The sequence below is a fragment of the Fistularia commersonii genome, chromosome 4 (genome assembly GCF_037954325.1).
Source record: "Fistularia commersonii isolate RoL2024-O1a breed Wild chromosome 4, RoL_Fcom_v1.0, whole genome shotgun sequence".
Taxonomy (NCBI): Eukaryota; Metazoa; Chordata; class Actinopteri; order Syngnathiformes; family Fistulariidae; genus Fistularia; species Fistularia commersonii.
The window spans coordinates 13,654,122-13,718,723 of record NC_141287.1 but is presented as its reverse complement, the minus strand read 5'-3'; the positions used below and the strand labels follow the sequence as shown (position 1 = coordinate 13,718,723).

Genomic DNA, 64,602 nt, shown 5'->3' with positions numbered 1-64,602 from the left:
AGGTTGCCAAGGTCTTGCCTTGATCATGCTTCGCTTTAGCATTTACCATGCGTGCTAATTCCATATGGGGTCAAAGGTCACCGGGCCTTGAGTGATCGGGCTTAGCTTCACCATTTAGCATTCGTGCCAACCCTGCCTGGGTTCAACGGTTGCCGGGCCTTGCCTTCATCGTGCTTCCTTATTTTGAGCATGAGTGCTCACGCTTTTTGGGGTCAAAGGTTACCGAGCCTCACCTCACTCATGTTTTGCTTTAGCTTTTAGCATATGGCTAGCCCCATTCGGGGTCAAAGGTAACAGAGCCTCCCTTCGTTCGTGCTTCGCTTTAGCATTAAGCATGTGGCTAACCTCATTTTGGGTCAAAGGTCACAGAGCCTCACCTTGATTTTAGCTTAGCTTTAGCAAACAGTGTATGTGATACTTCCCGTCATCTTTGCAGTGTCAGCAGAAAAAAAAACTAAAAATGGCCGACTCTTTCCCGTTTATAACGTTTAATAACACGGAGGCCCCCAGGGACCCTCCTCGCTATTACAGATATTTGTTTCTGTTTTGGGTTGCTCTGCCAGCGGAGCCGCCCTGAGGCTCGTCTGAATGCCTTCAGAATATCCGTCAGAGCGCGGGACGCCGGGGCCAGAGCGCTCAGAGGTTATCGCGTTTTTTTTTTTTTCTTTTCGTGGGAAGCAATGAAGAGCCAAATTCCATTTCCGTTCCCTTGCACCCCCCACCCCTGTCCTTCCTTCCTCCGTCCACAGCCGGGTGGGGGGTGGTTGTTGCACAACAATCCCCGGGCAGTACGACCTGCAGAGGCGCCCCGCTGCTAATGAAGCACCAGTCCTTCGAAGTACACGGTGCTCCGGTTCTAGTATGAGTACTGCCAAAAAAAAATATGTAGTATTCACGAAATGTAATAGCATTATTCCTGGAGCTGTACACTAACCCTAGCATCCCAGAGCTAGCTAACAGTGCTCTCGTCTAGCTGGCGCTAGCGCGCCACAATGGGACCGTAGTGGGGTGCGCAGCAGAGGGGGGCGGGGCCTGAATTTGATCTCCAAACCGATTGGTGGGCGTGAACGGGTGTCGGGGGCCGCAGGATCCACCACCTCCGGTCTTTATGCGCACGAACTCGAATAGCGGCGCAGATAACGATCGGAGCTGCAATCTGTGTTTACTCCTGTCCGCCTTATCACAGCTCATTCACAGCCTGATAACTGGAGGGCTTGTGCGTGTGTGTGTCTGTGTGTGTGTGTGTTGGCTGGTCGTAACTCTTTGTTAACACACACACACACACACACACACACACATAAGGGTATGATTTGGGTCTGAACAAGCTGGAGTTGACAGGGAACAGGGATAGATGATTCATTCATTCATTCATTCATTCGCACAATCACTTTTCATTCATTCATTCATTCACAAATTAATTCACTCTTTCATTCATTCGCTCTTTCATTCACACACTCACTCACTCATTCATTCACTCATTTATTCACACAGTCATTCATTCAATCAGTCATTTTCCACCTGTTCACCTGGGCAGCAGGGCTGCATTCACACAAACGCAATGACTGGATTATTTCGGCCCTCAGTGCAGGGTGGGGGAGTTAAAGTGTGTGTGTGTGTGTGTGTGTGTGTGTGTGTGTGTGTGTCTGTGTGTGTGTGTTGCAGTCGTTGTCGCTGACTCACTGTGCTAACACACCTGTAGCCCTGCCTCTGTTATCAATGCTGGACCCGCCAGCTAACGCTGGTCAGTGAACTCATCATGGTGTGCGTGTGTGTGTGTGTATTCAACAGATCTTTTCATCTAACCTCCCTCGACCACACACACACACACACACACACACCCACACACACGTACGCACACTCATTCTTAGTGTAATGGCCATGGTTACACAACGTCCCACAAACATTAAACGCATCACGTCCTGGGCGGCTAATGAGTGTTTGCTCAGAGTGCATATTAATTACTGGGCTTCCCAGGAGACAAAAGAAATGTGACACACACACACACACACACACAGAAAAAACTGAACTGAACAAGGACCGGGCAAACGTTTTCTCTTCGGCCATGTTGAATCATTAAGTTGATATCAAAGTCCCCAGTGTGAAGCACCCCCCCCCCCCCCCCCCCCCTCACACACACACACACATCTCAAACCCATCTGGCTGCAGAATTGGGAAAACCCATTGGGTTCCACCTGATTTATGATTGCCAGGCGTCGGGTTGGGGGCGGGGTCAGATGAGTGGGCGAGCCCCGCCCCCGCCTGGACAAGCCCCGCCCCCTGACCGCATCTGGTGGGCCTGCAGCGTTTCATTCAAAAACCTGTTTGAGCCAAATCAGAACAACGCCATGTTGGGCAGGTCAGGACTAGAACCAGTGTGTGTGAGTGTGTGTGTGCGTGTGTCTCATGTCCCGACTTGTTGCCCCCTCAACCGTCAAACAGAAGTACCCGTGTGAAGACCAGAGGGGGCGGGGATTCAAACATCAAACGCATCGTTGATGAGCCAATGAGAAGCCTGCGTCCGGTTCAGATTGTGATCGGTGGCGGCGGCGGAACCCGCTGACTCCTCGCCAAGTGACGAGAGACGAGGTGTTCAGGGACCGTCAGATACGCAGTCATCGTGGAGGAGGCGCCTAAAGAAGGACGGCGGCCGCTCAGGGACCGAGGAACGCCGACGACACCACACTCTTCCAGACCTTCTGGTCCACCCGGTCTTCAGCTATTATTGGATGCCGACAGGAAGAAACCGCCACGTAACCTGGCCGCCTGACAGCGACTCGTCAGCCGCCATAGGTCGCCGGGAATGCGGTCGCACAACAACAGCATTCTTACGATGTCGACACATTTCAGCGCATTGTCAGGGGGATGCGTTGTGTGTGTGTGTGTGTTTGTGAGTGTGTCATTGTTCATTGTACGGATTTGTGATGAGTTGTGTGTCACCGCAAAAGGCAGGGTTTCACCTGGATGGTTCGCCTGTCACCTGTCAATCACAGTGTCACCTGTCAATCACAGTGTCACCTGTCAATCACAGCATCGCCCGTCAGTCACAGGATCCAAATACAGAGATGTCCATCCAGTCGGGCTCTCTACAAATAATTTAGAGTCTCCAACTAACTGGGTTTTTGGACGATGGGAAGAACATGGAGAACCTGAGAAGGACAACATGGAGAGCAACACACCGAGAGAACTCAGGCAGGAAAAGCTGGAGAAGGAAGAAGTGGACAAAACAAATGCCAAGAAATGAAAAGCCAACTAGGAGAACCTGGAAAGAATACCTGAGAAAGAGAACCCAAGCAGGAGAACATGGAGAGATCAGAGAGAACCCAGACAGACATGGAGGAACAGAGGAACCTGGAGAACCTTCACCTGATGACGGGTTGAACTCCAGACCAGCGAGAACCGGATCTCCTGAGAAGGAACCTGCTCCACCACACATGGGGGAATGACCGTAAATATTAGAATATCCAGGCCTGGGGAAATAAGTGACTCCTCACCGAGGTGTACTGGGGTCAGAGGGAACCAACCGCAAGGGTGTGTGTGTGTGTGTGTGTGTGTGTGTGTGTGTGTGTGTGTAGAAGTTGGACGTGGAAGTCGTTGGAGGTCTAAAAATTTAGCCAACTGAAAGTGTACACTTTCAGTTGCACGAGGGAGGTGAGGAGTGAGAGTGGCGATAAAGTTGGAGGAGGTGGGAAAGTGTAGGATTCCTGCTGAGAAGCAGGTGAGATTCCTGGGATTCCTCAGGGGGAGAAGTGGACGGGCCTGCAGGGGTGGGTTTCCCTCGGGAGAGGACATAAATATGGAGGGGAATGTGGAGGGCGGAGAAGGACACACACAAACACACACATGGACAAAGGGGGTTATTGAAACACAATGGCTGTTCGTCTTCATGTCACTTTTGTGTGAAAGGGTGAGGAGTTGTATGTCCGTATGTGTCCCTGTGGCGGGTCCAGGGTGGACCTGCCTCTGGTCCAATCACAGCAGGGATCATCTCCGTCTCCCCTGAGAACCTGACAGAGATGATGAATGAATGAATGAGTGAATGAATGAGTGAATTCCAGCCCCTCCCTGCACAGGCCGCGGTCCGGAGGACTCACTTGACTCCACATTTTCTCCGCAGTCCAAATGTTTCCTTTGGCCCGAAGCCTCTTTGTCTCTGTTTGTGTTTTATTTTCATTTCCTACTTCCTGTTTTTCCATTTCCTGCCCGCGGCGTCGTGTCAGAAGGGGAGCGCGTCGTGGAGACGACACAACACGGATCCGCTGTTTTCGCCCGTCACCATCCAAGGTCGGCGGACCGGGATGTCGTGATCCCCGGGGATTAGCGGACGTTCTCCTTCTGTGATGTTGCCTTCGGGGACGTCACATGTCAGCGGTTGAATAAAAGGGCTCGATTACACAGCCGTCACGACGCCCAAATATCGAAACGCGATACAGCGCCTTGATAATAGAATGACACTCGATCGCATGGTGACGCCGCGGCCTCCTGGAGGTGTTGTTGTAAACAAGATGGTCAACGGGTTTGATGGACTCCTGACCTCTTTACACCCGACGGCCTCTCCCATAGCTCAAACCATCTCCGATAGGTCGATGGGTCGAGCGCTAAAGATGACCTCTGCCATCGCTCAGACTAGCTCTGATTAGTTGTTTGGTAACGGCACTAAAGATGACCTCTCCCATCGCCTTAACCATCTCCGATTGGCCATTGGGTCGCGGTACTAAAGATAGTCTCCCCCTTGCTCAAAACAACTCCGATTGGCCGTCGGGTCGCGGTACGAAAGACAACCTCTCTCATTGGTCAAACTAGTTTTGATTGGTTGTTGGGTAACGGTACGAAAGATGACCTGTCCCATTGCCCAAACCATCTCTGTTTGGCTGTTGGGTCATGGTACTAAAGATGGCCTCTCCTGTGCTACTTGAACTACTACCTCCCTTTTGAGAGAGGAGTCAGTAACAATTGCTCCGAGGAGTGTTAGAAGCATGCATTCACCCAACGCCTTTTGTTCCACCTTCTGCTAACAGGAAGACAACGAGATCCCCACCAGTGTCTTGGTGAAGGACTCCCTGAAGACTCCGCAGCTGAGCCAGTACGACGCAGAGTCCACCCACCCGACCCCATCCGTCGCCGGCTCCGTTGACTGCGGCAGCGTGACGCAGGAGGGCCTGCACACCGTCAGCCTCTCGTCCGAAGACGACGACGACCTCACCGTGCACGCCGAGGAGGACAGCATGCTGGAGGGCGAGGCGGGGGCAGGATCCTCCCGCACCTTCGAGAGGAGGGCAGACAAGTTCAAGCGCTCCAGTCTGAAGAAGGTGGACAGCCTCAAGAAGGCCTTCTCCCGTCAGAGCATTGAGAAGAAGATGACCCAGATCACCACCAAGATCGTGCCGCCGGAGAAGCGGGACAAACTGAGGAAGAGCCTGACCCCGAACCATCCCAAGAGCCCCACCGCCAAGAGCTCCACCTTTAAGGTGTCGCCCATGACCTTCAATGTCAAGAAGGTTCGGGACGGCGAGGGGATGCTGTCTCCGGGGGACGGAGCCCACGTGGAGATCCCACCCCTGGAATGCTCAGAGGGGGACGTTCCCCTTGAGGAGGTCCACACCCCGGAGAGCGTCACCGTGGAGATCCAGGAGATACTGAGCCCTTCCTCTGCCGATGACGTGAAGGCGGAGCTGTCCATCAACGGGGAGGCAGAGAGCGTCGAAATCAACGGTGACCGCTCAGCTCAGCTGGCGGTGCCGGAGGGCGACGAGGACCTTGGCGTCCATGATGAAGAGGAGGAGCAGGTGGTGGTGGAAGAGCAGAAGCGTGCGGCTCCTGTGGAGGCGGTGGTGGATGTGAAGCAGACTCTGGCTGCAGCTGCGGCGGTCGCCGTGGAGCAGGCGTCTTAATGCCTTCAGAGAAGATCCACCATCACTTCCTGTCTCTGCTTCCTGCCTCCGTCACTTGAACATTCACTCGCTCACTAGCTTGTGAAGACGCCTGTCAATCATGCGATGCCGCCTTTCATTCCCACCTTCTCCCAGATCCAGGGATCCAGGGATCTGGGATAAGGCGGGATCTCAGCTAACGCCAGAAAACTTTTAGCCTCAAAAAGAAAACATGCTAATACACGGTTAGCTTAGTTGTTTGTGCCTTATGCTACAATCAGGAAATCAATGCTTCTTTTGCTGTTGGCTTCTTGGTGGCTTCTCTGGAACGTAAACATGTTGGTGGGATTTGAAAGAGCTCTGATTCCATGAACTTCCTCTGGTGTCACCGTAAGTTACAGCATTAGACTCCTTTGTCCGGGTCGTACATTTAGCTTCAGTCAGGCAAATATTTAACACCTCACCCTGTGGTAACATTTACAGAACATTTAAAGCAGAACACAGAAATGTGACTAATCCTCGCCTGCCGTGGATGCTTGTCATACTACGCATTCCGTGACAGTGCTCACGAAACATCGGCCCCGGACAACCTCCCCGGTGTTGTCACGCGCAAGCTAGCAAAGTGTCTCGAACCGGAGAATCCCACCAATGGCACGGCGGCGTTTGTACCAGCTGACCGGTGACTCGTTTACTGCTCTGTTTGGATCCAAAACCAGCGCTCCCCCCCTTCCAAACGCCTCCCCCCTCGCTAACAAGTGGCCTCTCTACTGCTGCTTCTTCTTTGTTTTTTTTCAGTGAATAACAGTAAATCTGCGTGTCACGCTGAGGTGGTGGGTTGCCAGGTTGTGTAGGTGCTGGAATTGGCAGGTGGGGCAGACAGGAGGGGGGTCCAGAGTTGTTTTGTGGTGAATTAGAGGTCGTGTTTACCTTTTTTCAAGGACGTGTGTTGAATGAGCGCTCACATTAAGTAGAAGACGGCCATACTTTTTGTCTCCCGGGCAGCGGGGAGATGGGGTTTAGGGGGGCGCAGTATTTCACACAGTCAACAAGGCAAAAACACGGCAAAAAAAACTTGCTAACTCTTGCAGGTCACATAGAAGCACCATGCAGTTTCCTTCTTGGTTTGAGCATCCAGGTGTCCATGGTCCACTGTGGCCCGAGGCCGAGGACAAGAGGTGCAGGGCGGCCCAGAAGACCTCCCCCTTCGATTCGTGCTCACTCCCATTCACCTCTGGCGTCTTGGCGTCCGACAAGGTAAAGCTAAAAGCGTTGCGTCTTGAGACGAAGAAAGGCGTCACCATCTGCAAAGCGGTGTTGTAACCACGGTTACATCCTTGTTGAGCTCCAACCCCTTTCCATCCCATCCAGGGATTCTTCGCGCCACCAAATTTTTTCCGAATTTTTGTCAACTTGCCGTTATGTGAGACGGGACCTCCCAGGGTCGTTGGTTGCCAAGCTCTTCTCCGGTGGGCCACGAGGGCCTTCTTGTTGCGTGCCATTTTCCCAACTCAGGAGTTAAGGAGTTCCAGGTGCCTGATAAAGAGATTCTAAAAATAGAGAAAGGGGTGCAGGTGCGGCGGTGGTGTTGAGGTGGAAAAGGGCGGCGGGCAGGCGTTCCTGTGTTTGACGGATGGATCCTCCCTGGGATGTATTTCACGCTCCTCTGCCTGGTTGGAGGGACGGAGCGAAGACGGAGAGAGGCCGCGGTGCCTTCAGGGGCGGGTCACGGGCTCTGCAGAATGCCAGGCGCCGCCGGCGTCCTCCGCCTGGATCCCGGTGATTGACGGTGCGCTTCGTGATGTCGGGGAGGGGAGGCAGGCAGAGAGATGGAGCAGACGCTCCAGAGGTGATTGGTGGTGTTTAAAGTCTTTCTAACATTCCTCACAAAGAGGACCTCCTCAGCACTAAATACTGCAATTACAGTACTACATATATATATATATACATATATATATATGTATATATCTATACATATATATATTTACCTTTAAAATCCCCGATCAGAAAATATATATTATATGAAATATGTAGAGGTGGTTTGTTAGCGTTCACATCCAGGCAGAGCATTTCCTTCTTCTCCTCTGTGTGATTGGACAGAGGACGTGACCTCAAGCCCCCTGTAGTGCTTAACTTTTAATACAAATACATATATATTTATATATATGATTTTATATATATATATATGTATAGACAGAGAGATATATATTCTCCTTTCCACACTAATGTTAAAAATAACCCCTTTGTTGTTCTGTGTATGTTTGGAAACCGTTTGTGTCTTCATGAGTTCCTGTATTAAAAGTAGGGAATAATAAAAAAAAAAAAAATGTAATTCAATTTTTTAACAAGCCTTGGTCAGCCGCACCGACGTATTGTTCACTCTTGTCTTCGTCGCTTCTGTCCGTGTAGCGGATCACTTCGACCAAAGACGCTTCCTCGTCCCGACGCCGGTTGCTAACACCTTTGTAAACACGCTGGGCTTCCCTCCCGTTCCGTAGATTTGTATCCACCAATAAAGATTTTTTTTTAAAGTTCAAAAAAATAAACAGGAGTTCCGAGTCGTTCTTTCCAATCGTAGCGTCCTGTGATCGTTGGTCAACAGAGAACATCTTCACGGGATCATCCACTGGCAAGGTAACAGATCGGACTGAGCTGTCGTTGGGCGAGAGCAGGATCAATCACTGGGTCACATCCACAGAACTACAACCATTCACCGTGTTGTTACATGCGTGGACAATGTAGGGTCTCCAATGAATCTCCTGCATGTGTTTGAACTATTGGTCGAACCTGGAGAACCCCGTGCAGATGACATGGAGGCAGCGAGGGGCCTCCTTGCCGTTCACCGCCGTGCCGCCTAGTGTTTGCAAAATTGGTGAATTATTGATGACGGTTGGTGGGAGACGAACAGATCATCTGACCGGGACTGAAAACCGACGCAGGACCGATGCACTGAAGTCATGGAGGAGGTGGACGGTTGACACCAGAGGCAGGAAGCGAAGCCCAGGGACTGTCAAAGTAAAAACAGGAAGTCACTGGAACATGAGCTCCTGGAGGACCGGGCGACGGCATAGGAGGGGTCAGGGATGCAGGAAAACACTCCACAGGGGTCATCCCGGAGCCACCAGTAGAAGGTCCAGGCTTTACAACCAGCAGAGGGCGACGGGGTTGAAGGTACAAAACACGAAGGTCCAAATGGACATCAAAATCCAGTTTTGCAGTGAGTTTTCATCTCGAGGTCGTCTTTGTGTTTCGACCAAACTGAGTATTCAACCGAGCGCTTATCCTGCGCTCGGGATCACAAGGCTGCTGGGGCCAGTCCCAGCTGTCATTGGGCGAGAGGATCCATCACAGGACCATACAGGAGTAGCCTCTCCAAATGCCTTCAAGAAGAAACACAAGTCCGGTTGCCACGACAACATTTTGATGAGAATTGACTCTATATCAACGTCTCATCATATGAAAACCTACAGCATTCATTGTCTCATTTACATCCAATAGACGTACAATGGTTTTTTCTCCTGATCAGGGGTGCGAACTTTAACAATGATGACCAACGCGGCCCGTTAAATTAACAGGTGCCAAGACAATTGGCACAATTAACGTTTGTCTTGTCAAAATAACACAGGAATAAAACTTGTAAGACAAAGAAGGTACATCTTGGTCAGATGTACCTTCATGGCAGGTGAGGTACCGACTTCCATGAGGCAGGAGAACTGCATGCTTCCCTTAGTGGATCTTGGCAGACGTTTTATGATCGCTCAGCACAAGAAACTAGTTCCACACATACAAGTTGACAAATTGGAAATGTAGTTCATATAGCAAAAGTATATTTTAATAGCGACATACAGAGAGACAGCAAAACAGTCTTAGTGCAGAGCACGCCCGCATTCAGTTGTCATCGTGCAGTCTACATTTAGGCTAAACAGTCTGCGGAATCACCGTATGTCTTTAACAATCTAAAACTGGTGAAGTTAAACGAAAAATACATGATAAATATCACCATTTAATTCTTTTTTTCATTTGACTTTTTTTTTTCTTTCCATCCTGCCTCCCGTGACAGCACATCACTGGTCTAGGTATAACCCAGAAGTCACTCGTTTCATTTAATGATTGATACATATATTAAAAAATATATATTTCGGCATGATAATAATATATTCATACCACTTATTCCCGCTGGAATAGGATGAGGAAAATTTTAAGCGGTGTAGGTATGCTCTGGAAAGGAGAAAAATGAAGGTTAGTCGCAATCAAGTCAGAGTATATGTGTCTGAATGAGAGGAACCTGGGTAGAACGGTGAGGCTACAGGGAGTGGAGATCAAGAAGTTGGAGGATTTCAACAGTTTAGAGCAATGGAGAGTGTGGAAAAGAGGTAAGCAAATTGGCTCAAGCAAGTTGGAATGGGTGGAGAAAAGTGTCAGGGGTTAAAAAAGACCATCGGCTCTTTTATAGGAGAGGTGGACAAGAAAGTGGCGAGACCAGCGATGCTGTATGGCCTGGAAACAGTAACAATGACCAAAATACGGGAGGCAGAGCTACAGGTCGCAGAGATGAAGATGTTGAGGTTCTCTTTGGGAGTGACCAGCATGGATAGGATCAGGAATGAGTCTATCAGAGGAACAGCACATGTTAGATGTTTTGGAGAGACGGTCAGAGAAGCCAGACTGAGATGGTTCAGTCATGTACAGAGGAGGGATAGCGAATATATTGGTAGATGGATGCTGGAATTGGAGCTGCCGGGCAGGAGGTCCAGAGGAAGACCAAAGAGAAGATTTGAGGATATGAAATTAGTTAGTGTGAGAACGGAGGACACAGGGAATAGGGTTAGATGGAGAAGGTTGATTCCATGAAGGGAAAGGCTCAAAGGATTGACATATCGCTGGAGAACATCTCTAGGGCAATTTCAACCTGACTGAAAATCTCTGCACGCTCATTGAACGAGACATCCTGGTACAATGACATCCCGCCTCTGTACACTCCACGTCCCCAGTGAACCTCCACGCATTTGCAGCGAGGACCTTCTGCGGAGGAGCTGTGGGTTTTTTCGCGGTCCTTCGTCTCCCTCTGGTGTCCACGCAACGCCAGCGCCACTTCCGGTGTTTTGTGCGAGCACACCGCGGCCTTCCTCATAGACCACCCGAGCGCTGCGTTGATATATGTATATTTTTGCAAACCCTTCAACTCTGCATGTCCTCCTTCTCCTTCCCAGTGGGAACATAGATCAAATCCTGTAAGTCAACGGTTACTTCTACGTACGAGGGCCCGCAGGATCTGCACAGTCACGGTGGCCGAGAGGTTAAGGCGTTGGACTCGAAATCCAATGGGGTTTCCCCGCACAGGTTCGAATCCTGTTCGTGACGACGACACATTTTGGCATCGGGGGACGACCGGAAGGAGATGCGGGAAGGTTAAAAACCCAAAATAAATTAGCAGATATGCAACACTGTAACATTCATCTGCTGTAAATGCGTTATTGATATTCGGGAGAAATTAGAGAATACATACATACCAAATTTATACGCCCGGTAAATATTATTTTGCTATGACCATTGGAGCGAAAATGGTTGAGAAAATAGAAATAATAGAACACATTATATTCACGCAGGTTTCCTTGTGTTTCCTCAAGTCTCGCGTATGAAGCTCTCGCGTTGTTTGGAATGAATGAGAAGGAAGCGAGGGGGGGTATGGTACAAACCAACTGACGCGACATCCTTTCCTTTCCAGACACATCAGCACGCCGGTGGATTGTATTTGCGAGCGTTTTGTTTTTAACAACAATAAAAGCGAGGCCAATGTGATTATCCGTCTAAAACCGCACAAAAAAGAAAATTCTACTCGCGTCGCTTTTCGCTACGTGAGATAATGGAATGGCCCGGAAGGTATAAATTCACCGACAACGCTGACTGACGTAGCATTGAGGGCATTGTTGAAGCACGGGGGTAGCACTAGCCAACTTAAAAACAATTGAAAAAAATTGCGTTTTTTCTACATAAATCTTATTTTAGTGCTAATTACTAGTTTAGATACTTTTTAGGGTTGGGACACCGTTCCGCAGAGGCACATCCTCGGTGTGTTAGCCAAGCATTTAGGTCTTGACTGCGGGCTAGCAAAGCTAACTTAGCAGTTCCCTTCTCACCCCCATCCGCCGAGCACACAAAGGACGGGACCGGTGCGACACTGTTAGCATTCCGGTCAATAATCGATCGCTATAACTTTCAGGGAAGTTAGGAGCCGGGGCAGCTACTTCCAACCCGCGCTGCGAGTATATACCGCACAAATTTATCGGCAATTGATCGCTAAAAAAGACGATGACGAGCGTTTAGCTCAGCCCACGGCCGTTCCGAGACGACTCGTCGCTTGCGTGATGGCTAGAGCCGAACTAAGAAGGCTGGTCAGGGACTGCTACGCCGAAGCTAACGGGAGGTAGCTAACTTCATGCCCATCCCGGTAGCGGCTCTAGCCACCCGGACCGGCTGGTGTTTCCCCCCTCGCTGGTGATACTTTTCGATACAAAACGTTTTTTCTTACAGATCTTGTCGCCATTCGCGACAAATGGCCCGCCGGTAGGCGACTGATTGTGTGACGGACACAGTATCGATCAGCGGATTTTTTTTTTTATTCTGACTAGCGTTAGCATTAAGCTAACGTGCTCGTCAGCTAGCCCAAGCTTATACCGCTGTCCGTTACAGTGAGTGATCGGGTGAGGCGATAGCCGGGAGCTGTGACGCCCACAGGCGGCGCGTTTGTTTTTATTCCTCGGAAGGAAACGATGGCGACCCCGGCGACAGAGGCCTTGTTTTTGATAAAAGACGTGAAGCCCGGATCGAAAAACCTCAATATCGTGTTCATCGTGTTGGAAATCGGTGAGTACACCCTCCCCCTTAAAGGGCCCGCTGTCCTGTCACCTTACGCCGACCTGAAAGTACCTCAACCCGGGTAGAGGTGACCAGGCAGGTCGGTGTTGGGCACGTGAAACCAAACTCATATTTTCTTACCTCTTCTTCCACCAGGACGGGTCACCAAGACGAAGGACGGCCACGAAGTCCGCTCCTGCAAGGTGGCGGACAAGAGCGGGAGCATCGCCATCTCTGTGTGGGACGAGCTGGGCAGCCTGATCCAGCCTGGGGACATCATCAAGCTGACCCGAGGGTAGGGAGAAGTCCGGAAGGGAGAGGTCCAGCTGCCTGGACGAAGATATTCTCTGACCTCTGTGTTCCCACTTTCAGGTACGCGTCCATATGGAAGGGCTGCCTGACCCTGTACACCGGCAGGGGAGGGGACCTGCAGAAGATTGGAGAGTGAGTAGACCCAGCTCCACAGAAGCTCTGCTGCATCTCAGTATTCACTGACATGGTCTTCACGTGGATGAATGCACCAGGAGCAAAGGCGCAACCACACAGTCTTCTCCCTTCTGGCCTTCGGGGGTCGCCACAGTCTCCATCTAACCCTTATCTCTCACACCAACCCTTCTGTCCTCTTCTCCGTCTGTAACCCTCCTCTCTGGTCATCCTCCGGACCTCCTGGCCTGGCAACTCCAACCGCCACATCCTTCTACCCAGATCTTCACCATCCCTCCTCTGTTCACGTCAAACCACCTCATTCTGACTTCATCTCGAGAACATCTAACATGTGCTGACCTTTTGATGAACGCTCTCCTGATCCCCTCCTACGTCCGTATCTCTGCCGCCTCCTGTCTTCTCCTCAGTGTCTCCAAACCAGACGGAAGCATCTAAAGCTTTGAGATAGTGATTCTTCAGTCTGACTGGATGAGTGCGAACAATAGATCTGTCCGTTTTCCCCCCTGAATACGATAACAAACCATGGCCACTTCTTCTCCCAGGTTCTGCATGGTCTATTCAGAAGTGCCCAACTTCAGCGAGCCAAACCCAGAGCTGCTAGCCCAGACCAACCAGCAGAACAAGTCGGTAAGAACGGCGGCGGGACGCTCGTCTGCTGGGCCCGATGGCGTGAAGTATCGGCGAGGTCCGAAGTCAGTAGCCTATCATGATCTGCACGGCCGGGATAATTCATGGGTGTCCTGTGATCTCCGTCTGTCCCGCAGGGTAAACCCGACCAGAACCAGAGGGGGAACTCTCCGCCCAATCAGAATTCAGGTACATCAAACCTGCCAGGTCAGTGGTAGGAATCGCACTCTCGACACTAACCTCACAGATCCGCGTAAGCTTACACAAACAACAGCTTGACAGTATTACAGCACTTCCTGTTTACCGCTGTGCCTGAGTAGATCACATGACCTTATGGAAACTCCCACTATGATTGGCTACAGGATATGCCAATCAAAAAGTCGCTTTTGTTTTCACTAGAAATGAGATCTTAAGAAAAACGGAAAGCAGCAGAACCTGGGGTCAGAACCGTTAGCACCCAGTAGAGCATGTCCTCCTGAAACACAGGCATCTAAATGTCTCCCCTCTGTCCACAGGTAATGGTGCCATGCCGCCGTTTTCGGCCAACAACAACCCGGCGCCCGGCGGTGCGCGGGACGCCGCCTTTGGCGGGGTCGGGCGTCCCAACGGCCGCGCGCCCGGTAACGGAGCCCCTCCAGCCACTGGAGCCGGACCCCCGGCGGCAGCAAAGTCCTCGGTTACCATTAGCAACGGCAGGGACCCCCGACGTGCCAAAAGATGAAGGGGCGTCCCCTGGGCCCCTCCCCAGCCTGACCTGATCGAATTAGAGTAGCTGCATCGTTCCCCTACAGACTTGGACGGTGGGACGTGTCCTCCAGGCCCCCGATGCACTCGAAGGACTCGTCGGTGGTCTCAGTCTGCACTGATTCTCGCCCCCCCCCCCCCCCTCGCCATGACATCACACGCCTACTTGAAACACTCGATGCACTTTCTCCTCTTAATTTATGCGGGGAAGCTGGTGGTCACTGAAATCAGGAAAAGAAAAAAAAACGTTTCCGCTTCTTTTTGTTTGTTTGTTTTTTTTTTTTTTTTAAAGTGTAATGAAAAATAATAAAAGGCCTTAAATATGTGAGACTGAAGCCCCTCAGAGGGTCTTTGCCCCCCTCCCCTAACCAAACAGGGGGTGTAGACTTTTAACCGCGGCTAGGTAGTGAGTTTTTTCTTTTTCATATATACATTTGCCATCAGACATGGAGGCAGAGATGCATTTTTAAACTTTTTTTTTTTTTTTACAGTGACCCTGACCCCCCTGCTCTGTGTGCCGGTACAAATCCCACCAGGGCAGGGCTCCGACATCCTCCCCCCCCCCATTTAAAAACAATCAGCTGATATTGGCCAACATTAAAAAGACATTTTAAAACTTTTTGTAAAAACCACCACGAGCTGCTCCTGCCGCAACTGTTGCGAAAATAAAGGTTTCAAATTGGATGTGTTTGCTTGATGATGATGGAGGGGGTGGGGGGGGTGACACTCACCGGCGCCACCCGGTGTCCACGCCGGCGAGCTGCAGTCAGGAGTCAGGAGCCGAGTCCAAGGGGACCGGCTGCTTTCTCCCAAGTCCTGTTACACCAAGCACCTCGACTGCACCGCTCACACACACACACACACACACGTACCTCACCGCTGAGTCCACTTAAATAGGAATGGCGGTGTGATTGGACACGGAGCGCTGCTCACACACAGCCGGGGATTCAAATGTGACTTCTTTGAAATGGGGAGGACCAAACTTGGTCATGAACCACCATGAACTAATATGTATATATACAAACACACACATCCTCGTTTCTTGCTGACCTTTTAGACATAGACACACTCATGATTTAACACTTGTGACACAGGAAGTTGAAACACATGGGATGTGTGACACTGTGCACATGCTGTGTGAACCCTGGTGGTGTCGACACACACGACCCACACGCACACACTTTCCCACATGCTCAGGCGGAAGTTCCTGCAGCGACCGTTGCTCCATCCGCCGGGTGTGATCTTCTCGGGGATGCGGGAGGCTTTTTTTGTGCTTTTTTTTTTTTTTTTTTTTTCCTGGCAGGCACTGACCGGCATCGTGCACCTTTCCATCCTAGCACGGAGACGTCTAATTTCTCTCCCACCCACACAAAAACACACTATACTATTTAAAATACCACGCAGCTACATCCGGGAGTTGGATTCGTTCAGAAACGTGACGGTGCATCATTCAAGTATCTTTTCCAGTCTGAAGGAAAAAAAAACCCCAAACACCTAAAATCACATGTATCCGAAACTGATTTTGACAATGGCCAAATCAATAAAGGGTGAAGACGCCAGCCTTGCCTTCCTACTCAGATGAAGATGAAGAAGATCCACCTCTCTGGCCCCCCTCATTTCTGCCATCACCTGCTCCTCTCCTACCGCCGGAACCGATGCTGAAGCAGCCAATCTTGAAGAAACACCTCTGACGCCTCCATCGACCCTTCAGTCGCCTCCCAACTCCACTCTCAGCTCCCCTGACAAGAACTTGTATGGACAGTTCCAGTCCGGTTTCCAGCCCCTCCATAGCACTGAAACAGCCCTGATTCTGGACTCCACACCGTCTACGTTCCCCTCGACCCGAGACCGGCACTGGGCATCATCTGTCACTCCACCCTCCTCTTCTGCATCACCCACAACTAACCTCTCTGGCTACACTCAGTTCATCAAATTTCATCCCTTGAAACCTCTCCCTTGCCCCGTCAGCACAGGTGTCCCCCAGGGCTCTGACCCCCAGGACCCCCGAGGGGACCCCCGAGCGTTGGACCTTGCAAGTCCCAGGACCGACCTGCAAAGTCCACCGCTATGCAGACGACACCCAGCTCTACCTCTACCGCCCACCTTGCTCACAGGAATCAGAAATCTATTTGTCCTCAGGGGGCAAATGGGGACCCATTGGGTAGCAGCATCAAATTGGGATCATTATTGATTATTATTATTGCATATATATATATATATATATATATATATATGCAATATAGGTATAATAACTACAGAATTGTGCAAATGGTACCACTGGTAGGAGACTGTGAAGTAAGCCGTGCTTTGCATTTATATACTGTATTTTTCAGACTATAAGTCACACCTTTTTTCATGAGTTGGCTGGTCCTGCGACTTATACTCAGGTGCGACTTAGTGTAGACATCGTAGCGACCCTGCAATACTGTTTAGAGCAGGGGTGTTGACTCCTTTTTGTCCGGGGGGGCCACATACAGCCTCATCCAATGCCAAGGGGGCCGGACCAGTCAAATCATAGTGTAATTTCCTAGAAGTAACACCAAGCCCAAATCTTTCATTGTTTTAGTGTAAAAGACAACAGGTAGAATATAAAAATCGTTATATGTAATGAACTGTTCCTTTAAAAAATACATGACAAACAACCTGGAATTCATTAAGAAAAGGAAGTGCAATTTCAACAACACTTTGCCTCAGTTCTGTCTTCTCAGTTTCCCGTGCAAATTGTTGTGTTTTTCACCCTGGTGAGTCTCATAGTGGCACTGAAACTTGCTGCATCCACACCAAGCATACAGGTTTCTTATTACCCTTAACAAAAATATAAGAACTGGTCCATTTTTCTCGGAAAACCCAACACTCGATATCCACTTTCCTCTTTTTTGACAACGTCATCTTGCTGATGAGGGTGTCGGGGCCAACATAAAAGAAGGTAAATGTCTAACAATAAGTAAAAATGCTTTATTTACAGACCCGTAAACCATATTGCTCCCATCTGCTGTATATTCTGAGTCACATAGTTGTGCCATTTTGCTAACACTAATTAAAACAATATAGCCCTGGCAGATAAAATAGGAACTGCATTTTCATTTAAAATACATTAGTCATTATTTTTATGTATTATTTTCAAATTGTAGAATTATTCCACAGGCCGAAGTGGACTCCCGCACAGAAATGGAGTAGATTGTTCTAATTATTATAATAAAGATAAGGTTTGTAAACCACCTAATCGTCATCGTCGGCCACGTCCACTCGGACGTTACACTATTAAGATGTATAATTTCACGTTTGTTATTTTCACACTGATTGCCGCACAAGTGTGCTCTTGGCTCGTGTGCCACTATCTTCTACTCCTATTACTCCTGTTTCACTGAAAATTTAGAATTCAAACATCAACTTATAAAGACAGGGGAGAAAGATTGAAAACAAATGACCTTGAAAAGAAAATCATATTCCGCAGATTACAAGCAGCCAGCGGTGAAATACGCAGCCGAAAACGGTAATCGAGCAGCGGAAAGAAAGTTTGAGCGAGAAACTAGTGAGGGACTGGTGAAAAGCCGAGGATACTCTTAACTGCAATGAAGAAAACAAAAAAAAAAAAAAGCTAATCGCAGGCTAAAAGCTAGATGGCGAGAGGAACAAGTTCACAAATGGGTGCTTAAACAACGTGCTGTTGGAGGAGGCTTGTCAACGCTGCAGTTACATCTCCACGCCCTGGTAGTTGCCAAGGCGATGAATATAAATGTCTTTGCGGGAGGACCTTCTTGTTGTTAGCGCTTCAATGGATTCAATGGATTTAGTGATTTGGAGTGAGATGGAGAGTTTGGTAAACTTTTTATGCTTTTCAGCATAAAAAAATGCTTTTCAGTGCGCGGCAGTGTGTTGTCTGGTCATCTATTCTTATCCTTGTTGTTGTCTTCATCCTTTTAATTGTCTCTTCTATTTACATTTTTACTCATATTTATTGTTATTGTTGTGCTGCTGTGACAAACATAATTTCCCCCATGGGGATCAATAAAGTATTATCTTATCTATTTTGGCTCATAAATAAAACGACCAATATCCAAACTGCATTTTTTGGTTTCTCCGTCCGGACAGCAAAAAAAAAACAAAAGACTTAATTTAATTAATTTTTCCAAACATGCCCTGGTGGATTGTTATCAAATTTAAACTGGAAATGTCAAATGTGGAAAATCAAAATGCATTTGTGGAGATGCTTTTTTTCCCCCTTTTTAAAATTTGCATTTTGTGTATATGTATCTGTCTGGGTCGTGTCGAGTAACGCGCCTTAGGTAAAACACATTATTTTATTGTTATTGTTATTGTTGGCCTGCTCGGGACGGTGGCAGTTTTTGTTTCTTGAATTGTGTTGGTTCTGAGGAAAAATCTGAACACACACACACAGGAGGCGGGTGTGTACATTTAAAGCTGATTTTCATTTAAAATAAATTTCAAATGCGAACAGGATGTTGATTGTGTTTTAATTTTGAGCATGAAAGAGGTAAAGAAATGGGTTCAATCAGGAATACTATATGATAGAAGACCATCAGTCAGAATGAAAGGAAAGGTGTACAAGACAGGATGTTGCTTGTAATTTGGTCATTTTCAGCTTTTAATTCCTCCAATATGATTGGGAAATCCATTGATTACCAATCGATTGGCGTTACCTTCGGTGCCCGGCCGGTGGGGGAGGAGCGCTGCTGACGGTTCGCTCACTACCTGAACAACTTGGAGACGGTTACATCATGTCTGCATTTATTTACTTTTCACTTCCCCTTTTATAGGGCTTCACACATCCCCACACACACACACACACACACACACACACATGACTGTGAATTAACTTGAGTCACATCCTGAGAATTCAGCGAAAAGAACACATTAACGGGAAAAAAAACATGACAATGAGAAATACTTGGCCGAAGGTGCAGGACCTGTGACTGGACGGCTTGACCAATCAGAATGATGGAGGGGGAGGAGGCGGGGCTTAGGGATGTGTCCACGCCGCGTCTTCCTCAGATGTGTGTCAGAGCCTCGGAGAAACGCCAACATGACCGGTGAGTTGTTTTTTTTTCTTTGTCTTTATCCTTATGCAATTTTTAATTTAAATGTGTGAGGAAGACGGGGCAGCATGTGAACCTTTGGATAGATAGATAGATAGATAGATAGATTACTTTATTATTTTTCAAGGGAAAATTAAATTGTCATTGCTGCTGGCGAAAAGGCGAAAATTGAAATGCAGTTGGAAACATTTTAATACAAAAAATAAACTCAAAAAATTTTAATGTATTAAAAAAAAAAAAAAAAAGGTTGGAAAAATTGAAAGACAATGAATAATATTATCCATTCTGGATATAATGACTTTCCCGCTGAGCTGATAGGAGAAGAGCCGAAAACGGCTCGTGCCCAAATCTCCCGAACGAATCACATATTTATCTGAAGGGGAAAGCTTTTTTTTTTTTTTGTGTGTTTCAAAGAAAAAAATAATAATAATGGGCCAAGCAGCTGTGGTTTTGTGGCGTAGAAGGAGTAGATGGTGACCTTTGACCTCCCTCCATGGCCCTGGGAAGCCACCGAACCACAAGGACACTGAAAACTATGGAAAATACACTTTTATTCTTAATTTAACCATGACCTAGTAAATAATATATTGTTTTTTTTTAAAAGTAATTATTAAGTGATTGGATCCTGTCAGAGCTCGGGGGAGGGGGACTCCGAGAGTCTTGGTTCCTTGGTGAAACTTCCTGGTTTGGTTACATCACTTCCTGCCAAATTTAGACGCTTCTGTTTTTTTTTTTTTTGCTTCTCAGGTACTTTTTTTTTGTCGTCCATTTGAGAGAAAGTCCTGCTGGATCGGAAGTAAGTTGTGCTCTCTCCGTCCTCAGACCCCAACATGTCCTCCTGGTTCCTTGACTTCGCCGAGGCGTACGACGACCTCAACATCTCCTTCAGCAACGACACCGATTTCATCCCCGACCCGGCGACGCGGCCCTGCAGCCTCCTGTCCATCCCGGCCGCGGCGTCGCTGGCGGTCGCCGTCTTCTACTCGGTCATCTTCGCGCTGGCCATCCCCGGGAATTTGGTGGTGGTGTTGGTGATCGGCCTCTGCAAGCAGGCGCTGCCGCCGTCCGACCTCTACCTCCTCCACCTGGCGCTGGCCGACCTCCTGCTGGCCATCACGCTGCCGTTCTGGTCCACCTCACTGACGCGGGGCTGGGTGTTCGGCGACGCCATGTGCAAGCTGGTGGCCGTCCTGCAGGAGCTGAGCTTCTACTCCAGCATCCTGTTCCTGGCGTGCATCAGCGTGGACCGCTATTTGGTGATCGTGCGGGCCACGGAGGCGCGCTGGTTGGACCGCCGGCTCCTCAGCTGGGGGATCTGCGCTGGTGTCTGGGTCGCCGGGGGTCTCCTGTCACTACCCGGGCTTTTAAACTCCACCTTCAACTCTCAGAACTCCGGCCAGCTGACGTGCGCCGAAGACTACGACCTGGGTAGCGCCGAAGAGTGGCGCCTGGTCACCAGGGTCCTCCGCCACACCCTGGGCTTCTTCGTCCCCCTGGCCGTTATGCTGCCCTGCTACGGCATCACCGTCCGGCGCCTGCTGCGAGTGCGCGGCGGCTTCCTGAGGCAGCGCGCCATGAGGGTCATCGTGTCGGTGGTGGTGGCCTTCCTCTTCTGCTGGACGCCGTACCACCTCGCCGTGATGGCCGACACCTTCCTGCGGGCCAAGATCGTGCCGTTCCACTGCCCGGCCAGGACGGCGGTGGACCGGGCCATGTTCGTCACGCAGAGCCTGGGGATGCTGCACAGCTGCGTCAACCCGGTGCTGTACGCCTTCGTCGGGGAGAAGTTCAGGAGGAGGCTCGGCAAGATCATGAGGAAGATGGGCGTCATGGAGAGGACGTCGGGCTCGCGCAGCAGCAGGTCGTCGCTGTCGTCCGACGCCGTTTCTAGCTTCATGTGACGGTGGGACGCGGAGCGGCGCTGGGAGACGGGACCCCAGTCTGGGATGGAACATCGGAACATTAAAAAAGGGCCCTGAGCTAGTCAAAACAAGAGCAGAAGACCCAGAGGTGAAAATATTTGGAATAAGATCAACCACCAGCCTGTAATAGCTAGTAAAAGCTAGTCGCTTTCGGACAGAGCAGTCCAGAGCTCGATAGCCTCCGCCAGGGGAACCTTTCAGTTTTGCATTCCCACAAGCGGTGAGGAACCGCCGGGACCCCTTCTGAGGTGGAGCAGGGCTGAAGACCTTGGACCTCTTTGTCGCCCCAAGAAAACAGCCGATCAGTGACCAAGGTAGCTTTCAAAGGTAGCACTCCGCGGTCCGCAAAAAGTATCTGGTAACGTGCGCGGCGCATGAGCTCCACCAATCGCCGAGAACCGATGGAACTCCCATTAAACTGCAAAAAGATGCTGCGTCGGAGCAGGAGCTCAGATGGTTCCAGGAGCTGAGATCTGAGTTCCCCGGTTCCTCCAGCGGGACAAGGGCTATTCTTCACTTCTAACCTCCTGAAAAACTGACTTCAGATTGAAGCCTTCTTTGAAAAGATCCTGCTTTCACTTCTGTTCCAGAACATATCTCCATAATGCCCATTATCAGTTTTCCTTATCACAGGCCTTTGAACCACAGTTTCTTCCGTTGCACTGCTCAAAACCCGTCCCTGACGTCTGCTCTTGTTGCCTCACTGAGTGTCCCAATGCACGCTGATGGGAAACGGTGTATTTTGCGCCACCGGTGAAAATTCCCCGGCACGGTTTGTCAAGAGGAACTCTGTCATTGTCCTTCCGGAAGGGAGGTCACAGTCCTGTGACGTACTGTGACCTGATCGATGGCCGTCGGAAAGTTTTCTGTACATAAGATCATAGTATGAGCTCATACAGACAAATATAGTTGAAATAAGCTTTTAAATGAAGGTGTGAGAAAACATTAAACTCTTGTTTTATTGGTTTTATTTCCGTTTTCATTGTATTTCAAATGAGTGAGGAGGGGGGCTGATTCGCAAATAAACATCTACAATTAGCGGCTCTCCTATGCCTGTGTGAACGCTGGGCTCTTTTTTTGTTTAGCAAGCGCTCCTGCAGCAGCTCAGACTCCTCGGCACTGCTGACCATCTCCATTTATTCATTCGTAAAGATCGGTGAGGAAACAACGTGGCGTGAAAATACTTGTTCTTTTCCTTTGGACTTTTCCCTCCAGGGGTCTCCACGGCGAATCAACCTTCTCCATCGAACCCTATTCTTTGTGTTTTCCTCTCTCACACCGACTAATTTAATATCCTCTCTGAAGAACATCTATCTTACATGCGCTAAGGCTGACTTTTATTGTTAATCTTTCGTTAAAACCGCCAGTCCGACGCCAGCTTCCATACCGGAGGCAGCACTTGTATATCCATGAGATGCTGGGAGATCATACCCGTTGGTGACATACAGCAATGGGATGGGTAGGATACACCGATACACCAGCTGTGATTGGCCGAGAGGCGAGGTTCAGCCTGGACGGGTCACGCCTGGGAAATCTAGGGTCTCGACTGAACCTCCTGCGTGTGATCGCCCCCCCAAGGGAACCGAACCGGGGACAACCAGGACAGGAGATACTGTCGGATGCAACCGGATCAGTTGTGATTCTTCATGGTCTGGACGCTTCCTTCCTACCTTCTTCTGTCATGTTTGAAATAAATTGTCACCAGCGAAGGGAACGACGTCAGCTTTGACTTATAAATCAACCCCCTCCGCCCCGTTCCCACCTGCTGGGCCAAGTTAGGATTGTTGCACACCATCTCACGTGTTCTACTGACCCCAGGTTGGCTAAAAATGACCTGTTTGGGGGGGTGGGGGTGGGGGGGTGGTTGGCCGTGCAGCTGTCATTGTGCGACACGCCGCGCTAGGACTGTCATTTCCCCCCTTACAGAGCGACGGGCATGAGGCGGCGGCGGGGGGGGGGGGGAGATCATGAGGGGATTAGCTAACGGGAGAAGGGGCTGGATTGGACTGGAGACCGGAAGATCAAATGGGTGAAAAAAGGAGGAAACTCGGTGAAGATCCACGAAAAAATTATTTTTTTCCCTTTCAAAAAGATCAATCGCACCGCCGGGAGATGATTGGCTGAGGACTCGGTGGAAAACCGTCTGGGGACGAGTGGCGGGGAGCTGCTAATGCAACATGATCCAGAGGGTCTTGCCCTAAAAATACCTCTGGGCAACCAAGAGCGAGCCGTCTCTTATCTCCTTCATCGCCAGGTAATTTTCTTTTTTCCTCCGGGGTTCGGGTCGGGGGCGGAAATGAGTCCAGGTCCATTCACTCGCCATTTGTAGCGGAAGTGTTTTTTTTTTTTCCAAAAATGTGAGACCAAGAACCTTCTGGTGGACTCAGAGGACTGAACTACGAGGCCGGGATTTGTTTTTCTTCAGCTTTCGAGCTCCTCGGCGGTGAGAGAATTTCGGGAAGCTTCGGAATCAGCCATGAAAAAGACCGAGGCGCAGATGTCCCTTAAAAAGGACGGCGGGGAAGCGGCGCCCCCGAGCCCCGTCATCCCGCTGAAGCGCTCCAAGACCAGCCAAGAGCAAGAACTTCGAGGTCCGGCGCACCCGAGTCCGACGCCGCCGGTTTTCACGCGGAAAATGAGGAACGCGGCGGTGGGGACGGGTTGCGACATCCGTCTGAAGGTGACGGTGTCCGGCGACCCCCAGCCCTCTCTGTACTGGTACCACAATGAAGAACTCCTCAACATGGAGAACCAGGAGTACGGGGGGCTCTGGATTCGGGACTGCAAGCCCAGTGATGCAGGCTTGTACACCTGCATCGCCAACAACCACCTTGGGGAGGCGAGGAGCAGCGCCGTGCTCGCCGTGCTGGACCTGGGCGAAGGTAATGTTCGCTTAAAACCCCAAACTCTGCTTTAAGGGTTCTTAGATTTGCGGAATCCCTTCAAGATTCCCTTCAAGGGGCTGTTTTTTTTTTTGCATCGGAAGTTACAAGTGCAGTTCAATGTTTCGGCCGCAGGAGGGAGCACCTCCAGCTGTCAGGAGCATGTGTTCTCAAACCTTTCTAGTTTGGGCGCTTGAAACAAGAAATGTCTGACACTGTACGTGCACGTTGTGTACTCAGTCGTCCACTTTGATGACTATTTTAAGGTATCCAAAAATGAGGGAAATTAAGTTTGCCATTGTCACCCATTATCTGTTGGCGATTTCCTGGTAACAAACTTCTTGGTCGATTTCTGGACAGTTAGGTCACTTCATGCACATGCTTAGCTTTCACTCTGAGCTTTTTGTTGTTACGTGAACCTTTTCAGGAACCGGGACCTCGGAACCATCTTAGATCCTATTCCAAGGCAGGGCCTTTTAACAGTTTCATATGGACCCATGTGCTATAGGGACTCATAAGTCACGCCCATGACCAGATGCTTCTTGAGGACGGCAGAGCGCCATTTTTAAAAACTACCGTGGTCACTGGTCAGCAGTTTTCTTGCTGACCAGCAAGCAAGCGGTCTTTCTGCTGTCAGAAGCAGTGAGAAATTGGGTGACAAAGAGGTCCGAGCTCTTCTGGTCTGCTACGCCTCGGCGAAACATCAATATGTTGGCCAAAATAAGCGCGGAGTTAGCTAACAGCTAGCTTGGTGAAGGAGTGAGTGAACACTTCAACCCAGCTGATAGTCCACGGTTAGAATCCCTGCCATGCAGAACATGAACGCTGTGGCAGCTTCAACCTCCATGTTGTTCATGTTGTCCTTCTCTTCTTCTGCGGTTTGTTTTTAAGCGAGGAGCTTCAGGTGCACGCCGCAGATACTTGCATGAATGAGTCCCAACAGGGTGGTCTGGGCATTCAGTGTGTGTTATGACTCTGATGGAGGTATGTTGACACCTGCCACAGAATACTAAACACTGTGCTAAGCTAACTAGCAGATGGTGGGTCTGTATGACTCCACATTTTGATATAAGGGTCACTTTTGAATCTTTATTTGTGTATTCAGAATTTAACAACCGTATCAGCCAATCCTTCTGTGTGTGTGTGTGTGTGTGTGTGTGTGTGTGTGTGTGTGTGTGTGTGTGTGTGTGTGTGTGTGTGTGTGTGTGTGTGTGCGCGCAAGCACATCGAAAAGCATTAGCCTTCTTGCATAGGGGCTTGACTTGTACCATGTAAGAATACATAAGAATGGGTTATTGGACTTCATATTTGATGACTTGACAGATGTATGCTTCAACACTGCTACTATTCATAGTGCTAAGCTAACTAGCGGAGGATGGGTCTCTAGGTTCTTGTGCTCGGCAACGTTTACCTTAGAAAACCATTCATCGGGCTAATCTAACTGGGGGAGTAGGGGTCTCTTGCTTCCTGTGGTAGGTTAACGTTTACCATGGAAAACCATTTGCAGTGCTAAGCTAACTTCAAGGATGCGAGTTTGGGGATTCTTATCACAGCATAGTGTTGTCCCACTGTCCAGAAGACACTATTAAAAGTAGGGTCAGGGAAGAAAACTGCTGGTGCTGCAGGTTGGAGAAGCTGAACTGATTCCCATCATTCATCACGACAAACAGTTTTTGCAAATGTGAGCTTTTGACTTTGAGCCTCTGATACTCTTTAATCACAAGGAAGCCCTCAGCAGCTTGTTGACGCCGATCCAAAGGCTTGTTCATCCCCGTTTTTTGGGGGTTACCAAAAAATGACTTGCATTCCGATCTGGAAAGTGTCTTTGCTTCTTCTACTTCAGCTCCTTCTAACGGATTACTTTGCTCTCTGCCGATATGGCCTTCATGAATCGGCCCCCCTGTTTGCATTCCTGTAGGGAGAACGAACACGATGTAGGTTTGCATCCAGAGATGAAGAGTCAAGGCAGTCCCCAACGGCTGAATTGATTTTGCGATGGTTGTTGAATGTTCCCGACTTGATTTTCGCACTGGAACCGGAGGCTTTGTGCAAGTCTGGGGGAAAAGTTTGGAGTGAGGATTCAGGAGCACTCAGGTGAGGACTCCTTCCTCTCGTGAAACCAGAGCATCACATTTCCTTAAATATCGGATGCTATTGATTAATTAGTTATCGATAGCACTTATACGGGACTCAGAGTTGTCTGGGCCTGGAGCCTATCCCAGCTGTCATTGGCTGCTGAGCGAGGGTCAGCCTGAACTGCTTGCCGATCAATCAAAAGGCCGCACATTGAGACATACACTCACTTGCTTGTTCCTTCACTCAGACAACTCCTGCATGTTTTGGGACATAGGAGGAACCCATTGGAACCACATGCAGACACATGGAGAACATGGAGGGTCTGAAATGGAAAGCTAATCTGTCCATCTTTCGTGTCTCACCCAAACAATATTTCTTAATTGGCACTTGAGGCACATAGCTATCTGTGCAAACTGGAAGAGGAAGGGGGTGGAGGTTCCCATGGCAATGGAAGAGCATATCAGTGACTTGCATACAACTCCACGAGGCGCTAGGAATCATCAAGGAAATTCCCTTATCTTTATTTGTAAAGCGGAAATTACCCAGGAGTTCCCTTACAGACGCTTATAGATAATAACATACCGAGCATACATATTCTGCTCTCTAGTGTTCAAGGTCAGAAAATGTTTCTTTGTGAATCGACCAAAATACCACCTGAAGCTAATTCTATTTCACTGGAGATAGTATTTAATGAGCAGCATGCGCAAGTGAAGGGCAGGAAATGAACAGTTAGCCTAGTTTGCGCATCCATGTTGCCTCACCAAAGTCTGCTGCCGAAAAGAAAAAGACGGTTGGAAGGAAATTGGCATCGTTTGACCATTGAGGATTTGCCTTGAACTTTCCAAGATGTTTCCTTAATCTTCCTTTATGTTATCCTTCCCCTCTACTAAAACATCTTTACACTTTATCTTTACATGACTCAATTTTTCAACGGTACATAATGAAGACACGATCTACCTCGGGACTAGATTCGGATTTTTATTTGTCTGTTGTGCTTCCGTTAACCCGTGGACTCCAAACCCCTCAGCTCAAATTAACCTCCAGGTGCGAAACGCCCAGAACTCCAGAGGCCCGGCGGGTGTTTGGATATGAAGTGTAACCTCCCGGGCTAACAAAGCGGAACCGGGAGACAAACCAAGACAGAGGAGATGGAATAACCCAACAAATCAAGGCCTTAGCGGAGTGGGGAACCCACAGGGCTGCTTTCCTCTGAGACAATGATCATCCATTCACATCTAGTGAGGTTTCAACTGGTTTCTGACTCTCCATTTTAACCTTCAGCTTGATTCAGCACTCCGTTCGCAGCTGTCCCATCACTCAACCGCACTGCCCGAGCCATCCCTCCCTCTCTTCCACCCACCACCACCCCCACGTTCGCCGACTCTCCAGTTATTTATACAGAGGAATGTGCCAGGCCTTAGATTTTTGGGATGTTAGCTGGCTAGCTTCTCTCCTGTTACACAGGAGCACGTCACTGCTAATTTTAGCCCGGCCCTGTGTGACTTTATTTCCCTCAAACGATCATAGAAAATGATTTTTTTTTTCATGTTTTCGTCTTGAAACGATAAAACGCACACCCGGTGTAAAGCCTATTTGTGCTTTGCTAATAATAAGGCGCTAATATCAGCCAACACGCCTTTATTTCTAAAACGCGAACCATCGTCCTGCAGACCGCGGGTCCAATGTTCGATGCCAATTTAAAAAAAAGAAAAAAAAGACGTTAATGTCATCGCCGACGGTGAACGTGGCTCGCCGCCCGGCCCTAACGTGTCAGGTGGAGCTACATTTACACGCTGGAAATCCCCCTGCCGCCGCCGCTGCCGTACCAATTTCATATCACATGGGAAGGGAATGGAAAAAATATTCAAAATATAATCTGTGCACCTTGAGGGGGCTTCAATGAGTACATTTACCTCCAAGCATCAGCTTTTCAAATCCAGTTCTTGTTCGATAAAGTAAAGGGAGAACATTTGTGATTGGCTGTTTGGTCAACTGATATATCTGCTATTTTATATTATAATTTCATATTTTATTTTTTATTTTTTTTTGTCGTGCAGCATCTTTTGTTCTGTCTTGGACAAAATTCTTTCACTGTGCAGATACTATAAACACTATCGTATTTGTGTTACCGTACCGTTCTATTTTCGTCAAGCTACGTTGAAACTCGCAGTGCTACAAAACCTTTATTTAAAAAATTGCATTTTTTGTGTTTATTTAAATTACTTTTCGGTTCCCCCCTCACTCCTCATGCAACTTTTCATTGAAGCTGATTTATTTTGAAGTCTAAGGCCAAGTCATTCATTCATTCATTCATTCTTCATACTGCTAACCCTGCAGTCAGGGTTGTGGGTGGGGGCCTGGAGTCTATCCCTGCTGTGATTGGACGAGAGGCGGGGCTCAAGCTGTCAATCACAGGGCCACAAATAGAGACATACAACCATTCACTCCTTCATTCACACGTCAAAAACAGGCATACAACCATTGACCCTCTCAGCCAAAGTCAGCTTTTTTCTCCACATGAACTAGAATCCAGAAGCAGATCCTACTTCCACACAGTGATGTGAGATTAACATAATAATGATAATAATAGAGTGCACATTTACAGCAAAGTGCACGATTAACAAACAATAAAGACTGAACTATGAGTATAAAGTGCATGAAGATACAAAGTATGGGATTTAACAGCCTAAAAACCTGAAATGCATGAATATATGTCATTTGAATTTGAATATAGAGAGTTTTTGGTACAGTTTAGTGCAAGAACCGGTCAGTAAGTACCGTAATTCCCAGACTATAAGACGCTACTTTTTTCACACGCCTCGAACGCTGCGGCTTAAACAACGATGTGGCTAATTTATGGATTTTTTTCCGGGCTCACTAGCTTCATGCCGCCAAAACATTTAGCCTCGTCACATGGGGTGGATGAAAATAGCGTGAAAGTCTGAGGCCGTTCAATTCCGACACCTAAGAACGCGACTTTCATGGTTTTAGTGCGAGTCAGGTTAAGACACCCACATTGCTCCATCAATCAATAATCAAACTATCAAAGGGAATAAAGAGAAATATTTCATACCAATATCAATTTGTTGTTTTTCTGGAAGGCTAACTTTGGCAGACTTAGCTCCGTGTTTGGTGTCAAAATACTGATGTAGATTGCACTCTTTGACAACCGACGCTGCCCCACAACACAAACGACATACAGTTTTTTCCCCCTTTAAGCACAAAACTATCTTTCTTTAAATAGCCTTCCATCTGCATCAACTTTTCTCTTATCGGATATTTAGGGATCATTTGTATTTCTCAATTCCACTTGTTGAAAATTGTATTGATGTGAAAACACTGCGATCTAATGGCGGGACGCCGTCATTTCGCAGGCAACATGATTGACGTGAATTGTAGGAAATGTAGTTTATGGTCAGTGCACGCGTTTGATTTATTTCAAGACAATCTGACCTTATATGATGTTCTAATAACTATTCACATAAAATAACGTGGCGGGCCACATTTGGCCCGCGAGCCTTGAGTTTGACACGTGATGTAGGGTCTCCATGAACCTCCTGCATCTGTTTAGACTGTGTGAGGAACCCGGAGAACCTCGAGGAACCCCATGCAGACACGGGGAGAACATGGGGAATCCAACCAGGGACCTTCTGGCTGTGAGGCGGAGACGCTGACTTTAGCGCTGCCGTGCAACTCCTCCAGTCCAAGTCCTTTAGGCTCACTTATTTTGATGGTATTTCAAGTCTCAGTCCGAATTATTCCAAAATACCATGCACGTGTTCTCCATGGAGGACAGTTATGTCAAGTACATCTAGGTTACTTCGGGTTTTACTCTCCAATTGGCCTCTTGGGGTTTCCTCGCAGATTCCTCAGTTAATGTAAGGCTCTGCTGACACAATAACACTGTCAGGAGAAAACGTTCTGGTTGTCCACCGACACCAGAATTACGATTTGTAAATGGGCTCCGGAGTGGAAATACTTGCAAGAGCCTCCGTCTCCATGGAGACGAGGAAAGCCCATGACAACAACAACGGTAAACATCAGAGTACTCCAGAGTACTTGTACTGCCATGACTCCCAGTCTGCAACCTCCCTGCGCTTCCTTGCACTTCAGGGTCGCTGCAAGTAGTAACTCCGGCTCCTTGCCAGTCTACTGCTTGCCATTTTGAATGTTTAGGATTGTTGCTAGACAGGAAGTGTCTCAACGCAGGCACGTCTCAGAAAAAAACACAGCGCCTCCTGCTGGCCCGGCATAGGTACTGCAGCCTCCCCGCCGTCCGACGTGCCCGGGGGTCCTTTTTGGAAGTTCCTTTCCGGGGGCGGTAAACCGGCAGGGCTCATTTCCCTGTTGCTAAATTAATGTTGAATCAATACTTAAACCCCCACGCGCGCACGTGCACGCACGCACACAGGACAAAGAAACAGCGGGGTTGACAGAAAGTCCTGCTGCCAAGGAAACGCCGAGCTGCTCCCCACGGTTGAGATTGCATCAGCGGCCGGGCGTGTAATTAAACCTGCAGGTATTTCATTATAGCCCGGGAGGCCGCCGCCGCCGCCGCCGTCCCGGATCCACGGGTTTATTGAAAAGTCATCGCTCGCTGCGTGCCGCGTCAGCATCGCGGTCAGGATGCGGCGGACAGGACTCTCACATCAGAAAGTGTTATCTAACTATCACTAGGATTCTCCTGAAAACAGAAGGAATCAGAATATAAAGAGTTTTGTAAAACTCTGCTGCACTATTACAGCACATTCAAAACTTGAATGGAAAACACACGCGTTTTAATGAGTGTGTGTGTTCGTGGCTGTCTATATGACCTGTGAGTGACAGGGTGGCATGTAAATGTTTTCTTTACCAGCAAAAACCAGTGGAAAGCACAGGCATGGATACAATACACACCTATTGTTGGTGGAAGGAGTGTGACTGGTACCAGCTTCTTCAGTGGGCGGTTAAGGGCGGGCCAACTTCTTGCATGAAGTGGCGCGCGCACACACACACACACACACACACACAGACGCACACACACGTCAGAAAGCGACATTAAAAAGAATACCAATTTGTTATTGTCAATTAAAATGTACAAAATCAGAACAGAATCGAGCTCTTCTTATCGGCTCTTCTGAAGACAAACAGTGGGTTGAGGGTGAGGTGAGATTTTTGGATGTCGGTGCACGCACGCACGCACGCACGCACACACACACACACACACAAGGCTGCAAACAAAAATTTAAAACAAGGCCAGTTTTTTCTTTTTTTCAACTGCTCCTCTTCTCAGAGGGTTGAGGGTGAGGTGAGATGTTTGGATGTCAGAGCACACACACACACACACACACACACACACACACATACATTATAGTCTGAGACGGCCGCTCTGGAGCGGAAAAAAAACGTCTCATTCTGCCGAGGGGCAGCGAAATCCGTCACATCCATGTGGGAGAAAGAAAAATAATAAACGAAATGAATAACAAGAAAAAGAGGAGGAGGAGGGGGTTCCGGATGTTGGCGGGCGATGCAGGGAGCAGAGAGGAGGTTTCTCCGTATCTGCAGCGGTGCTTCCGCTGACAGCACAGCGTTTTTTTTTTTTAAAATATATTCCTATGAAAAGACGGGCGGGGGTGGCGGTGGATCACTCCCACAGCATCCCCTTCCTGCCTGCAGGGGTGGAAGATGCTCACTGGCTATTGCGTGGAGTGGGAGCAAGCGCACGCATGTGTGTGTGTGTGTGTGTGTGTGTGTGTGTGTGGACCGGGGGGGGGGTCCCTCAGAGCACATGATGCTCACCCAATGCATATTTCCACCTGCGCTTGGAGGGGCTGCGAATCTCCGTTCCTCGCAGGATGGGAGGATTCTCCGCGCACTCACTCTACGAGGCGGCAACTTGTTATGTAACGCACAAAGTGCCTTCTGCTTATTTATTTTTTTTTCCTCCTCTCTTAACACCCTCCACCCCCCCTGCTCTTTCGTCCAATCAGCACGTTGGCAGGACTTTGAATAGAGGTGGGATTTTCTTTCCATCCATCCTTTTTGAACCTGTTGATTGACGGGATAAAGAGATGCGCCGATGTGGGCTCGTAGTGACGGAACCCCCGGCGGTACCTCGGGGAACACCTCGCCTCCAAGGGCGAGCAAAAGAAAGGATTAACCAAAGAGAATAATCAGGCAAGCTGGATTTATGTTCATCTTTCCACGTGAGTGTGTGTGTGTGTGTTATGTTAAATGTTTTGGTGTAACATCTCACTGGCTGGTTGAGGTTCTCCCTCAGCCTGCAGGTGCATGGAAACAAGAGCGGAGGAGATTCTACATGCTGTCAGCTGAAGGGGTAGCCGACACACACACACACACACACACACACACACACACGCACCGGTGTAACCGTGGAGTTACTGCGGCGATCCGGATGTTAAAGGAGCATCAGAACTTTTGGTTTTGAGCTGGAAGCTGAAGGCAGCACTGAGAAGACGACCGTCATTCCTTCTGCCGACAGGCAGACGTCGTCGCCCGCGGGATCGATTTGAAATCGCGTTTTGTCGATGGCGGGAAACGCGGAGAAAAAAACGACTTCGCCCAAGGGTCAAAGTGCAAATGTGTGATGGTTGTGGGGTTCGGTTCTCGGGAAATGAACGCAGGGATGTGGTTTTCAGGAAGAGTTGCATGTCTGAACGGGGGAATCTGAGGTTTATGGCTGACACTGAAGCTCCGGGTTGGTGGCTAGCGCATGGTTAGCTTACTCTGGGATGACAACCAACTCAACATTTGTAAATGTACGCTCATAAGACGGGATGAAGATGCTACTGATCTAGAATCACCTCTGGTATTAAAAGAACTATCTACTAGGGCTAGCATTAGCTTATTTCTACAAAGTTGATGTTAGCAACATAGCAGGGGAACATTATTAGCTGGATCATGAACTACTGACGGTGCTAACGAATCCATTCACTAGCTTCCACTCAGCAATGCTAGCCACCTGTGTTAGCATCTATAGCATGGTGTGAGAAGTGCAGTGTTGTTAATGCTGAAATGTTTTGGGTTGCGCTATGGGACCGGGGCTTCACCGTGGAGGACAAGGCTGAGACCAGTAACTCAAATATCACGGCATCAGGTGGAGCTCCGTTGAGCGTGGAGACTCTTCGCATCCTCCCCGACCATATTTTCAAATCGGATCACATTTCCGCAACAAAAAAAATTGAAAACAAATCAATCAATCAGACCAAGAAAGGGAGAGATGTTCTAGAATATCAGCTTTTGGAGATATTGTATGTTTTACTGACGGAAAGAAAACATCGTTGTATGTAACGTTGTCATATAGCAGGCTAACGGAACCAGGGGTAGACCATGCTAAGAAACCTATTGAGAGACTAGCCCGCTAGCGTGCTAGCAGGCTTTTGTCTGCCGTCGACACACCAGTCACCATCTGGATGTGTTTGCCATGCAGTATTTACCATAGCATCCAGTGCTAATACTCCACCGTTGACTCATTCTATGAATAAATTTATTTTTACTCTCGTAGCTTTTACCAATATGAGCTAATCTATATAAACTGTTTCATACACATAATTTCTTAAAATATATATATTTTTTGTTTTGTTTTTTTACCATGAACATACCAATTATAGATTTAGCGACGAAAAGTTCCAATAACTCTTAACTTTTAGGGAAGCCTCACAGCAATAAGGTTTCTGCTTGTTTGTCTTTCTGTGTGGCGTCTTCATGTTCTCCCAGTGTCTGCATCTTGGTTCTCCAGGTTCTCTAGGGTTCCTCCTACAGTCCAAACAAATGCAGGAGGTTCATAGTGGACCCCCAATTGCCCGGACATGTGAATGAGTGAAGGAACTCCTGTATGTTTTGCATGTAGTTCTGTGATTAACTGGTCCGGGAGGAAAAAAACTATGGGTTGTGATCGGATGACTGAAGTTCCAGATCCAAAAATCGAGATGAAAACTTAGACTTTACGCTCGACAGACTTGAGACAAAGAGAAGACGCCATCGGTCAATTCTCAACACATAACCGATATACTCTTGTCTTTTCATAAAGTCGCGTTTCGTGATATCAGTGTCGAATTCGTCATCGGATATTTCATCGGAATCAGACGTGAAGATGATTTATTGAAGGCAGGAGTGCAGGCATTTAGAGGTGAAGAACTCGGAGCTCTTTCAAGGACCGATCTTCTAAAGAATGACTCTAGTGAGATTTAAATAACGTCGAGGTTCGCAAAAGAGGAAGCATACAACTGGGTTCAGAACACAGATATTTGAGCGCTCGCAGTGAAAACGGGTCCTTGAAGACGGGTACGTCCGACTGATGCAACCCTCGCAAGTGTCCGCAGTGCTTTTTCCTGCCACAGCCGGCAGAGCCGAGATGATTGTACCGTTCTGCTGGCGAGGAGCAACAAATAGCCGCTGCCTCCCCGAGCGAGTCCACCTACGGGGGAGCTAAAACTTCCCAGCGGAGCCACTTCGCTGCCAGGCCGGTGACTCAAGCTTTCTATTTTAAGTTGGGCCGATGACTGGATTCTCTCGCTCTGCCATTCGCAACAAAACAAAAAAACAAACAAAAAAATCGTGTACATACCGCAGCTGGAAGTTATTTTGGCACGAAGAACAATTAGCTTAGTCACAACTACTGGCGTAGGACTTTTCATTTTTTGACAAGGGGTTTAAAGACCCCTAGTAAGTTGGGTTTTTTGTATTGTAATGACACCTGGGGGAGTTCCTTTGTTAATCAGCGTCCACTTAGCTGACACAGTGAGAGGGAACAAAAGGAACGAGATGCATTACAACTCTGCGTCCTAAAAAGCTCCACGCTTTTCTTCCGTTGAGGATTGCTCTGGGTTAGTTTAGAAAGGTAGTACAAAAAAAAACAAAAAAAAAACTGCCTACTTGATAAACAAATACTCTGCGTTCTAAGGAGACGGCCCTGTTTGTCCATCCAATGGATGCTCGGCGTCCTGTTCCCGTGGTTTCCCTTGTTACGTAAACGCACATGTACCTATCTCCGCTTGTGCTTCAGACTCGGAGACGACGGAGGATGAAGGCGAAGACCATTTTGAGACCAAAGATGACGGCGGGGATCTCGAGGACCAGCCTGCGCATCCAGGTGTCTGTCAGATTCACGTCCCTGTCATTGGTGTTTTAAATATCCACCCCAAAAAAAAACACTGCTTCGGTTTTGCAAACCGGTTCTTCTCAGCAGAACCGACCCTGGATATTTTTATTTGTCGGAAAGCAACACACCTGAAGTCAATGTTTGATGCTACATTTGCGGTTATAAAGTTTCATGAGCTAAAAGAAAAGCTAATAACCCCTCAGAGAGTAGCTTGGTTTGGTGTATTACCAAATATTAGTTCAGATGCCGAGCCGAGTTCACTGTTGTACGTTAAAGTTTGCAACGCTACACAAAAACAATACGCATACTGAACACACATCCCTATGACTTACTGCAAAATCCTTTCAAGTTTATTTTCGCTAAACTATTAGCTCGAAGTATTCGATGTATAATACAAGCACATTACAGTCTATCGTCCTATGAGTTCTCTTGTAGTACACCTCAGTTACAAGAAATAATGAATAAGATTCAAATTGTACGTACCCAAACTTAACCTCAAAAACAATGTATGCTTTGCATGTCTTCTGATACTTACAGGAAGTATATGACAATATGTTTTATTATTGTATATGCATGTTGAAGTAAAATAGAGTTCATTGTATTTTTGGTTAGCGAACAAGAGCGGTAGCAAGAAATATGCTAAATCAGGTCTTACGTTATGGGCTATATTCTTTGCAGGTCCCAGTAACCTCTCTTATGTTTAGCACTTCTGTCATATCCTTGTCCTGTGTCTGCTGTTCTTAAATCATCTCAGTGATGGACAAATGTGTGCACGATGGCAACGGAACACGCGGACGTGAGGATCACGCTAACACCACCAGGCAAGAAATGAAACATCTTAGCAAGTAGAGTACAATTCTAGCTGAGCGGAACTCAATAGCGGAACCACCGATTTCAACAGACTTCATCTAAAAACCCTCTTTTTCAGGAGTCCGTCAATTGATTTTACCAGAGAGTCTCCGTCGCAAGTCCTGCCGCCCCCCTCCCCGAGACTCGGCAAACGCACCTCCACCTCCCCTATGCCAAGTCGCTCTGGTTCAAACACACCCCTCAGCCTGCGGAAAAAAGTGGTCGTGCCGGCAGAGTACCAAGACACGGTGCCCGGGGAGTTTGAAGAGAAGGTTAAAATGCCCAAGTCCGGGTCCCAGAGCAACAACCAGGACTCCCGGCCACAAACTCCAGTGAGCGAGTACTCCCGGAAAGATTTGAATCCCAAGCCTTCCCCAAAGCTCACGAGAGCTAGCTCCAAGGTTTTTGAGAAAGTCCGCGATCTAGAAGAGCGGCGGCGGAGCCTTGAAATTCCAGAAGGTTCCATTTCGGGGAGATCCTGGGCCGGTTTCAATCGCGCCGGATCGGTCGATTCCGATGACGGGGGAAGTCGACTGGGTATTTCTCGAGAAAGCTCACGGGAGGATCTAAGAGAGGCTCTCACAGAAGACGCTGCCGAACGAAGGTCAATGTTCAGACAAAGGGCCGCTTCCTTGGAGGAAAAAACACGTTACTCCCAAAAGGTTCAGGACATCGAGAACAAGTTCACGCAGGAGCTCCAGCGCATTAAGAAACTAGTCGGTAAGCCTCACATGAAGAAGTCGTTCTCAACGGAGCAGCTGACCCTGAGGAGCAAGCAGCGGCAGCCTTTCAGGAAGATCGAGCCGATTCCACCGCAAGTCCTCCAAAAACTCCAAGAGAGGGAACGTGTTCAATGGGCAAAAGAGCAAAGAGAGAAAGAGCTAAATCCACCACCTTTCCGGCAAGGACCTCAACACCAACCAGAGCATCACCATTCCCAACCGCAAAGGACTGTTCATATGACCGTAGCTGGGACACCGGAGTCGATGCAGTTGTCCGACTTACCGGGGCAGCGATTGATTCGGGAACTCACGAGGGTCAGTCCGGTTACAGAAATCGTTCAGAGGTCGTCATCACCTGCACTATATAATCAGCAAAGGGAAGACTCGCCAATCAGGCACGTCGTCGAGAGGACCGCCGTACGTAGGGTCGAACAAAGGTCCCCGAGTCCACTGGTTCAGAGGGTGTCGCGGATACAAGATTCACCCGAGCCTCTTTTGCAAAAGGACGAGACTTCGGGTAGGAAAACACCGATAGAAGTTGTGTTGAGGAAAATTGAAAACAGACCCGAGAGTCCTCTGGCGCAGAAAAGGCCCGCCGTCGTTCCGGATCGTCCTCAGGCTTCACCGAAACCCCCAAAGGCGACACCGGTGACTCCAAAGGAGGAGAAAGTGGTAGTGGACCCCCCGAAGCAAGCGGTCCAAGTCACTATCCCTACCATTATTGTTGAAGACGAAAAAATGGAGGTGGATCATCCTGTGAAGACAAGTGAGACTCAGCAGATTAAAACCAGCCCCAAGGAAAGACAGCCCAAGATCAAGGGAAAGAACCGCCGCCAACGACCCATGTCTCCAGAGTTAGGTCAGAAAAAACGATTCTCTCAAGTAGCTTCCTGTGAAGAACCAGCTTGCTGGTCGCCATTTTGATTCAACAGAAGGGTGTCTGACGTCAGACTTATCTTCTGTGAAACAATGCAGATTCTTCAGACGATTCCTACGTATCTGCAGGAGAAGATCCGATGGAAGCCCCCGTTTTTGAGTGCCCACTCCAGGACACGGTCACATCCTCTGGATCGGATGTCCTACTAAAATGCATAATCGCAGGAACCCCGATCCCTGAAGGTACCACCATAACGTGTTTGTATGTATACATATACATGTGTAGCCGGGCCCGGATTTACGACGGCGTTTCGCGGTTACATCGCTATCACTCATAAATTTATGACGAAGATCTTTTTCCATCATTCTGACGTTGGCTTGCGTATGTTGGTGACGTTAAAACTAGGTTTTGCTCAGGAACTAGTCAGGGAGCGAAGCAAATGCGCTGTATTTACCTTTGCCGGAAATGGATTGTGCTACATGTTTTTTATTTCATTTGTGTTGATTTTTGGAAACCTTTTTCCCTCTCATTAGGACTCCCAAGCGTAACTATTTATTTTCTATTTTTACTGTACGGTGTTTATGATTTTACCATGGTGTTAGAGTAGACAAAGGGACACACAGTAGGTACTTACGTATAGAATAGGAGCTCCGACTAAGGATCAAAATCGCATTATGTCATGCGGTAGGAATGGAATTCCGATGTAAAATGTACACGCATGCAGGGAAAACAGTTTGTGTCTCCTGTTTGTTTGTCAAAAGTTACATGGACAAAAGACGACGCTGAAATCAGCGGCCTCCCAAACTTCACTGTCAAAGTGGAGGGTGAGCGACACAGTCTGCTCATAAAATCAGCCAAGACGCAAGACGGGGGGAAGTACAGCGTGACCGCGGTCAACAAGGAGGGCAGAGCCGGCAGCAGCGCCACCCTCACCGTCAAAGCAGGTAAGGATGACCTCCCAAAATACAAAACCAAGCAAATCGGTAGTTCGTCCGTTCTCGGCGAAGAAGCAAAAAGCCTCGGTGTTTAAGTCGCCGCTGTTAAATTTGTTTATAACCGCACTTGTCACAGAAGAAGACAATGAGCCGATTATAAGCACGGATGCTCGAGTGGAAGTGGACACGGCGTTGGAAATCGGGGTCGCTAACATCCCGCTAACGTCCAGTTTAGCCCTCGGCTGCGTGAATGGAGATATTGTGTTTTAATCCCGCATCTCTTCCAGATGTTCTAAATATAATCCCATCTGGCAGATCAAATGAGTAAAATCAGGGTCGTGGACGGTTCAGGACTGTGACAACAATATTTTCCACCATGTTATTACAACTTATGGAGAATATCTCTTTGGGCCAATCACTGCTAACATCTCTAGCTAAAGCTGGTCACATTGACTGAAACATCTGTGGTGTAGTTTTGAGAAACTATTCATAGTATAATGACACGCATGCAAGAAATAGCTACATATGATATGATGTAAGAACATGGAAATACAAATATTAATGGTACTATATGCAAAAAATAACTATACTCAGTGTGACATATGTGAAATGAGAGTTAAAACACAAAGCACAATATCATATCTTAATAGATAGAGCAGTTTCCTCCATTAAAACACCAATTACAGCAGAATCTTGTGAAATTATACTGGGCTTTTTTTTTGAATCACACTGGCATCGCACACCTCCTCCCCTGCTCCCTCGTCATTATCTCTCCCAGCAAATCGTATGTGCCATATATTCCAGCTGAACGACCACACTTATAGTTACCATGGCAACCAAGAGGCGAAGCCGAACCTATAAATTGCCCACTAAGGCTCGCTGGCTCCGCTCACTGTGAAATCAACTATTGTTTGGTATTTAGAGATCATTCCGACGCCGAGAACAAACAGTCCGAGGCGCTTTGTTCGCCTGTTTTCCGAACACATGAACTCCCCGAACTTGCGCCCGGAGCGGCTTTAACGAAAGGCAAATGAGGCGCCGATCACGGGGTTTTTCGCCGATTATCCAACTCACACTCGCCGCACGACGTCGACCCGGCCGACCCGTCCCTCCTCTGCCGCCGCCCTGACAGAATCCACGCAGGAACCGAGGGGGATCCTGGGTTTGCCGAGGGACATCAGCAGCCCCATCACGTCGGATGAGGAGTACCTGAGTCCTCTGGAGGAGGGCGCGGATTTCGGGGGGCCCGAGCCGAGGAGGAGCCTCGAAACGCAATTCAAGCAACCCCCCGCGTTCCTGGTGAGACACCGCGTTCTCCGGGTGACACGTAAAAGGTCGAACGCACCTCACAGCTTCCGGCTTTCGAGCAGGTGACGACGGGAGATCAGGCCGTGACGGAGGGACAGGAGGTCACGATGTCCGTCCGAATAAGTGGACAACCCAAACCTTTGCTCTACTGGTAGGTTTCCCTGACAAAGCAACCGCTCAAGAGAACAAATTCACCAATTTCTATACTCGTCTTGTTGGGGGGGTTGATGCGTGGATGGACATGGGAAAGGAAGCCGACGTTCGGAACGCGCTTCATGTTTTCATAATGACAGATAAAGCCGGGCCTGATTGAATTTCTTCAGATCATAACGTACTTGCCGGAAGAGCTAGCTAAAAGCGGCACTGTGCTGAAATGTTTTCTTCGAACCCTCTTGTAGCTTCGGCGTCGTTGATAAAGTTCCGCTCCCTTTTTGCATTTTCTTTTAAAACCGTTTCTTCCCCAAGGCTGCGGGACAGAGTGACGGTAAAAACGGGCCCGCGGCACGTCGTCCGGGAGACAGAAAACGGCGCTTTTGAAATGACCATCAAGTCGGCGGCGAGATCCGACTCCGGGATCTACACTTGTAAAATCATCAATGAGTACGGAACGAAGCAATGTGAGAGCAAGCTGGAGGTCAAAGGTAGGTTTCCTCCATAAAACGGGAGCTTTTTGACTTTCTCGCTTTAATTTATTTCTATTTTTAACTTTATTCCTGCATGGCGATGCAGGTTTGCTTGGAAAATGTGAAGAAACAAATCGCAGCCATACTGAAAGGCTCATCACCTGGGTTAAACCATGAACCAGATGCTATTTCTCAATAAATGTTTGCGAACTTATTTTTTCCCCCCCACAAATAAAACAGCAGGGCACCTTTTGCTGAAGTATCAACACTAACTTTGGGTTGTCCTCTGCTCTCTGCTTGTGACGTCTCGGTCACAAAATGTAACCTCCAAGCTTGCAAAATGAGTAAAAAAACAGACATCAGACGAAAAGTTTATGTTATGACTGTAATAATAAACATGAATCCACTGTGTGGATCCACCTTTTCCACTTCGAAGAGACTTTCTGTTGAAACAATCTACGTGTACTGCACACTCAGCTAGCGGCAATTAAGCTAGCAGCTACCCAGCTTCTAGCCATTCAGCTACAGGCTACTTAGCTAGTGACTCTGCAAAAGCATGCGGTTCGCCGGTGAAGTTGTAAATTTTTACGTTTGTCCGAAAACATTGAAAACTTAGAACAACGCTTCGGAGCTCACTGCTTCCCTTCTACATATTTAACAACTTTTTTTTTCTATTTATTTTGATTTTGCTCTATTTAACATCACAGTTAAATGTGACAAAAAGAAGGTAGCAAGCTGAAGGTTGACAACAACAACTGGAGCACAATCATTGGAGCTACAGTTTTGGGCAATTTATGATTTCTCCGTCTATTAACAGACGGTTCATTCGTCTTTTTGTTTTTTTTTCTCTGTATTATGCAACACAAAAGGGGTTTTTATTGTTATAATCAGAGGCCACAACCTGACACTACAATTTCTTACTGTTGTATTTGTTCACAACAGCTACCGACACCCTGAAAGTGGTAGGTTTCAATAAAGTGGGGTGGCAGTGTCAGAGTCCATCCCGGGGGAAATAAGAGTGAATAACAGAAATTAAACGAGTAAAGTCTATTCCCTTGAACTGTGGAAAAGCTGGCAGACTTAAAGGCCTGTGCATCATCTACAAGATCTTTGCTCTGGCTCCCATGGCTGCAACTACCAAATGGTGTTGTTCAGTTTTTGCTGCAGGTCAGTTTAATTGCAGGAAACTTTTTAACAAAATGCATAGTATAATAAACAGCTAGCTCTTTTTTGTGAATAAAAGAAGTCCCAAATAAATAAATCCAAGGCGGTTATTTCAGATCAAGGAAAACAGGAACCTCATTGAAAAATAAATGTAAAAAGTGCAAACAGAGCCAAAAAACAACAACATCATCGACAGCTTCAAAAAAACAAAAAATAAAAAGGGAATCCTTTGAAAAAACAGGTGCAAAAATGGACAATGATGGGGAAATGAACATCCGCTCGTCTTGAAAACGATTGTCCCCATCAACCTTCCTCCTTTCAGAACAAGCCATACTGTCAGTGCAGAGCAAACAAACAGTTGGACTGGCTCAGCTGAGTGATGCTAGTGTCTGATCGACTGGCCCAGCACTTCCCTCCGTCTAAAGATGCAACCGTCGAAAAAAAAACTCTATGAAAACAATCTATTCTTATGAAGTTATCGGAGGTCATGGGCCCAGAAAGAATCATCACTATGTTAATTTGGTGACGCCTGGTGTAGCTGATCAGAAATCTCAAGTCGGGATGGTTAAATAAGGAAAAGAAGTATGTGAGTGCAAGAAGAATGAGGTAAAGAAACAGGTTGAATGGGTGGAGAAAAGTGTCAGGGGTACGAAAGATAGAAGACTACCAGCCAGAAAGAAAGGAAAGGTGTACAAGACAGTGGTGAGACCAGCGATGCTGTATGGTCTAGAACCAGCTACAAAACGAGAAGACAAGCGGCAGAGCTAGAGCTTGCAGAGATGTAGATGTCGAGGTTCTCTTTGGGAGTGACCAGGATGGATAGGATCAGGAATGAGTCCATCAGGGGGACAGCACATGTTAGAAGAAGGTCAGAGAAGCCAAGTTGAGATGGTTGGGTCTTGTACAGAGGAGGGATAGTGAATATATTGGAAGCCGGATGCTGGAATTGGAGCTGCCAAGCAGGAGGTCTAGAGGAGACCAAAGAGAAGATTTGAGGATATGAAGTTAGTTGGTGTGAGAGCGGAGGATACAGAGAATAGGGTCAGATGGAGAAGGTTGTGGCGACCCCCGAAGGGAAAAGCCCAAAGGAGAAGAAGTAGTATGGGAGTGCAGAGGAATTATGAAGATCCATGTGTTGGACATCATGTAAAGACTTTGTATTTTCTTCTTTAACTTTTGGCTTTGGTTGTCACTGGTCTCACCACTGTCTTGTACACCTTCCCTTTCATTCTGGCCGATAGTCTTCTATCTCATAGTAACATCGTGTAAAGACCACTCGGAAAGAGGTGGCCGGACGCAAGCGTTGGCCACAAAAAACGGCGAAGCCTTTGTGACAAGTTAGCAAAGCCCAAACGGCACGTACAGATGAAGAAAGGCAGCGTGAGGAAGTCGATGTCTCTGCGGCAGGTTGTCGGATGGCCGAAGGGCTTGGTGGTTGTGACACGGACGCGGCTTTGGAGGATTCCTCTGGAGTTCCGCACCAGAGTTTCTTGCAAAGTAAGAGGTATCAGAACTAGAAAGAACTTTGTTCTTGTTCTCGCAACCCTGGAAGCAATCGTACAAAGTTCTTGCTTTTTCCTTCCGGTTGAGGAAAACATAGACTCTACATCTAGTTTATGCTCACTGGACTGTTTACTCCATCGGCTCTGCAGCTGCGCCGGTGGAACCGGGCCTGGCTGTGGTCCGTCCGGTCAGAGACATCACGGCAAAGGCGGGAGAGACGGTTCTGTTCGAGTGCCACGTGGTCGGACCCAAGGACACGGACGTGGACTGGCTGGCCGACGGGAAGCTGATCCAGCCGGCGCTGCTCAACTGTAAGATGCACTTCGATGGGAGGAACTGCCGCTTGCTGCTCAACTCGGTGCACGAGGACGACAGCGGGACGTACACGTGCAAGCTCAGCACGGCCAAAGGTTCATCCTTTTTACTTCTAACTGACGAAACTTGAGGTGTAAAGTCTGTGACGTTTTGTCTTTTCTACAATTTTCCAACTCAGAGGAAGTGACTTCATGCGGCAGGCTGAAAGTCATCCCCTCCGCAGGGCCGCTCTTCACTCGCAAACTGGATGTTCTGGAAATAATCGAGGGACGTAATGCTCGATTTGACTGCAAAGTCAGCGGGACGCCCTCCCCCACTGTCGTCTGGAGTCATTTTGGTAGGATGGCGCTGCCGCTTGGGTGGATTACAAGCTGGCGCTCCGAAAAATGAGCCTTTCTCCCGGGGTTGCTGGGTTTCTCCGGCACTCTGTTTCAAAGGCTGTTCAAGTTGCCAGCGTTTAAGGGTGCATGAGTGGTGTCCATGTCGAACATTTTGGGGATTTGGGAGACCTATTGTGAAGATAGACGCCTTTGCTTTACTTTGACGCCACTTTCATTGGGTTTTGTTTTTAAAACAGTGGTGCACAGCATTGACTTACCATGGCTCTCTATTCCAGAATACTTGAAATGAGTCAAGTCAAGGGCTACCGCTCATCCAAAGATGGCACTTCTCTCAGGGGTCGTTAGCATCGTTGTGCCAATCATTGGACAGAAACGTGCAAATCAAATAGACAATTTATTTGGTTTTAAAAAAAAAAAGAATTGTCCCTTTTTTCACGGGTCGAGTTACCGCACTTTGGTTTACTCGAGGTTGTCTTTCCTCCCGTCAGATCATCCGCTCAAAGAAAGCGAGGACATCCGCATCCTGCAGGAAGGCGGCCGCCACTCCTTGATCATTTCCCACGCGACCAACGAGGACGAGGGCTTCTACGCCGTGACGGCGCGAAACGTTCACGGCGAGGCGGAGTGCTCGGCCGAGCTGTACATCCAGGAACCGCGGCCAGCCATCTCCTCGCAGATGTACGGGCTTGTCACCTCCTAGGTGTTGTCTCCCATCGCAGGAGACGCCAGGAAGGGGAACTTTTAGCAGTTACTATAAGTCACTGGTGTAGTGCTTTGATGAATGCAATCAGCATTTTGGTCGGTATGCTTGAAATTGGTGATTTTTTTGGATCAACCGCAAAGTATGCTTTCACCTCCTAATCTTTGTCCGTCTTTGTGCATTTCCTCTCTATTTGACATCTGAACTCCTTCAGAAACTCCTGCTTCTTCTGCCCATGGGCTGCTGGCAGGGTTTAAATTGAACGGGTCACCTGTCACCCAACCATCTGGAAAGTCCATCCGAACCTGATCTACACGTCTCTGGGTTTCTTGTCCTATAGGTCCAAACTGGAGAAGATGCCGTCGATCCCCGAGGAGCCTGAGGTGCCGGAGAACGAGGTTGAGCGCTTCACCATGCCAGACTTCATCAAGCCCCTCTACGACCTGGACGTCATCGAGGGGAAGGAGGCCGTGCTCAAGTGCAAGGTGGCCGGTTTGCCGTACCCGACCATTGCCTGGTTCCACAACGGCAAGAGGATTGAGAGCACAGAAGACAGGAGGATGACCCAGTGTAAGAAGGGACACAGGGCATTGGGGTGTTCCAGCATCTTGAAAACCAGCTCAGTTGACAAACTCCTTCCGTAAGCAATGACAGGCTGAATTTAGAAACATACAACTGTTCACTCACATCACTGATCCATCGGGGTTCACTGCAGTGCAGATGTTTGATCGACAGGTAATTGGTGAACGATCACTGTGCGTAAGAAGGACGCGGAGCCACCCCTAAACCTGAGGTTTTCGCCTTTTTGGTGTGACTATTAGGGGTTTCAAGAAGTTCTCTTTCTTCCCTGTTCAGTCCGAGATGTCCACAGTCTGGTGATCCGCTCCGTGTGCCACACCCATGGCGGCGTCTACAAGAGTGTCATCGCCAACAAGATCGGGAAGGCTACGTGCTATGCCCACCTCTACGTCACAGGTGAGTACGCCGGGACTTCTTGCAAAAGCGAAACAGTATATTGACGTTATTTATCCTCAGATATCCTGCCGGACCCTCCGGAGGGGACCCCTGTGATTGAAACAATAACGGGGAAGATCCTCACCCTGAGCTGGAAGAAACCCAGGAGGCTGGACCCATCCATCGGTAAACTGAGAGGACGCTCCATGCGCGGCCCAAACAAAGTCGTGTATTCACGACATCACCGCCGTCTTTTTCTTTTGAAAACAACCTCAGAGCCCAGCGCCTTGATGTACGCCATCCAACAGCAAGCCCTGGGCTCCATCCAGTGGATTATCATCGCCTCTGGCCTGAAGGAGACCTGCTACACCGTCACCACCCTCAGCAAGGGCATCCGCTACTCCTTCAGAGTCCTGACCATCACCTCCAAGGCTTTCAGCAAGCCCTCGCCCGCCACGGAGCCCGTGCAGCTGGTAGACCAAGGTACAGCCGCGCCGGACCGGCGCCTCAGCCCTCCCGTCTTTCTGTCGACATCAAATAAAACTGCGCTTTTTTTGAAAGGCCCGTATCTCAAGGAGCCCCCCGTGGTTATCGACAAGCCAGAGATAGTGTATGTGATCGAGGGCCAGTCAGTCACAGTCACCATCACCCTGAACCATGTCAACGCTGCTGTCGCCTGGAAGAGGTCCGATGTTGCCGTCCAAACTCCCCGTTTTATATCAGGAAATAACGCCGAAGCTTTTCTCTCATACCCATCTCTCTGCCCAGAGGGGGCGCCATCCTGGTTGGCAGGCCTGGCGTCTGCGAGATGACGATGCCGGATGACGACCAGCACACCCTGCGGCTGACTAAAGTCAGGAGTGCCGACGCTGGGGAGATGACCTTTGTGGCCTCCAACAAGTATGGCAGTGACAGCTGCACCTTCAGCATTGAGATGGCGGGTAAATGAAACGTACCACCCGCCCGCTCCCATCTTTCCGAACCATCTGCCCTGTCTTAACTCTGCCCTGTCCGTAGCGCCTCCCACCTTCGAGACCATCATGGAGGACCTGGATGTGTGTGCCGGGGAGAGCCCTCGCCTGGCGGTGGTGGTGGAGGGCAGACCCGTCCCCGACATCCTCTGGTTCAAGGTTCTTACGGCCAACCAGATACCCGGCATACTCAGATTAAAATGTAGGAAAGGGTGCACAGGGAAACCAGAAAGGGACGTGTCTGGAATGTGACCAATCATAGCGTGATTATGTTCCCGTGATGTCTTTCTAATTTTGAAGCAATCTTCAAGTAGGAGTTGAGGGGAAGTGGGCATGGCCAGTCAGCATGGAGACCTGTTAGCGTGTGAGGAGAGCAGAACCGACCCAGACTTCAGTCGCAACTGGATAGTGTGCGGATCCTTGACCCGACTGCTAACAAAGGCGGCGCCAACAGCCAATCAAAAAGAGGAGGCGTGACGCAGGAAGTAGCGCAAGAAGATGACAGGAGAATGCCTGAACAAAGATGGCAAACAGTGAACAAGGGAAATGGCTGATGAAGCCAAATTGGACTACATTAAGGGAGGAAAGGGCAGATAGCGGCTTCTTGTCGGCCATGTTTGTTTACCCTCCAAACTGTCGCTCTCGCGGTAGCTCTGATGATGTGTTCGGGTGTCAGTTGGTTTGACCAATCACGTAGTGTGGGATCCCCCATCGGGCGTGACACGTCTGACCCGCAGTCCATCAGTCCATAGAAATTGTCTTGAACTAGGGAGAACTCCGAGTCTCCTCAGCATCTGGAACCATAGTGACAGTCAGGTAGTGCATGCCCCGTTCTGGAGGATACCATCTCTTCCTTTCAAGTAGCCCCGTTCCTTTCCAGAACGACATCTTGCTGGCAGAGAACAGTCACTACACCTTCGTGTACGACGATAACGAGTGCTCTCTGGTTGTGCTGAACGCCTGCCCCGAAGACTCAGGGGTCTACACCTGCACGGCCAGGAACCTGGCCGGGTCAGTGTCCTGCAAGGCCGAGCTCACCGTGCATGAAGGCAAGGGGCTCGCCCAGTCCACATTTAACTGTGAGCCCTGACGTAGCAGCGAGCTAACCTAGCGTACGGTATTCACGCAGCCGCGAGCAAGGAGGATCCCATGGAGGACGAGGAGACCATTCTGAGGAAAATGCGCAGGCTGACCGACCACTACGACGTCCACAAAGAGATTGCAAGGTTTGTGAGTTCGGTCCAGTTTTAGAAAAATATTTATTTGATTTTTGTATTAATTCTAGAATGTTGGGCGCAGGGGTGCGTTTTCCTACGTGAAGCGTGTGACCCGGAAGGCAGACAAAATGGAGTTTGCTGCAAAGTTTATGTCAACGCGGGCCAAGAAAAAGGAGTCGGCGCTGAGGGAGATGAACCTGCTGTCCAGGATGGACCACGACAGGTTCGTCCTTTTTCACGACGCGTTCGAGAAGAAGAACGCCGTCGTCATCGTCACAGAGTTGTATCCTTGACTTCGCTATGAAAGAGTACTCGTGCCGATTCCACTGACTGCTGTTCTATTCTCCTGGCTGGACTCTCTCCATGTGGGTTCTCCAAGTTCTCTCTTCAAGTTCTCCATCTTCAGTTAACTGAAGACTCCAGATTGTTGGCAGGTATGATTTGAGAGGGTGAACGCTCGGATGCCTCTATATGGTTGACAGCTGATTGGCGCAGGTTAAACCCCGACTCCCCTGCCGGGACCCTTTTAGCGGGATGTTCTGCGCAGAACCCTGCCGTGACGCTGCTCTTTAGAAACGAGCCAGATTCCTTAACTTCTCGGTGAAGGTGCCACGAGGAGCTGCTGGATAGATTCACCCGGAAGTCCGTGCTGATGGAGTCTGACGTGAGTCCTGGGTCTCATGACTGGACTGAGACATGCTAGCTCCGGTCACATTAGCAATTAGACACGGTAAAAGTACACACATCTAGTACTGAGGAAGTATAGATACAGGTAAAAAGAAATGCATGCAGGTAAACTACATTGTCACAAGTAGAAGTTTGAGCTGAGATTAAGTGGACTCGGAGTAAAAGAGTTACCTCTTGGTGTCTTTTAAGATACATATATAAAAACAAAAGTTTAAAAGAAAGAAGTTTTTCTGGAAGGCAAGGTACCGCTAGTAGAAGGGACAGATATTTGTGTCAAATGAATACTTGGGTGAAGTCCTGGTACCTGAGGGTTCTCCTGTGTAGCTTCATCGCTCCCCTTCTGATGTGCCTCTGCTGTGTTCCAGGTGCGTTCCTGCATCAGGCAGGTTTTAGAGGGAGTGGATTATCTCCACCACATGAACATCATCCACTTGGACATCAAGGTGAATATTCTAGGACCCTATCCCTTCTGCACTCTTCGGCAGACTTTTACGTCCCCAAATCCCAAAAACCAAAACCTTCAAAATGCAGTCACACAAAGACCAGCTGTAGTTCTAGTGACTTGTCCCCATAGAGATTAGACCAGGGGTGGTCAAACTTTATTGGTTCAAGGGTCGGGTACGGGTCAGCACAAGATACGATACATATAAAAAAAAAATAAAAACACATTTGTTAACAGTACATATCAGACTCGTCTGATATTTGCTTTGAGAATAAAACCAGCTTGGTTTTGAAGACTCTGACGTTTGCTTGCATTTCATGCGCATACCGGTTTTTCCCTTGTAGCTTCACATCCAGCTCATTTGTGTGTCAGTATGTCCACAGTAAAGGCTAAATCACAGAGCTAATCTGTGTCATTCAGCTCAGGAAAATTCTCAAGTGTTCTCAAGTACCTCCAAAAATGAAATAATCTGTTTGAGCTCCGACATTTACTTATCCAATCATTTAATCATTCACATCAAGTATGAATTCTGTACCAATCTTTGTCGGGCCGAATTAAAAAGACCAACGGGCCAGATGTGGCCCGCGGACCGTAGTTTGCCCATCCCTGGATTAGATCATTCGCAGGTGTGTTGAGAACCTTCGGACCGTATCGGATGGCCCCGGCCGGCCCCTGGGGAAGCCACTTTCCGTCAACTGCCTGACAGAAATGCGTCCATCTTCTGTCCCCAGCCCGACAACATTCTGATGGCGGACCAGCAGGGTGACCAGATTCGGATCTGCGACTTTGGGAATGCCGTTCCTTTCACACCGGACGAGGCCCAGTACTGCAAGTACGGCACACCGGAGTTTGTCGCCCCGGAGATCGTCAACCAGACACCTGTGTCCAAAGCAACCGACATCTGGTATCTTTCCAAGGAAATATTCGGTTTGTGTTCACGGTTGAACGTCAGACTAACGCTCGTCTCTCATCTCTGGTCTCCAGGCCGATCGGAGTGATCGCCTACCTTTGGTGAGCCAGACCACCTCCCTGCTCTTCGCTGAATGTCTCGCTCCTCTTTCCGCACATCGGATGTCAATTTTTGTTTTCTCGTTTCTGCCCCCAGTCTGACGGGAGTCTCTCCGTTCGCCGGGGAAAACGACCGCGGCTCCGTCCTGAACATCAGGAACTACAACGTGGCCTTCGAGGAGGCCATGTTCGCCAACCTCTCCCGTGAAGCGAAAGGCTTCATCATCAAACTGCTGGTCGCGGATCGGCTGTGAGTCCCCTCAACAGATGGAAATATCTGGATCAGTGAATGGTTGTCCGTCTCTATATGTGGCCCTGTAATTGGTATTTGGGAGCTGTGATTGGCCCCGGCATCACCGCGATCATGAGTGCAGGAAAAGCTGTAGATAATGGATGGATGAGCGGATGGATATTTTTTTTTGTGGAGGAATCTTTGGCAGTTCCAAGCACCTTTTCCGGGAACTAAGCGGTTTCTTTGTGCATTTGGACAACATGTGAACCGGGGACCTCGGTTCCTTCAACCGTTTTCGCTTGTACTCCAAGACTTTTATGGGTCCATAGGAAGTCATGAGACGTAGCTGCTTGGCAAATGGTAGAACTCATACGCCACTTAGCAAAACTGAAAGCCTCCCCTGGAGGAGGGAGGTTCCCGGAAAGCAATTCAAGCTGGACAGGTTTGGAGCTGTGTTCAGTTATTGTGAACAGATAGGTGGAAAAATCCGTCCGGTTAGCCGGAATTCCCGGTACCGCATCTTCTCGGTCGATTTAGAAAAGAAATAAAGAAGGCGACGAAAGAAAACTGAAAAGCTTCCATCGTTTTCTTACAGGAGGCCCGATACCCAGGAATGTCTCCGGCACCCCTGGTTCAAGGTGAGACCAGATGACGTCTGGGATTCTTCTTCATCAGCTCAGCAGCGTTGTCCCTTGGAAAGGGTCGGACAAAATCTAGTTTGTAGAATATTGTTTTGATGCCTCCGCTTTTACGCAGACTCTCAGCAAGGGGGCGACCATTAGCACAGATGCCCTGAAGAAGTTTGTATCTCGGAGAAAATGGCAGGTAAGACGATTTTATCACGTCCATCTGCTTTTTGTTTCTTGCGCGACGCAGTTTGTAAACCATTTTTTTTTTTTTTTTTGTCTTGTGCGTCCGGTTCCCAGCGCTCTCTGATCAGCTACAAGTCCAAAATGGTGTTGAGGTCCATCCCTGAGCTGCTGAACGATGCCTCCAGCCACATCTCCATCGCCGTTCCCAGGCACCTCAAGGAGGGCTCGCCTTTGCCGTCGTCTTCCTCGGATTCTGATGAGGACATTGACGCGCTGCCCTTCATCCCCATGCCGCTCACCATGGAGTTCTCCGGATCCAGGATGTCTCTCAACGACCTCCAGACCAGTGAGCAGGAGACCGGGAGGCAGAACGGAACCAGTAAGCACTCCGGGTCTCCCGCTCAGGAACCGACGGAGTGCGAACCCTGTGAGGCAGATAAAGACGGGGCCGAACCGGCAGGTAAAGGCCGTCAGTGGAAAAGGTCTCCGGACAATAACGTAGGTTCCTCTGACGAAGAACTGCCCGCTGAGCTGCCGCAGAAAGCGCCGTCTAGGAAACCCCTTCAAAGGGGCTCCAGCATGGAGTCGGACAAACCCGAGGCCGTACGGCGAAAAGGGGAGCTGAGACGCGGGGCCTCCGCCGATAGCGCCCTGCTGCTCCGGATTACACCGGAGGAGGGGGCCGGAGAGGGGAACCCAGAGGATGGCAGGCAGGTTCTCAAGAAAGCCGTGTCGATGGAGCTGCCGAGGAGGAGCGCCAGCCCGGGGACCGCCAAGATGAGCCAGGAAGACTACGCCCTAAAACTGGAGCTGATGAGGCAACGGCTACTCCGCGGCGGCTCGGTGGACAACAAGATGAGCGGGTTGAGGGGCCCCCTGCTGGAAACTCTAGGAATGGGCGATGAGAAACGGGCTTTATCCGCAGATCGCTATTCTCGCAACGCTCGCCTGGGCCCGCCTCCGCTGACAAGAGCGGTGTCCAGCGATATCACAAGGGACGACGTCCCCAAACCCAAAGTTCTCTGCAAAAGTGCGTCTTTCAGTCAAGGGGATTCAGAGCCTATCCCTTTGCACCGGCGCTCAGGGGCTCCCCTGGAGATCCCCGTGGCCCAGGTGGAGGAGAGGAGGCTGAAGGAAGCCATCTCGATGTCTGCGCTGACTGAGCAGATAAAGTTCGATTCCCGTCCGGAGACTCCTCGGGACCCCTCGCCGAAACCCCCGACTCCCGAGTCCGTCGGGCAGGAGAGTCCCGTGAAAACGGAGAGCGAGGAGTCTTTTATGGAGAAGGAGACGAAGCTCGAGGAGACGGTCGGTGAAAAGACGGAGGTGTTGACGACGGACGGCAATTTTGACGAGAGGTCGAGCACGAGCGGTTTCTCCGAGAAGGACATGAGCATATCGGAGGAGTTGATCAATGAACAGGAGTACATCAGCCAGAGAGCTCCCACGCCCCCTCTAGTGGCCCAAACCTCTCGACAGGAGGAGAGGATGGAAGAAGAAGCTGAGGCAAAAGAGGAAGAAGAAAAAGAAGAACCAATGGAAGAAGTAGAGGAGACAAAGACTGAAGAAAAAGCCGATGTAGCCGAAGAAAAGGCCGAAGAGGAAGTAGTTATGCCCGCTGATCGTTCAGAGATCGTCGCAACCTCGAGCTCGGTTCCTGTGACGCTGACGCAGGAATATCCCCAACCGCAAACCGGCGTTCCAACGCATGTGACGCCAACGCCTCCCGCAAGGGTCGTTCTCCCGGACGGACGGGTCTCAGCGTACGCCAGCATTATGCAGACAATCATGGTCCCTTCCCTTCAGCCGATGGAGGAGGTACCTCTGAGCCCCTCCACGCCCGTGGTTGTGTCTGATTCTTCAGCGCCATCACTTACATCCACGCCATCGCCTGCTCTCGCCCTACCCACCAACGAGCACCCTGCCGTCTACTCGAGAGTGGCGTCTCCAGAAATAATGTCGAAAGAACCCAGTCCCCCGAAGGCCCGCTCGCATTCCTCTTCACAACAGGACCTCCCCGCAGGAGTCAACTTAGAGGACATCACCTCGGAGGAGGTCTTCGAATCACGATTTAAAAAACGGGAGTCCTCACTTTCAAGGAGCTTAAAGTTCCTGTCCAGGTCAAAGAACGAGGACAAAGTGGTGGTATCAGACCCTGCAGAGGCGGGTGAAGAGATATACCGGCCTGGGCCGATGGGGGCGCCCTTGGAGTTAGCACAAAGGAGACTGGAGGAGAAGTCCAAGTCGGTCCAGGACCTCCGTGAAGCTCAAAAGGACCAAGGCTTTATGAAGAGGCTCTCCCTACGCCTGAAGAGAAGCCCCTCGACCGAACGCAAGGAGGAAGCGACCAAAGATGAGGATTCCTCCAGACGCAGGCTTTCCTGGACTCTCGGGCGAAGAGGATCGCAGGAGAAGAAGGAAGTGGAGATGATTTGCGTGGATGGCGGCGCCGACAATGCGGCGGAGCAAAACGAGAACGAGCTGAAGAAACCCAACGAGTCGCCGGTGATGGCGATGCGCAGGAAGATCGAATCCACGGTCGCCGGTATCTCGACCAGATTTCGCAGCTACTCCGAGGAGCGGAGGTCATCGGAGGCTAAGTCAGAGTCGGAGACGAAGAAGACGCCCATCCTGTCCATGCTCCGACGTGCAACGTCGGAGAGTCGCACCATGAAGGTTCCTCAGAACCAGCTTGCATCTCAGAGCAGCAACGGAGCCTCATCGGAGTCTCTGGACTCCGTGTCCAGCCTGAAGTCGGACACCTCGAAGGGTACGATGCAACAACATCTTCCGTAGTCGTGACACTTCACACTACGGGTTAGCCAAACATAGCGATGTAGCTACAACAACAGCTACAACAACAACTTCCCCTACGTTCTGGAGGCTTGGCGGGTAACGCTGTCTTACTATGACCCCCGTCTTGTCGGCGCAGGTGCGGAGGCCGAGCGTCGGTCCCGCTGGGACCGATGGGGGCTGACCAGGGGGCGGCGGGCCAAAACGGTGTCGCAGCCCGACATACCCACGGCCATCTCCAGAGAGAACTCCATCCCTTCTCGGCAGTACTCCAGGCTGGCTTCTGGTAAGCGCTTCGGGTTCCCCGTGTGTGTCGGCGGTGAGGTACCGGGGTTCGAATTCGGCCCGCTGATCATGTGACCTCTGTTTTTTTAAATTCCGGATCCCGGGAAAGAACGCAGAATCTGATCCTGTCAGATTTGTTCCAGGTCTGGTTAGTATGTAAAAATAAATCCGGCTTGTGTTGTCCAGCATGACTGGTGGTGAAAGGTGATGACCCCCGTATCCCACGCCCGACCAAGGTCGCTCTTTCTTCTCGCATCCATGTGATTTGCACATTCCCCGTCCGTGTCGGCCTCCAGAAACCTGCAAACACATTCAGCTTTGGATACGGGAAATTTGTCAACACGGAGGTGAACTGCGATTAGCACTTCTGTGTGGAGTCTCCATGTTCTCCCTGTATCTGCGTAGGGTTCCTCAGGGTTCCCTACGCAGTCCAAAAACACACTGGAGGTTCTGTTGAGACCTTAAAGCAGACCTTAAAGGTGTGATGTGCTGGAATATCTGTGGTGTGTTCACAATCTGAGAATTTACTGGTAAACACCAACTGAACAGGATAATAATAATCATAATAATAATAATAATAATAACCTTTATTTATACTTGTAAGACCGCTGAGGTCTCTCTCATTTTCAGGGTCGACAAGTTTACAAGCAAAGCAGAGCACAGCACAACAATAAAATGAGATCAAATTAAAAAACAGGAGATAAACTAAAAACAGGTGAAAATGAGATTGAATTAAGGACAGCACGGAAGCAGTTGATAAAACTCGAAACAAGTAAAAAATGAGATCAAATTAAAAAGCACAAGGGGGTGGATAGAGCTAAAAAATAGTACAATTGGCAGTACAAATTAAGAAAACGGTAGATAAACTAAAAACAGGTGCAAATGTGATTAAATTAAAGGCAGTACGGAAGCGGTAGATAAAACTCGAAACAAGTAAGAATGAGATCAAATTAAAAACTACAAGTGGGGTGGATAAAGCTAAAGCTAGGATCATTTCAACAACAGGGGCTTTCTAACACTCTGTCGCCTCGGTAGATTTCGCCCCCGTCTTCCACATCAAGCTCCGGGACCACGTCCTGCTGGAGGGGGACCCCGTCACCCTGAGCTGCCTGCCGGCGGGGAGCCCCCAACCCCACGTCGCCTGGGTCAAAGGTAGCTACCGCACCGCCGGGAGAGAGTAGAAGGGGTTTCTCTACTCGACGTGTGAATGACTGAGTGGATTGTAGTCTCTGGATTGTTGAGATGGACTCTGTGCGAACCCTGACTCTTGGTGCGCCCCCCAGACAAGAAGCCCCTGGAGATGGACACCAGGATGAACATGATCTCCTGCCCCGACGGCCGGCAGCTGCTGATGATCATGCAGACGACCAAGAGGGACGCCGGCGTCTACGAGTGTGTGGCGTCCAACCCGCTGGCCTCCATCTCCAGCTCCTGCACCATCTCGCTCGCACGTAAGGAACGTCAGATGGCTGAGAAATCGGAGAAATTGAATTGATTTTTCTGATTCACACGTTTTCTCAGGTTTTTTTTTTTTTTTAGAATGAAAATGTAGTAAAATAGCTGAAAACCCCTTTATTTTATACTGAGTTTTTTTTAAAATCACTCTAAAGCTATCTGAAATTATATATTTTTCTAATTAACAAATAATTTTTCAAAAATAATTTCATGATGAGATCATTTCAAAATAATTTTAATAATAATTTTCAGTATATTTCCTGAAAATATAGATGAAAATTAGATTTTTTTTCACACCAAAATTTGCAGGGAAATGATTTGAAACCATAAAAACATAAAATACACAAAAATGAAATGAGTATTATTAAAATAAAATAAAATAGTATTAAAATTATAGCATCAAAACTGAAATATTTGTTTTTATGAGAGATGAGATGAGAACAACTTTATTTATCCCGAAGGAAATTGTTGCGCCAGAGTTTCAAGTAAAAAATAATTACTATTTGACAATTAGATCTTTTAAAATGACCAAATGATTAAAAAAAAACTTAATTATTTGACTTGAGGTTCCATTGAATTTCAATTGAAAATCTGACAATTTGATTCAGTAAAAATCCTTTATATTTGCTGAAAATGTATATGAAAATTAGTTTTAATTTAATTGAAACTCTTCGAATGAGCTGAAAAACCAAAAAAATACATTATTTAATTTTATTATACAAAGCATATATATAAATAACAATATAAAGTATTCATTGTTGTTTTCATTAAATGAATAATCTATATTAGATAGGTAAAAAGCCCATTAAATGAGCTGTAAATTTTTTCTGAAAATTAGGCTGTGTTCTTAAAACATTTTTAGACTTAGAAGTTTTAGACTTGGAATGTGTTTTTTAATAACTTCCTTAAATCAGTCAGAATTTTTTTTTATTATTTTTTTTTTTTTTATATATAATTTGCAGAAAAAAAAAAAAATTGAATCCAGTTAATTGAATAATCGGTCACTCGAAAACAGTGTCCTGAGATGTGGCGTGTGTTTTCCCCAGGTCTGCCCAATCGTCCGGGGACGCCGGAGATCCCCCAAAAGTACAACAACACCGCGCTGGTGCTGTGGAGGCCCTCGGACACCCTGGCCCCCTGCACCTACTCCCTGGAGAGGAGGGCCGAGGGTGGGTGGTCCTCGTCCGGACAACGGGAGATGTTTAGCGCAGAGATGGGACCATGCAAATGATTTTATATAAACCTAGAAGTCTGTTTAGATTAATTTCTGATCGATGATAATAATCGTGATGATGGTTATAATGAAGCGGCGAGAAGCCTCCAACATGTATGAACAGGAAAAAAAACAGGTTGTCATGGCAACACGTGGGCTTACAGCACACGTCGATGTGGCAAATTACATAAGAGTGTGAGAGGGACCAGGTGGGTTTTTTTAAAAAAAAAAGAAGCGTTGTGTGTTATTATGTTTTCTTTTTTTCACGGATCCGGAAATGCACCAGGATAGGAGAAGATGGAAAGATGCATGAATTTATAAAAAAGAAAAAAAAACAAAAACAAACTGCTAATTAGTACACCATTATTACCCTGTTATTACAAGGTTTTTACATGTGCGTAATTACTCTGCCTTCCCATGCAGTTGATTTTCTTTTTCTAATTGCTTCATACGAGGGCTTGAATCCATACACGCTTAAATTGCGTGTGTTTCGCAGCCCCCCTGAATGCAATACATGTGTTATAAACACTTACATCACTTAATAAATGCTTTATTACTGTGATTATCGAAGCAGATGTGGGTTGTGACGGGATGTTCTCCCCGCAGGAGAGAACAACTGGCTAATGGTGGCCACCGGCGTGGCGGACTGTTATTTCAACGTCACTGACCTGCCACTGGGAGGCGCCTTCCGCTTCCGGGTGGCCTGCGTCAACAAGGCGGGCCAGGGACCCTACAGCAACCTGTCCGAGGTGGTCAGGCTGGACGCTCTAGGTGTGTAGCTGCTAATGATCCACGCGTGCAGCTAATACACAGTAATACATAGCTATTACACATTTATTACGCACAATATAAATGACCCACAATGCATCAGTGCATACCTGCTTTTGCTTCCCCCAGAACCTGCCAATTCCACCGCCACCGTTGTGGTGAAGACGGCCCCGCCTCCGACGGCGCCCCTGGCCGCGCCAGCGACGGCCCGGGCAACGCCCCCGGCCGCGCCCCCGACCCCAGCTGCGCCCCCGCCCCAAGCCCCGCCCCCTGTAGTGATGAAATCATCTATGAAGGTCCCTCCCATCAAGCCGGCCCCCAGCAGACCGTCTCCGCCAGCGCCGGCCCAGGTCGCACCTCCCGCCGCGCCGCTACCCGCACCGCCCGCCGCCAAAACGCCGCCCGCTGCGGACGCCGCACGGCCCGCCGTCCCTACAGATAAAGCCCGTCCGGCCGCCGCTCCCCCCGTCGCCGCTCCCCCTGCGGAACCAGCCCCCGTTCCGACTTCTGTGCCCGGCAAAGCAAAGTCCACACTTAGCATCAGTGTTAGCAAGCCGCAGAGCAAGCTGAAGCCTCCGCCCGTGGTGCCGCCTAAACCCCAGAGTCCCATCATCATCAGCAGTAAAGCCCCCTCGCCGGCGGCGCAACCCCCTCCCGTCATGGGGAAGCCCATTTCGTCCGTGCCCACGTACGCGCCGGCCGCCGCCACCCGCGCCGCCGCGCCGCCTCATCCCACCCCTGGCACCACAGGCCCGCCACCGGTGATCGTCACCCCTGCTGTGGTGGTGGTCCAGAGCTTGACCCCGGTGGGGGCTCAGGCGGGGGACGGCCACAGCGCCCCCTCCGGCCGCATCACGCCATCGGGCCGGGTGACGCCCTCCGGACGCAGGACGCCGCTAGGCCGGCCCGGGGAGGGGTCCCTGCGCCAAGGGGTCCCCCAAAAGCCCTACACCTTCATGGACGAGAAGGCCAGGTGCGGAATTTGGATGTGTTCTTCTTCCTCTTCTTTGTTACTCCCGCTGTTTGACTGACCCTCACCCGCCCCTACCAACAGGGGGCGCTTCGGCGTGATCCGCGAGTGCCGCGAGAATGCTACGGGGAACCTCTACATGGCCAAGATCGTCCCGTACGAGGCCGACAGCAAGCAGCATGTGCTGCAGGAGTACGACATCCTGAAGTCGCTGCACCACGACCGCGTCATGGCGCTGCACGAGGCCTACGTCACGCCGCGCTACCTGGTGCTCATCTCTGAGTACTGCAGCGGGAAGGAGCTGCTCCACAGCCTCATCGACAGGTGCGCCAGACATCCTCGTTTTCCAGTTGCCCTCGGACTTCCCGGTGACCCTTTTCTTCCGCAGGTTCCGCTACTCAGAGGATGACGTTGTGGCCTACATGGTGCAGATCCTGCAGGGGCTGGACTACCTGCACGCCCGCCGCATCCTTCACCTGGACATCAAGCCGGACAACGTCATCATCACGCACATGAACGTGGTGAAGATCATCGACTTCGGCAGCGCGCAGACCTTCAACCCGCTGTTCCTCAAGCAGTTCAGCCCACCGGTGGGGACGCTGGAGTACATGTGTGAGTCCGCCTTGTCATGGCAGAAGGTTCTAGGCTCTCTCTGTGTGGAGACTCCATGCATTTTGTGAAGGACCACTACAAAAACAAGTGACAGTCCCGAAGTGAGGATCCTTCAGTGAAGTTCCCTTATTGTTTCCTGATTTTTGAGGAAATAATTTCATTATTTTCCGCATATTAGCTCTGTGTTGTTTTGTTGTCGCAGATCTTTTGATGTCTTCGCAAAGACGTTTACGCCATGTTTGCCCGTGGAAGTCCTTTTCATTTTGCTCCATGTGTCCCTGCAGCTCCGGAGATGTTGAAGGGGGACGTGGTCGGGCCCCCGGCGGACATCTGGAGTGTGGGCGTGCTCACCTTCATCATGTGAGTCATCCTGCTCCTTGTGCGGAGATCATAATCCAAACCGCTGTGCTAGCTGAGCTCAGTTGTTTGCCATCTTGGGTGATGCCAGGGTCTTAGCTATCCACGGGAGCTTGCTAACGCTTGGCTAAAAAGTCACAGAAGCCCCGTGTCTCAGTAAGTTACTGTGGCATTGCAGCACATCAACCTATCTAGCCTTTGCAGCTTGCTGGCATAGCTCATGCTAACACCACTTGTATTGAAAAACGAAGTAAACTTCATAAAATTGAAGCCAAGTGTCTCAACTAAGCTCAGGTGTTGCCATATTAGTCACATAGCTCCGAGAGTCTTCGCTACCTTTGGAAGCTTGCGAACACCCGGCTTTCAACGAAGGCTAACATTCCCTGAAGCTAACTATTTTGCTAACCTCAGAATCTTGCTGTGCAATACTGAACGCTAAATAAGGTCAAGTGTGATAGCTAATCTCAGTAGCTTGCCAACACAGCCACTATGAACTAAAGCAAACGGACTCAGCAAACATCACTATTGTTCTAACAAGTAGTTTGGTCAAGAAGCTAACGTAGCGCAAAGCCAGATCTTTTGAGGTAACGGCAAAAGATCGCTAACACATAGCTAAAAGTGATCCCAGGCTGTTTGCTAATAATATCTAGTCTTTCCCGACATACAACACAAATTTCAATCAGATGATGATGTTATAGAAAGTGTTAGCTGCAAGCTATCAGGTTAGCGTCCTTGCCGGTGAGAGTAACAGTTAGGTGTTGACATGATAAAGCCTGATGTTCTAAGCTTGTTACTGCTTGTATCGCTCCGGGTTCCAAGCCGTGGATCTCTGGCCTTTAAAAACCTCTTCCGCGGCTCCACAGGTTGAGCGGGAGGTCGCCTTTCCTGGAGGTCGAACCTCAGCAGACCGAATCCAAGATCCAGGCGGCCAAGTTCGACCTGTCCAAACTCTACCAGAATGTCTCCCAAAGTGCCTCTCTGTTCCTTAAAAAGATCCTCTGTAGCTACCCTTGGTAAGTCGCCCCTTTTCACGACCAAATCCCAGCGATACAAGGCTACTGACAGACGGAGCCTCTGCAGCTCCCACCTCGCCTGCCAATCAACGGCATTTCCGTTTCCCCGTTATCCGCCGTCCAAAACAAGCTTTCAAGTTCCATCTGTCAGCCAACGTCCAGAAGCACTACTCAGCCTCTGTTGTCCATGCCCTCCGGTTGATGTCGTAACTTTAAAATTAGCAATGGGGCATCCGCTCGTTACTTTATAGAAAAAGATAAGACGAGTCTCCCGATTGGCCAGTTGCTCAGCTGACAGCGGCTGAAAGGCAGAAAATGGAGCGATACGGTTGGTTGATGTCAAAGGTGGCGCGAGTGATGGAAAACGGAAATGGAAAGCTTGTTTTGGATGCAGCGTTGACGCTGTAGGAAACGCTGTCCCATAGCATTCTGGGAATGAACAAAGAATGTGGAGCATTGCTCTTTAGTCCTCTTCGAGTCGAAAGCGTGCAGGTAGGAGGCTCTTTGAGGTAAAAAAACGTCAAGAAGTTGGAGTACTTCTGTGATGACAAGAGTCGAGGGGTTCTTAACACGTTCCTATCCTTGCTGTCACGGAACAGGGCCCGCCCGTCCATCAAGGACTGCTTCAATAACTCCTGGCTTCAGGACGCTTATCTGATGCGGCTCCGTCGGCAGACTCTCACCTTCCCAACCGCCCGTCTCAAGGAATTCCTGGCTGAGCAGCAGCGCCGGCGGGAAACGGTGGCCACCAAGCACAAGGTCCTCCTGCGCTCCTACCAGAGCTCGCCGCAGACGCCGACCAGCCCCGTCGTACCAATCGTGCCGACCTCGCCCGTCAAGCAGTGAGGAGCGGCCTCCTGTCGGCAGGTTGCGGGGATTTAAAAAAAAAAAGGGATTGTTTGTTAAAAGGGATTGTTTTTGGGGGGCTGCTGCAAGATGAGACGCTGTGCCGTACAAGGGAGCGCCCCTTCAGGTCAGAGAAGACTGTGATTTAGGAGGTGCGAGGGAACTCCCAGAGGAGTTTTACAAGGTCAACCACGTTCTAATAAGGGCGTTTGTCATAATAGTACCTCAAGGTTTGTAACTTTGGATTAGGTTTTTTTTTTTTTTGTTGTAGTTGTTTGGAGGGATTAATGACTCCCTTCCTCCTCTGGCGAGAGGGAACATGTATAGTACAATAACCCACCGTGAGAGGCCTAAGCATTGCTGTTTTCTCGATGCTGTCGTCGTGACGAGATTCCGGAGCAGTGAATCCAGAGCACAAGTTGAACGACGACCAGCGTCACAAAATCCAGATGTTTCCCTACCAGCAGGAACGCTGGGTTAACTCTTTCCCCGCCAACGATGTCATTTTCCAGCGATCCACGCTTCTGCTGCTGTTATATCGTGCCTGTGTGTGTGTGTGTGTGTGAGTGTGTGAGTGGGTGGCTGAGTGTTAGCTGTGCAAGGTAGGTCATGGAAACTGGAATGGGCCGTAGGTCAGCGATGCTCCGGAGCTCAGGTGGCTGCAGCGACCCTGGAATGAGTCACCGCAGCGGGCGGAGGACGTCCGGCCCAAGAAATGGGGGTAAAAAAAAAAACCATTGGGAATCGGGTTCGGGATTGTAGCCATGGCAACCAACACTCTTAAAACAATAATGATAATAGTGAGTCAGTATCTTATGAACTGGCCGGTCAGGCTTGGCTTTCTGCTTTTTGTCCGAGAGGTGTTTTTCTTTCTTTTTTAATTTTTTTGGATGAAGTACCTTCGTAGAGTACTGAACTTTTGCGAGTAAAGATTGGGTGCATCCTCTCAAAAAAGCTAGCTAACACTTTCTAAAAGCTGCTGGGGAAAGAGTCCAGGAGGGCGCAGAACCCTGAATGTAGCTCAGATGACGGGGTGTTATGTTTTTTTTAAGAGAAGCCGGTTGAAGGTTGGGTTTGTAGCAGCTCTAGAAAAAAAGGACTGAGCTCTGGAGTCACAGAATTTCGGTAGATTCACCGCAAGGGCTAGTAGGACACCTGGAGTCCATCCGAATCTTTTTCGTTAGCATCAAGGTGAATGTTCCACCTGTCAGGGAGAAACATCTTTCAGGCTCTTCAAAGCTTCCTGAATCTCCAGAGTGGCTCCAGACTTGCACCAGGGACTCCTGCAGAACATGGGAACCCTGATAGGGCTAGCCGAGATACAGCACTGGAGCAAAGTATCAAACAGGAGGCAAAGGGTTGTTACGTTTCATTCTCGCCCGCTGCCTCCAAAGCGAAAGCTTATTTTCAAGGCCTTGAAGTTCTGCGATCAAAGTGGAGTTGGACTTTTGATGGACTTAGCGAATCAATGGTAAATTTGTAGTATACACTCACCTTCGCCCTCTGCTTCCCTTTTACAGCCCTGTTGTCTTCATGTGTTTCTAGAAAATGGGTTGGATTCCGCAGCAACCTGGGACTGAAACTCCCTTCTTTTTCTGCTCTAGATTTTGGTGTTCTCTGTTTTTTTTTGTTTTTTTTTTCGTGAGGAGCTGGAACCTTCCAGTAACTGTTGTCATTGTCCTTCATCACCTCCCAGAGATTTGCAATGGCTCACCCCAGAAGTTTCTGAATTCTGCACTGAAATGCTTCCCTAAGCGCGCAAGAGTGTAATGGTATGACTGTTAGTGTTTCGTTGCGTCAGGTTTCCACAGTCATAGCGCTGGTTCCGGCTTTTTCGATGCTCCTGACACTTCTCAAGGAATCGACGGATCAAATCTCAAAAGTTCTGCCAGGATTCGTGGACATGCTTGCAAAAACGATCTAGCTGGCAGGCTAGTACCCTCGGCCCTGCGTCCTCTTTTCTGTTAAAAACATGTCCGTACTTTGACTGCAAATGTCAAAAGTACATTCGGGATGTTTCAGCATCAACCTGTTAGCCACCGCGCATTAGCAATCCAGCTATTCCTGGCTGTTTGCTAGTGACCAATACTTGGTGGTCGTATCGATCCGGATCGTAAAAGGTGACAGGCGTGAAAGAAACGCCGGTTCATCAGAGATTAGCATCATTAGCTCAGCCTGATGCTGAGGCTCCATCCAAGTCTCAGGTCACCCTTAGAAACGTTTTCCAAATATTCCGATGCTTAAGCGGGGAAACTTCCTTTCTCTTCTCTGGTTGCTTCTCATTGGCTGTCGTAAACCAGGTCAGGACTTTTCAGGAAACTGGCATTGGTTCTTTTTTTTTTTTTGTATCTAACGCCCCCCTGTGGCTGGAGGAATGTGTTGCAGTGACTCGTGGTGAGAAACGACTAGTTTTATTCTTTTACTTTTGGTTATGAAGCCGGCGTGTGCTTGTTTATTTATGGGGTGGTTATTTGTTACAGCTTCTGCTTTTTATTTGGACAAGACAAAGAAGTCCTTCTTTGTCCTTCTGGAACCTGGCATGGAAACGGGGCATGACAGCTGCACGGGCAACGCAATAAAGGACACCTGACAAACGTACCAATCAGAGCCCTTTGTTTTGTTTCGACGGCACGGGGAAAGCCAATCACCCGCCTCCATATCGTCTCCCTCATCTCCCCTCACACCCTTTACCTTCCTGTCCACCCCCTCCATCCATGACGCTCCTCTCTGGTCTTCCTCTAGACCAGGGGTCGGCAACCTTTCACACCCAAAGAGCCATTTGGACCCCGTTTCCATGGAAAAGAAAACACTGGGAGCCGCAAATAATTGTTTATGTCTAAAATAAAGGTACCACTGTATATATTGCTTTTTATCACCTTTACACGTTGTATAAACAAGTGTGTAGTGTGTTGCTTATGAAATCCACAATTAAATTTTATTTATGGAATGAACACATTTTGAACATTTTGAGCTTTGGGCTTTTAGAGCGTGTAGCATAGCCTTGACCTGAATTTTCAAAATAAATTGGGAAAAAAATCACTGCGTCGGTAAACAATTAA

The 64,602-nt window shown here is 48.9% G+C and overlaps 4 protein-coding genes and 1 non-coding gene across 9 annotated transcripts in view; all 5 read left to right on the top strand.

Annotated features, from left to right (window-relative positions):
• Positions 1 to 8,191, top strand: part of cavin2a (caveolae associated protein 2a) — a 13,497-nt gene extending 5,306 nt beyond the window's left edge. The window contains exon 2 of the mRNA XM_086145431.1: positions 5,016 to 8,191. Coding sequence (XP_086001557.1) covers positions 5,016 to 5,888 — 873 coding nt within the window. The 3' untranslated portion in view covers positions 5,889 to 8,191. The remainder of the gene's footprint in view (positions 1 to 5,015) is intronic.
• Positions 8,192 to 11,143: 2,952 nt separating this feature from the next.
• On the top strand, positions 11,144 to 11,225 carry trnas-cga (transfer RNA serine (anticodon CGA)). The gene has a single exon. It is a non-coding gene; the product is annotated as a tRNA-Ser (tRNA).
• An 18-nt stretch (positions 11,226 to 11,243) lies between these two features.
• On the top strand, positions 11,244 to 15,215 carry nabp1a (nucleic acid binding protein 1a). Of its 4 annotated transcripts, none has more exons than XM_086145429.1 (7): positions 11,244 to 11,272; positions 12,555 to 12,728; positions 12,876 to 13,014; positions 13,092 to 13,163; positions 13,706 to 13,790; positions 13,928 to 13,997; positions 14,306 to 15,215. In XM_086145429.1, the coding sequence occupies exons 2-7, from the start codon at positions 12,635 to 12,637 to the stop codon at positions 14,509 to 14,511; spliced, it is 666 nt and encodes a 221-aa protein (XP_086001555.1). In that variant the 5' UTR covers positions 11,244 to 11,272; positions 12,555 to 12,634; the 3' UTR covers positions 14,512 to 15,215. The 4 variants fall into 4 exon arrangements, with proteins under 4 accessions (XP_086001555.1, XP_086001554.1, XP_086001556.1 ...); XM_086145428.1 differs by lacking the exon at positions 11,244 to 11,272 and adding an exon at positions 11,605 to 11,744; XM_086145430.1 differs by lacking the exon at positions 11,244 to 11,272 and having other exon boundaries at positions 11,758 to 12,728; positions 13,928 to 13,979.
• Positions 15,216 to 19,565: 4,350 nt separating this feature from the next.
• On the top strand, positions 19,566 to 22,548 carry LOC147234765 (C-X-C chemokine receptor type 2-like). 2 transcript variants are annotated; one of them, XM_086144600.1, is made up of 2 exons: positions 19,566 to 19,585; positions 20,339 to 22,548. In XM_086144600.1, the coding sequence occupies exon 2, from the start codon at positions 20,422 to 20,424 to the stop codon at positions 21,490 to 21,492; it is 1,071 nt and encodes a 356-aa protein (XP_086000726.1). In that variant the 5' UTR covers positions 19,566 to 19,585; positions 20,339 to 20,421; the 3' UTR covers positions 21,493 to 22,548. The 2 variants fall into 2 exon arrangements, with proteins under 2 accessions (XP_086000726.1, XP_086000725.1); XM_086144599.1 differs by having other exon boundaries at positions 19,568 to 19,585; positions 20,414 to 22,548.
• Positions 22,549 to 23,504: 956 nt separating this feature from the next.
• On the top strand, positions 23,505 to 64,141 carry spegb (striated muscle enriched protein kinase b). Its single transcript, XM_086145426.1, has 41 exons — positions 23,505 to 24,395; positions 35,476 to 35,562; positions 36,326 to 36,392; positions 36,500 to 38,001; positions 38,118 to 38,261; positions 38,781 to 38,963; positions 40,087 to 40,253; positions 40,325 to 40,413; positions 40,728 to 40,903; positions 43,702 to 43,962; positions 44,046 to 44,204; positions 44,697 to 44,886; positions 45,249 to 45,478; positions 45,764 to 45,883; positions 45,944 to 46,048; positions 46,139 to 46,345; positions 46,424 to 46,547; positions 46,631 to 46,803; positions 46,880 to 46,992; positions 47,714 to 47,882; positions 47,963 to 48,059; positions 48,133 to 48,333; positions 48,657 to 48,714; positions 49,103 to 49,180; positions 49,911 to 50,083; positions 50,164 to 50,190; positions 50,285 to 50,437; positions 51,015 to 51,057; positions 51,176 to 51,244; positions 51,346 to 54,001; positions 54,164 to 54,310; positions 55,345 to 55,461; positions 55,593 to 55,760; positions 56,811 to 56,933; positions 57,584 to 57,748; positions 57,875 to 58,718; positions 58,800 to 59,039; positions 59,104 to 59,327; positions 59,612 to 59,687; positions 60,548 to 60,697; positions 61,297 to 64,141. The coding sequence occupies exons 1-41, from the start codon at positions 23,990 to 23,992 to the stop codon at positions 61,541 to 61,543; spliced, it is 10,728 nt and encodes a 3,575-aa protein (XP_086001552.1). The 5' UTR covers positions 23,505 to 23,989; the 3' UTR covers positions 61,544 to 64,141.
• Positions 64,142 to 64,602: the final 461 nt, after the last annotated feature.

Bases quoted from the DNA above. Each gene is read 5' to 3' on its own strand.
- spegb (XM_086145426.1), top strand. From the start codon at position 23,990: ATGAAAAAGACCGAGGCGCAGATGTCCCTTAAAAAGGACGGCGGGGAA. The intron at 48,715-49,102 runs GTGAGTCCTGGG...GCTGTGTTCCAG, and splicing joins CCGTGCTGATGGAGTCTGAC to GTGCGTTCCTGCATCAGGCA. The intron at 49,181-49,910 runs GTGAATATTCTA...TTCTGTCCCCAG, and splicing joins TCATCCACTTGGACATCAAG to CCCGACAACATTCTGATGGC.
- nabp1a (XM_086145429.1), top strand. From the start codon at position 12,635: ATGGCGACCCCGGCGACAGAGGCCTTGTTTTTGATAAAAGACGTGAAG. The intron at 13,164-13,705 runs GTGAGTAGACCC...TTCTTCTCCCAG, and splicing joins GACCTGCAGAAGATTGGAGA to GTTCTGCATGGTCTATTCAG. The intron at 13,791-13,927 runs GTAAGAACGGCG...TCTGTCCCGCAG, and splicing joins CCAACCAGCAGAACAAGTCG to GGTAAACCCGACCAGAACCA.